The following is a 71828-nucleotide window of genomic DNA, read 5'->3' as shown; positions in this document are numbered from 1 at the left end:
CTGTAAAAATAAGCAGCTCTCAGACATGAGTGGCATGTCCCTGCATATGTTTTGGAGAAGGGTGTAAAACACAACTGAGCTGAAATGTCCCAGAAGAATTAATCATGATTTATTCAACTGAAGTATAGGATCCAAAATGGTCCTCATCTAAATTCATTCCTGATAAATAAGCTGAGAAACAGGACAGATTCCATTAGGCAAGCAGCTATCACTGTTGCCACTGCTGGCAAAAAAATGGGGCTATTAATTTTCTGCTAGTAACATACAAAGGAATAGTATGTTTCTATGCCCTGAACTATCAAATCAATCACATATAAGAACAGGCCAGCAATTCTTTTTCCTCGGGATTTATTCTCCCGTTATTTGCAGGTAGCAGACTACCATCCTGGGCCCTGGGGGGAGCCAGGAGTGAACCAAAGCAGCCCATCACCTCCAAGGGACACAGCTGAGAAAAATGCTATCAAACTTTCTTTACAATATGGCAGTAGGTATGGCAGCAGTTCAGTCTCACAAGTGGCCCATCTATAAGCTGCTGATCAATATGAGTTAATGGCGATTTTGAGAAAGCATTTTCTCTCAAACCCGGAGGGAAAAAAGTTTGTACCTGCAGCTGAAAAATATATGAGGTAACAGCAATACAAATATATGGATTTTTCAGCCAGAATGATTTACCCTAAATTTTGGGACTTAATTTTCATAAATAAAAAGCTTTTTTTTTAAACATTTTTACTGCATCAGAAGTTGGCATCTTGCATGAAGTTAAGACAAGCAGAGTGAGCCTGCTGATGTTTGCACAAGGCAGATTCTGAGATGTCTGTTCCACACTGTGTATGTCCTAGAGAAGGTACCGAACAGCACAGTTGTTGTACAGTTCCCTGAGGGTTTCTGGGGGAATTCTCTCTTGTGGCCTTCAAAAGTGATTATTTTACAACATTGCTAGGGGCCTTTGTTATAGCAGTTGAGGATCTACTGATTAATTTTAAATTAGTAGCATTTTTAAGCTAGAAGTTCCCCTTTCCCTGTTCAACACGGTAGTCGACATTTTTCTGGAGGACCAAATTTAGTATAAAATCATGTAAAGCTTCTGTAGTATGAATGTTTATTCATTTCTAGTATTTTATCATTTGGAAAAAGAAATAATTATTTGATATGTTCCTTACATACGTCATATTAGAGTTTGTATTTTGCTAGACCTGTGTTATTTTCTGTTAGGCAATTTTAATCTGGTCATGTTTGATTATGTCCTTTCTGTCATATTTGAAATCTAAAAGCTTAGACACCAGGTACCATTGGTCTATAGGCTCATTACTGTACATTTTTTAATTAAACAAAAGAAGGAATGGAAGAATCCAGGAAAGTGAAGGAGGAAGTTCTGGTGTTGTAGCTCCTTAGCAGTATAAACCCAGGGTTGGTACTAGGTGAGAGAGGGACTGACCACCCTCCAGTGCAACACTGGGGCACCAGGTGAAGCTGCCTGGCACCATGCGCAAAGGACATGAATAAAGGCAGCTTTTGATGACCTAGCTGGTGAAGCATCACTGGAGATGAGATCCTGGCCTAGGTGGTTCCTCAGTTTGAATTAGTACAGCTTCTCCTGATCTTTTTCTCTTTCACTTATTTGAAAGGGGAAGAAAATCCATTGTGGTACGAAGTGGATGAAGTGGATAAAACCCTACACAACCTGGTCTGACCTCAGAGCTGGCCCTGCTGCGAGCAGGTTTGACTGGGGTGACCTGAGCTCCCATCCAGCTGGAATTATCCTGCGATCCCAAATGGCCTTTTTTTTTTTTTTTTTTTAATGTGAAAGTACTGTTCAGCCATTTATTCAAAGTTATGGTATGTGATGCAAAATTTTGTAAGGGCAATTTAGATGAAAGATAAATCACCAGTATTCAGTGGTTGTTTAAGCACTTTCTCACTGCTTATGAAAATTAATTCTTCTTTAAATTCTAATTAAATAACTTCTGGTGACCTTCTGCTGTATAAGGATCCCTTAGCCTTTATCTGCCCTTGTTTGTTAGTTTCTTCAGGATCTAAGATGATCCTGGTTTACATACCTGGGAAGTCCCTAGCTGTTGTTGATAAACATGCTGCAGATATTTTGGTTACAACATACTTTCAATTTCATTTGCATTTAATTTATTTCCATTTGCCATGTGTTTGGATATTGGGAGTGCTGGCTGTGGATGTGGGATTGTTAGCTTCAGATTACTTTTACAAGAATAGTCTGTCTCTTCCATGACTTCTCAGACCCAAAAACACAGCTTACAATTTCAGGACACAGTTAAAGCTGAAATTGTGGGTGTGCACGCACTGGCTTTCTGCAACAAACATTGTTGTGCAAGTACAGCAAAAGGTCTTTGGATTTTAAGTTCTTGGCAACTTGTGAAGGTAAATAGATGCTGAGAACAGCTGCTTGGAAGAGGCTGAGTAACTACCATGGCTGGTGCCTGCAAAGCAGAGGGGAAGCGTTAGTGAGGAGGCAGGGGCAAGGGCATCACTGTTACCTTCCTGTGGCACCAAGCAGTATAGGGTAACTTGATGTGTGCATGGGTAGGATGCATATGTTTCCAGATTTTGTTGTGGAGTGACGCATCCTGCTGAGTGCAAAGATGTGCTGGGTAGATCTGCATATATTGTTCTGAGACTGATTGCACTGACCTTGTGGTGTCCTGTGGGTACTTTACCTACAATGGTGAGTTTAGCAAATAGGGGTCTAAGCATTAAGATCAAAAGCAGTAAGAACATCAGAGTCCAGCCGAAGTCTTCAATGAAACAGAGACAGGTTGTACCTGTGGGGGATCCAAATTGTGGACATGCAGGTTGTGTGGCCTGTGGCTTCAGAAAACACTGCTAGGTGTCCTCCCTGCCCCATACAAAAGTGACAGATCCCACCAGGGTCTGCATGGGCTTTTTGGCAAAGCTGCAGGGAAAGCTGTCGAGCATAGTTTCTGCGGGTACTGATGACTTCATTTTGATTTTACCTGAGCTTTTGTCTATACAGTACAAAGTGTTTGTGGGCTGAGAGAGTGTGATATCTGGTCTGAGCCAAAGACTCAAGGGACAAGAGGAGTTTGAGTATTTTTCCTTTGTTCTTCTTTATGAAAGAGGGCAGAGCATGGAGCTGTACTCCCAGGTCTGGCCACCAGTGACCCCCGTGCCTGGGGCAGTGTGAACAGCAGCGGGAGACCCAGGGCTTCACCCGCCTGTGTGCAAACTCCCTCTTCTCTGAGCTGTGCAGATACACAGCGTCACAGATAATGGCAAGCGGCTGCTGCCAGTGTGGCTTCATTATGGTAAACAATAACACTAAAAGTTGCAGAATTGTGTGGTTGAAAATACTCTAGCTTTAATAAGGTATTTACTAGTTGAAGAAAATGGATAACTGCATTTAAGGAAATTTGAAGAGGACTGTAAAAGTGCTAAAAGCTACTGTGATTTCATTTCATAGTCAATGTTTTCTCTTTACTGACTAAGAATTGCATTAAGAAATATTGCATAGGTTGTATATTCAGTATACACTCAAACTAGTGTGCACTTTCTCTTAAACTTTGCCATGATATGCTAAAATATTTTACATCTACACTAGAAAAGAGGTACATGTTTTGAACTAATAGGCTACTTCTGCTTTGATGGAAGCACAGTGGAGAAGGATTAAAAATTATTGTCTCTCAATATTTACTGTGGCTTCATGTGTATGTTCTTGATGGTTATTGTGTGATGCAACACATTTTGATTATGTTTGTAGTACGTAACATGTACTGCATAGCCAGTGTAGCTATTTAAAATTCTTTCTTCCTGTGCTACTCAGGATCAGTGCCTGTAGGCTGACCTGCCAGGATGAATTCCAGGCAAGTCTGTAGTTAAATATCTGGGAAGATCCACCCAGTCAGAGGCAGTTCAGCTAAGTCAGTAGGAGTTATGCCATTGATTTACTGACTCTAAGGTGCTGCCCATCATCTCTGAAAGACATTTCTTTAGTTCTCAGAAATGGTTAGGAGTATCCAACTCAACAGCTCATTCCTTTGCCTGCTGTGGCCCCTTTGTAGCTATGCTAATCTCAGTTATAACAGGATTTGTGCTGAATGCGTTTCCTGTTCACACACAAAAACTTTCTTTAGACAGAGTTAATATTATCCTCTTAGGGGTTATGTGACTTTGGTATGAGTCATAGTTTGTTGACATACAGCACGGAAAGAAAAATGCTAAAGGTCTACCCAAGTCTGCTGGTCATCAGGAAAAGTTTGTAAAATTGTCAGCCTTGTTTGGAAGCTGTTTTCCGTTTTTATAGTATGTAACTGTAGCTATGTAAAAAGTGATGCATGATGTAGAAAAAGCACTGTGAAATCCTATACCTGTTTTTTGTAAAGATCAGCTGAACAAGTTAGGTTATGAACAGAGAAAAAATATTGGTCTTGTTCAGAAAAAAACAAACAAACTACACTTCCAGCTACCTTTCATCTGTTTTTTGTTCAGGCTAAAATGTCTGTCATTGCAACACTGCTATGTAGTGTGAAGCATCAGACAACCACAAAAGAGTTTCGAGCAAAGGCACAATTCACAGGTCTGATTTTTATGTGGTGATGAATCCTCCAGAAAAATAGAGCATCAGCAGATCTGAGGCAGCAGACATCACCATGTAGAGTCAGTGGATGTGAACCCTCCTTCTCACAATAAACTTCAAGCCTTCTACATGTCATAAATTCTGAAGAAACCACCAAAGTGAAGAGATTTTTCCATTTCTAGAGAAGAAATTAACTTAGAAATTTTCTGTACTTCTGTAAGAATGGAGCAGCCTAGCTCTACTTCTTTAGGAATTGCCATGTGATTTTCATTGTTCTGTGCAGTCCCGAAGACATCCATGTTCCGTGGCCCACACATCTGATTAAGCATCTTATTGGAACCAAAACAATGAAGATTAGAAATTATACTTTCAGTTGTAAATAATCCTCATCTTGTACCAAGTGTTCTTACATCAAAAGGAAAGACTTAAAGTATTTGATCTACTTTTCCTACTTTATTGTCTTGTCTACTTGAATTTGATTAAAATTGGGTAATAAAAATGAACATTTCTTTCCTTTTGCTTGTAGACTTTTACTTGCAATGCTACTAGACTTGCAGTGCTACTCCTATTCTGAAGAGAGGTGCAGAAATCTTCTCTTTCTGGAGTTAAGTGATTTATCCAGGATATTCAGTTTACAAGTTTGTAGGCTCCATGACTGTGATGAAAATTGGAGCATATTAAAATCTAATTCAAAGCCTAGGGAGATAAATAAGAAATAAGAATAGAAAATGTTTTTGAAGAGGTTTAATTCATGACTTGTGAATAGGCAGTGTTTGGTTGTGCCAAATCAAAACAATCACTTCATAAAAGCTAAGGTTGATAAAATTCCATTTTCTGAAAAACGTAGTTTTTTCAAAACCATGATCTCTGGTCTTGCAAAACCTATAAATGTCCATTAAAACATAACATTTGTTCCTTATGGAGAATCTTCTTTTTCAGACTTTCAGTGAAATGACTGAAAACAAGAAGAGTCTTTATGTGGATCATAAGGAACTTAAAGAGACATCAGGGCCCCAAATAAGATGGAATGACCTACAGAGACACATGGATTTTTGGAACAGATGAGGCTGGACCTGAGAATTCTACTGGTACTTTCAGAGTCTGAGGATAGCAGATAATGAGAGATCCTGAAACCATTTACTTTTTCAATCAGGCTGCTGAATTACTGGTCTTCCAGAGTAGGTAGACAGTAGTGAAGTTCAGAAGTGTTACGTCTCATATCTCTTCACTAAGCTCTGGAGTGCTAGAGATAATAACTGTAAAAATAATAATGTAATGATTAATAATTTTAATAACTGTTAGGAATATTATTTACAGAAGTCTGAAAATAAGTTGTCATAGGCCACAGGAGTTCAGGTATAGCAGGCAGGCAGACAGTTATACCGCTGAAATCATTAATGAGCACACATGTGGTTTCATCAGGTGCTGAATATTGCCATCGACTATGCAGGTGGGGAAACTGGGCTCCTTCCAGTTCTGCATCCAAGTGGTAACAGGGCAAGTTGGAGCAGAAGACAGAAAAGTGGGAAAACCAGTTTCTCAGGGTGTGTGGTAGCATATTTCGAATTTACAGAGAAAAATGTTCACTATTTTCAGCATTGGTGGGAGAAGGAATCAGTAATAGACACAGCATATAACTGCTGCTGCTCATGAGGGATAAATGCTGAGTATGGCTGGACCTGTTTCCAGTAAAGCAATTAACTGTAATTTTTGTTCATTGCTTAGTTGCAGACTTGGCACCAGGAGGACCAAAAAGACATAGAGCTTGACAGAATATGACACGTGGGATAAAAAATCTCCTTTACTCTTCAGTAACTCCTCTCTAATATCTGTACTTGTGCATCTCACTGCTGCTGGCTCCTCTCTGGTGGATGTAATTTCCTGGTGCTTGCTTTAGAGCTGTTCAGCACTTTTATTGCTCTACCATCTGTTCTAAATAGTTAAAGACATTTCTATTCTCAATTTTTCTTCAGGGATGTAGAAGAGGCATCTGTCTCCAAAAGCTTAAACTCTCCAATATACATTCACAAATTATTTATGCAAAATAACTCAGACACATTTTCAGTAGGATTTACAGATGTCTGACAAAAATGTAATTTCCTTACACCTTTAAATAAAATGTTGAAATGTGGCATACATGCCACCATAAAAAATTGCTCATTTTGTGTAAGAAATTAATAAAGTTAATTAGTGAAATTAGTGGCGTTCTTCACCCAGATCCTTAGCTTTAAACATGCTCTTAAGTATTTTGCTGAATAAGGACCCTTAAATAACTTTATATTGCAACTTTTTGGATCTGTGGTCTGAACAGGGCTAAACGTGAAGAACATATTTTACCAAGGCTTTCCTTCACAAAGCTTTGTGTAACCGATTAATCCCACATTGGGAAATCTGCAGTAGAAAAAGACACTTGTTAAAGTTTGAGCTGGGCTTAGAATTAAGGAGTTTCAGTCATTAGGCCATGGAAGTAAATCCTCTCCTGACCAAAGTATATCAAGGGAAGAGATGATGGAGCCCAGTGAGTCTTCACTGCTGTCTGGCAGCCTCCTCCCCAGCATACCCACGGAGCACAATTTGTACGGGTTAAACTGTTTATACAGGTGACCTAAGACAATTTGGTCATTTTTTCAAATTTTTCAATTGCTAAGAGTGCATGGTTGTTTGCAAACATTTGATAACACCCGTTGCTAAATACCTTGGGAAAAACATCCTCTTCCATTGCTACAGACCTGTGCTCCAGGCTCTGTTTATTACCTTTCCTATGGCAATAGGAAAAACCTAAGGGCTTATGGACATGACTGAGTGTGACTGAGACATTGTGGCTGAGGAAGCCACCTGTCCCCAGGGTGAGGTGGGATGTGTTAATTAAGCCAGATCTGCCAGTCCCTGCCCCTGCCAGGGATGTCTGCTGGCGCTGCTACAATTATGGAGAATCAGTGGCTGATGCTTTAAATGTGTACAAGAGGATAAAAAAGAATAAAACCATGTCAGAAATTTTCTAAAATAAGTTTTTTTAGTTATTGATATTCTTCTCTATAGCAGAATCTCACAGCTCTGCTTTAATAAGAAGCCATCCCTTGGGTGCCCAGGTAGAGGTCCCTGACAGCTGCACTGGGTCTGCCGAATGGATTGGGCAGCCATACAGCTCTGATTCAGAGGCGAGCTGCTCTGCTGGCTTCACCTTCCTGAGCATGAAAGATGCAAGGATTTGTCAGCACACAGGAAAGTTTCAGTCAAGAATAAGTAAGATGTTACCTTTTAAAAATATGATGAAGTTTTTCAAGAAAGCTATTCCCTGCTGCTTGCCATAAGTCCTGTAGGAAAGAGTGAGATCCTGGGAAAAGGTGGTTTGCAAGGCTTTGGGGAATTTCCTGCTGCCCAGTGGGATCTCCACATGGATACGACCCAGCAGCCATGGCAGGGTGGGATATGGTCACGCCGGGATGCCAGGGCCTGGGTGCCCCAAGGCATTTGATGGTGCCATGACCCAGGGAGGGCTGCCCGGTCCCGGTTACTGAGGGGTGACCACAGGCAGAGGGCATTGGCCCTGGTCTGTGGGAAGCAGGGAAGCGTAACTATCACTTTTTTGTGTGTTGGCAAAGCTTGCCTGGATTTTCATGGGAATAAAAGGCCTCATTTCTGCCCCAGAAGCTGTCTGCAGGCAAATCTGAAATCCCTGCTTCAAATTGGAAGCTATTGGATCTGCCAGAAGAGGGTCTTAGTATCTTGCATCAGGTAGAGGAGAAATGGAGACATGTTTTTTGTTCAGCCTTGGCCCCAGAAACAGGCAAACTTTTTTTGGCTGAAGCTTCTGGTAAAGTGTGAAGGAAAATTGACTGATACCAGATGCTCATTGAGTAAAATTTAATTCCAAGAACTGTAAGCAGGACTTTTCTAGCTTTTATAGTTGGTGCTTCACTTTGTATTCATCAAACAATAATTGCTAATACTGTGTGCCTTCTGTTCTCTCTGTATGCCCTTCATTCTCCTCAAGTTTCTAACAACACAGCAATGCCATCAAATTTGAAGTGCAGCAGCAGCTGCAGACAAGGAGAGCATCCTTAACGGCACCATTTTCATGCAAATACCATGCTCCAGGAGATAATTGCGAAGTTGCTTACCTGAAAGATGGAAAACAGCTTGGCAAACAAAGGTCTTCACCAGGCCAGTACATTCAAAGTAGAAATATCTTATAATACGTTTACTTATTAGTCATTCATGAGGGAAGATGGATTACAGTGAGGAAAAGCATTAAATCAAAGTGGTTGAGTCTGTAACTCTGGCTTGTGGGCAGCCCACAGACTCTTCTCCAGGCCCCTCTTTCACAGGACCCAAAAGTCCCCCGGTGCTGCTTTCCCCTTGGTGCAGACAGCCAGGCCATGGTCTCTGCTGCTGTCAGCAGTGCAGGGGGTGATGGAAAGGAAGATGGAGAATCACCACCAGCCTGGTACAGGAGCCCGCTCAGCAGGCTGCGCTTTCTGGGACCTTGGCTATTGATGGGCCAGAGATGTAAAGGGCTTGCTCTATCCAGTGTTAAAACACCTCTGAGATACCTGCTGGCTCATCTGCAGGGTAATGTTTTACAAAGGGAAGTCAGAGCCTGCCCAAATCCATTTAATGAACCGGGGATGTAAACATTATGACTGGAAAATGCCATGAAGCTTGAGTCCTCCCCATGGCTTTCCTAACTGTCCCACACTTAGCTGGTCTGGATCTGATACTGAGGAATATGAAATGGGCTTTAGAGGTAACGGTTGGTGTCTGAGAAGGGCTAGAGAGCCAAGAGAAGTACAGACACCTAAAAATAGTTTCCTTGCTAAGTAATCTGTTTAAACTGCACACATCTGTATGAAACCCAGTAATTTCTGCAAGTGTAAATGTCATATAGTGTTGAAGGAATTCTCTGATATAATACATTTTCTATGCAAACTCCAGGTGCAATTAAAGTTAAATTCAAATTTTAACAGAAGCATCAAAAATATGTGCCATATGAGCATGCAGATTGGTTTATGCAGTTGCCTCTATTGAGTAGCAATGTCTATGGAAATATTTATATGCTCCATTCATTGGGACAAGAAAATAATATATATCTGTTTAACATCGCACACTATCATGACATTGTTCAAACAGTAATGCATTTGGTGTTGCCTTCTCAGCGACACACTGCAAGTGCCATCCAAACTGTCCTGGTTTCAGCTGGGATTGAGTTAATTGTCTTCTTCGTGGCTGGTGCAGCGCTGTGTTTCGGATTTGGTGTGAGAACAAGGTTGATAGGACACGGATGATTTTAGTTGTTGCTGGGTGATGTTTATACTAAGCCAAGGACTTCTCAGTATACTTCTCATATACTTCTCAGTATCTCCAGCCCTGCTAGCAAGAGGGCTGGGGGGCGGGGGGGGGGGGGGGGGGCGGAGCACAGGAAATTGTCAGGGGACACAACCAGGAGAGGTGATCCAAACTAGCCAAACGGATATTCCATACCATATGACATCATGCTGAGGATGTAAACTGGGGGAAGAAGAAGGAGGGGAGAGACATCTGGCATTATGGCATTTGTCTTCCCAAGTAACTGTTATGCGTGATGGAGCCCTGCTCTCCTGGAGATGGCTGAACACCTGAAGTGGTGGATGAATTCCATGTTTTGCTTTGCTCGCGTGTGCAGCTTCTGCTTTGCCTATGAAACTGTCTTTATCTCAACCCACAAGTTTTCTCACTTTTACCCTTCTGATTCTCTCCCCCATCCTGCTGTGGGGGGGAGCAACTGAGTGGCTGCGTGGGACTTAGTTGCCAGCTGGGGTTAAACCACGACACAAACAAACAAATTAAAGACGTGAATTGAAAAGGCTTTACACAGTATTATGTGGACATTGTTAGCCAGAATTACACTGTCCGTAATCCAATCTGCTTTATTACTCCTTGGAATAAATAAAAAAAAATTAAGCCACTTCACATTTTTTAATTCTGAATATCCACACAAAAGTGTAAAGAAATTAAACTAATCCACCTTAAAAGACTCATTCACATGCATCTTCTTGAGGCTGCCTTCAGAAACCATACCTGATTCACATGTGGAGTTCAGGGAGGATTTTAAAGGCTGACACCTACAGCTCTTCACATTTATCATCTTCTCTCTGTGTTGTTGCCCAGAGTCAGCAGACATAAGCACGTGTCTATTCCTTAGCTCACTGCCATAACTAAAACCACTGCCAGGTTGCCACTGGGGATCTGATCTTGGAAAATTATGTGATAGAAGGGTGGAGACCTAGCAAGGGAAATGTGATAGTTGCCTAATACGCAATATCACTTTTTTTTTCTTCCCCCAAAGAGACAAAATGAGGGGTTGCTTTATAATCACAGCAAGATTACACTTGAGTAATTGTATAGGCAAAGAAATTAAGACACAAAATGACTGAGAGGTTTGCCCCACATTAAAGGTGTTTTCTAGGTGGAGAATAATTTCACAACCAGAGAGGGAAGCAAAGGTTTAAGTGGGGATGCAGCTTCAGCATCCAACATGGCAGTGAGTGGCTTAGCCACTGAGCTGTCCTGAAACACAGGCAGGATGGCCACAACTTGTCACTCATAATTTTGCGACCACCTCTTGGGGAGTACCTCCTGTGAGTCTCTGATACAGCGCTGTGATAGAAAGCACCAAGCCAAGCAAAAGTACACAGACCTCTTGATTTTTATTTTTTTTTTTTTTGAGCTATAAGTATGTGAGACTTTTGTAGAACAGGTCACGTCATGGTGGGTATATGCAGTTTCTGGGTCACAAGATAAGGAGCTCAGCCTAGAAGGAGGTTTTAAAGAGGGTGACTGTAAGGTAATTTTGTGATTAAGCTTATTCTTGGTTAGGTGATCCTGGACATGCCCCATGCAAGTAAGGGCATGCTGGGGAACATGCAGAAGGGGAAAACTGAAGAATGCATTAAAAAAAATAATAATCTGTGTGCTTCACTTGAATTTTCTTTGAGGTATGGACTTGTCTTTGGCGCCAAGGCAGGTCAGCTACCCCTACATCTGTCACCTTTACTGCTTTTCTTATCATCTCCTTGGGTTATGGAAGAAAGTATTTATATTGTGGACTATGAAGCTGCCAGCTACCATTCCCAGTTCTTTTTTTTTTTCAAAGAATCATTGAAACTCTTCCCTTTATGGTTATTTATAATGAAGTGCAGAAAGCAGGTGGAAACTCGTTGCCTAGAATGTTAAGCAAATATACTATGTTCAGATCAGGCACCCACATGCTCCTTTTTAATACTAAAATCTCCTATATCCAGCATAAACTGCAGTTTACATTAGAAACTTCTGTTGTCATGGCTTGGAAACACAAGCAGCCCTGAAACCGTGACAGTGCAGATCCACAGCTATCAATAATGCTGCCATAACTGAAGTGCTACAGGGAGCACTACTCTGTGGGATAGTTTCTAAAAAACTGATGAGCTCTTAAAATTGCTGAGGATGGAGAACTCCATCTCATTATTAAAAATGTCTAGTCATGAAAACAATGAGAAATACCACTCTTCTTTGCACTTTCTTTTTTGTACAAAGGCTTCAAGCCAAAAGATCTGGCAGTGAGAAGCTGCCATTCTTGGGTGTCTAGGAAGGTGGTGCTCAACTAGAAATTATAGCAAAAGCCGAGGGAGCATGCGCTCTATGGAGAGAAAGGACCTACTGACAGTAGTTATGTTTCCTGAAATCTGGAAAGACTGTAGAAGGAATGTTGCAGGGACTTGAAAAGGAAGGTGAATGTGCTTAGGGTAATATTACGTATCTTCTCCTAACAACGTTCCTAGTTCAATGTTAGGAAAGCTCAGGCCTTTCTGCAGCATCTGTTACTTTTGTTGTGTGCAAAGAATCGAGACCTGCTTTCAGCTTTGTGGCTTTTAGTCAGGCAGCCCATTATATTGTGTGGCAACATGTGTGCTCCCACTCGTGGTACACAGTGCTGTGGCTCCAGTTTGCACCAGAAAAAAGCTGCATCCAGCTCAGAGAAATGTATTTTATTCTTTATATGCATAAAGAGGTTCATACTGTCCTTGAGTGACAGGTTTCAGATATGTGTAAACCTCTTTGGTTTCCTGTTTTTTAATCTGAACTTAAAAGTGATCTTTTGCTTCTTGTCACAGTCTTTTTCAAGTCTGAAGAGCTTTTCACTAGAACCAGAGATCAACTGCAGTGTAGGTATGTGGGATGTGCAGCAATACCAGGTTTAAGCTACTAGACACTTTGGCCCTTCATTATCAGTGCTAATATTATCAGTTTCCCATGAAACTTCCTGTATAATCATGGATTTCTTGAGGTATGGCCTAAGAAAAAAGTTGATAACATGGGTTTTTTTTGAATGTCATGACTTATCATGTAGTAATTTCTTTACTTATCACTTTAATACACAGAAGTGATGACAGCTTCTTCCTGGAAAAATGCTTTTGAGTAACTCACTTGAAATGTGTTTAAGAAATGTGCTCTAGAGTTTCTGGAAACCCATCCCTCTGGGCTTCTCAAACTCATTGCTGTGCTCTGAGGGCTCCTGCCTACCTGCCCAGGCTTTCCGCAGCTGCAGTTCCTTACCTGATTCTCGCAACCCCCGTTTGGAACGGGTGATTGTTAACAGCAGAGGGAAAGACTGAAACACTCACTCCAGGCTCACAGAAGGGATAAGTGAGAGAGTTTGGTTTAGAATCAGTATTTCCTGAGTCCCAGCCCAGCACTCATTACTGGTTTATGTGATGCAGAAAATACCTGTATCGTTACTGACAAGTGCTTATTTCTACTAAGTAAATTATTTTAGTGTGAAAGCGTGCTTCTTGTGTAACCCTGCATGTTGCAGCAGTGATGTATAGGCAGTTCCAAAAATATCCACGTTATTTCTTGAGTTTAAAATCCCAGTGAGATCTGCACAGAGTCACTGCAGAAAGCATGGCCTGAGGAATGTGCATGGTACACAGCGGTCTGAAAGACCAGCTTGCAGCTGGCCTCCAGCAAACCACTTCTTATTCCCAGGGAAGAGATGAATGACCCTTGAATTAGAGAGAGGAACCTTCCCCGGGCCTCCAAGACTGAACAGCATCTAATTTTTAGAAAGCCATCAAATGTCTGCCATTTTAAAGGTGGAGACTCCCACAAGTATGACACCGGTGGGCACAGTAGCAAACCCCTTTATAAGTCATCACAATGGCCTCAACATGGACGCCTATGTGCCAGTTGCTCCTGAAGTCTATTGCAAGGTACAGCAATGTAACCACATCAGACTGGGCCCACTGCAAAAGTATTTAATGCTCTCACACAGCAAGTTTGATTATAGCCTTGCCTGACAATATTCAGAGAGCTGTGTTAATTCTAAGAACACAGACTTCACTCCATGGAATAAATACTCTTTTTCCTGACATAATGACAGTTTCAAAGTTTTAGAGTGTTTTTCTTTGATCTTGAGTGTGTATGTGTTGATATTTATGTTGTGGTAGATAATTATTTTGGAGACATCATGTAGGAACTCTTTGCTTAGGAAGTGCAGGGCCATGAAAAGGAGTCACTATGTCACATCCCTCTTGTGGGTGGTATGGCACAATGGCCAGCCTGTGGGCAAATGATGATGACTGTGACATCAGCAGTTGGTTTAGAATGAATAGTTTCAAGATGAAAAGCACATGTTTTTACAAAACCACAACACCCAGATCCATATACTTTCATTTTGGTATTCCTTCCCAAAGGCTGACAACCACCGGTGAATGCAGCACTGTTTTCCTGGCCTTTATCAGATGCAGGATGGAATGAAGGATTATCAAGGAGAAACTGCCATCATGATTCACTCAGTGCAGGAGAGAAGATTAAAGTTGACTGGCTCTAATCTTAGCATAAGTCACATCCTCGTGCTTATCTGATTTCTTCTTTTTGATTCCCCTTTGCAGTATTTGCCACTAAGAGATGTCTGGAGCTTTTGTAGATGTCAACCATTGAAGGTTTGGATGAGTTGCTGGACATTACTTAAAAAATTGAACAGATCAATCCGAGCCACCATCCAGAATTCACCACTTGTGAGTTCCATGTGGCTTACAGACATCACAGGGATCTCAGAAACATCACTGGAGACCTGCTCTCTCATATAACTTGGTCAGTAATGGTAGGTGTCTGGTTTTGAATGGTCTCAGAAGCTGCTTTACTTTTAGATTACATGAAAAGCTTACCAAGGTGAGGTCAAGAACATATGTATACCTATATATATATATATATGTAGCTAGGTAGCTAATTCTATTATGTATACATAATATACATTATATAACATCTACACCCTACATTATATATTTATGTATGTTTTTATGCATATACATATATGCATATTTATGTAGAGGCATTTGCCATATCAAAGTACAAATAGTTGCAGAATGTGGCAGAGGGCTGGTTTGGATGACATTGTGCTTTGTGATTAAATGTTCAGTTTTCAATGGGGCAGGGCTGAATTCTTTGACTTTTATTTTGGATATAAACCATAGTGTATCATATGGTATATTGATATAACCCAGATTTTCATAGGCAATACATTGAATGTTATAGTGACACTGTTTCATGTAGAAATCAGACACACAGTAAGATTAAAATGATTTCTCTGAAACCGTTTCACTTTATTTACTTTAACATATGCTGAAATATTTGGTAGCTATAAGATTACTTAGCATTCAGATGATGCTGAATTACAAACTGTAGACATTGACTTCATACCACCTTTTAAGCGAGTCAGCATGATGGAGAAGTTGGAAAAAGCCACAGGAGAAAAGCTACCAGCTGTAGAAACTTGGGAGACTGAAGGTGTAATATTGCTTTCTCAGCTTTCATTCTGCTGAATTAAATATAAGTAAAAAGAAATACAGACACGGAAGTTAAGCATAATATTTTGAAGGAAAAGAGAAATATATGTAGAGGCTGGCAGGACTCCCAAAAAAGTGTTAAAAGAGAAAATCAGGGAAAAGAAGTGGGAAGAACATAAAAAAAATTAGTAAAGTAGAACATCTTTCACATGTTTTCAGGGAAAAATAGTTGTGGCTTCTTATGAGGCTTTTATGTTCAAGATAGTTGATAGAAAGCTACTTGCTCTTTTAAATCTTGGGATTTCTCAGCTGTTTTTCTCCACCACTTTTATACTTACCAGTGTCATATACTTGAATATGGTGGCTTTGTGGCCACATGGAGGAGGAAGGGGCACTTGGACCTTGCCAGGTATAACACCAAAACCCAACTGGTGGCATTCTGCAAATCTGCACTTTGCCATTGGGATTTGGCTTCATGTTATTAAACACAGGGTAATGCACGGCCCCAGACAGAATGCAAAAAAGCAATTCACTTCCAGCTCCTCTATGGATGTTGTAGCGCTAATGAAGCAAATCATACATCAGGGAATATAGCCATGTATTTAGTCTGTGTATAAAACAGCTGTAATAAGATATTGTTATGGCTGAGATTGTTATGCTTTTAGTGGAAAAAAAGAATTAGGATTGAAATTGCAAAACAACCCCATTCCTATAAAAAGTGCTTGGATAAATGAAGGTTAATAGAGTTAACTGTGGGAGTAATACAAGGCGGCAACTCATGCTAGAGAACATAAGTGTGATTCAGATAAAGGGGAATTATAATTAAATGGAGGCTGGATAAACATGGTTATCCTGGAAAGATTTCCCAGCACAGTACCAGGAAGTTTAAAGATGGGGAGGGAGATGTGTGCATGTGATCTGGAAGCCGAGACGCCACTGCCATCAGCCCCACTGGGTGCTCCACCACTGTGGCAGATTGCCCACGCTGCCACACTGTGTGGCAACAATGGCAATAACAGGGAATATAAATCGAGTTAATTTTGAAGTCTGCTTTGCCTGTGACTGTAATTGGCAAGGGATCTCCCTGTCTTCATCCCAAGCCCCAAGATCTCTCGATTTTGCTGTTTCCCAGTCTCACCCCCATCCTGCTGTGGGAGGAGCAGCCAGGTGGGAGTCTGGGCTGGCCAAGGCTAACCTGCTGCAGGATGGGGCTGGGATGGAGAAGGCAAGGGCACCACATCCCCAGCCAGAGGGACAGGGGTGCATCTGCTCTCCCCATGCCACCACCTCAGGCAAAAAGCCTGTACCAAAGCAAACTTTTACACAGGCAAGTGAATATTTGTACTTGCCATATATGACAAATAAAATGAGCATTTTCTGTTAGTTTAAAATTCCTGATACTTTCTTTTAGATATACTGTGTCATCTCCTTTATGTAGATAACTATAAGCTTACTTGCAACATTTTTTCCATAACTGGTATTATTTCTTATGTAGACATTTTAAACAAAATGCAATAGTTAGATACTCAACACTGAAAAGCAGACAGAGGCTTTCCAGACTGAACTGCTTTACTGAAACAGGTACTTGTACTTATTTATTTTATTTGTCAAGTTACAAATATTCCTGATGACCTATACGAGATGAAGGGAATCGCACGTATTCCACCTAAGACTACCACAAGACTTCCAAACAAGCTCGGTTTTTAATTTTTTTACTTTTTCTTTCCTTTTATTTGCAAAACATTACTGTGACATTTTCAACTTTTAAATATACTGAGTTTGAATACGGGATGGTATTAATTCACATTCTTCTATAATTTCTATAGATTATTTTACATAAAACATACAGAATAAAGAAACCCTGACAACTTCCTAAGAAAAACTATCAAATACTTCTGCTGTTCAGTAATTTACAGTGCGGTTTGGAGTCATTGTTTCATAATTCTCGGTATATTATAATGATATACATTCCCAGCTGCCTAAGGAGAATTTGCACTATTATTCTTTATTCTGAGCAAGTGATCATCTCCCTAGGGACTAAGCCTTTTTTTTCCCCCAAAAAAAGAGGTGGGGGCAGATCTTTTTGCTTTCAAATTTCTCTGTATTTCCAGTGCCACACGTATTCTAGCCCTTCAAGAAGACTTCATAACCCCATATACAGAGGCTAGTTATGAGCCCTTACTGTCATCTTTAAGCTTGCTCCTTGAAAATGTTTATCCTTTATTATTTTTTCTACTTTTAAAAAATCTTTGTGCTTTCCTTATGTATTTCCATCAGCTTACAGGCTGCAATGAATCCTTAAAGTGGGCTTTGACTCAAAATGTGCCCCTAATGATTTTTGGACCTAATCTTTAACAGATTAGGTTGCTGATAATTTACACATTGGAATAATCCCATGAGTATTAGGATGGATGGCATCCCTTGTGATAGTGAGATGAGGCTGAGAACAAAAAGTGAATTGAAATTAATTGTGAAAACCCCTAGCACATCTTCTTTACCTTTTTATTTCTGCAGTTGGCATGTGATACAATAATTGTCTTATTCACATTCCTGTCTTCTCTGCTTTTTCAGTGACTTTGTATCAGACATGCATTTATTTGCAGCCATTCCTAAGATCATAACTCCATTGCCTAAATCGGTTGTTCAAACTTGATTTCCATGCTGGAATTATTTATGTATCAAGGTCATTTTTATACTCAATCAGTCATGCACAACAACATTTTTCCTTCCCAGTTTAAAATTCCATTTTCTTTGCAAGACCTTCTGTTTACTGAAGCTTAGTAAAAAAGTGATATTTTTTTGCTATTTTAAAGCTTTCATAAAATTAACTTCCTGAAGATGTATTTCTTTTTGTCATGATACAGCAAGTATACACAGGACTTAGATTCAAATAGAGGTCACACAGATGACAGAGTAACATTATTATTCCTGCAAACCAGCTCTAAGGATATTGGCTGCCTATACTGTATACACAACTTTTGGCATACACAAAAATGAAGGCAGAGATGGGAAAGTAAAGACCAAGTTGCTCACCTACCTCAAATACATTTTGAGTTGTCTGCCACACAAGGTTTCTGGAAAAACAGCACTTCACTGGTGACTGATGTATTTTCATTTCCTGAAGGAGAAGGGGGTTTTGTATTTTCATTAATTCTGCAACAATCAAAACTTATCTCTGGAAAATGTGTTTAGTTTCCATGAAAATGTCATTGTTTTGGCTCTGACTGCCTGGAAGTGATTTTTTCGCACAGCTTTTCTAATAACATGACAGTTTTATATTAGAAAGTAACTGGCATGTGCTGTATTTTTGTGCTTTCCCAAAGAAAAAGAGGAAAGAGCTTTAAAAAAGGAAACACTGAAATGTTTACTGATTGTGTTTACCAAAAAGCGAAGCTGACCCTTCCAGCTACTTTGCTTTCTCCCCAGTCAAGCATCATCCAGTGAGAGGATGGAGCACTCTGAGCAGCTTGCCATGCAGAAGGAGCTCTGCATGGCTTACTGGTAGCATAACAATCCAGTGAAGCAGGGACAGCTTTTTAAGGAACAACCTAGGCTAACAATCTTCAAAATTACCACAGGGGTGTTCTAAAACATTATGTTTAAACTCAGTGAATGCTGCTGTTCTCCTCCAGTGCAAAACTACCACCCGGTAAAGTGATACTACAGGAGATGTGCTTTATACCATATGTCTTGCTGGACTAATCTTGCTCACCAAATGAAGGCATCCCCATATATTTGCTTATATTAAACAGGATTTGAAAAAATAATTTTTTTAAACATGGATCCCAGCTTGGTCCATAGGGACCAACAAAACATCAGCCTCGCAAGGAATACGGGAAGAAGTATTCTGCGTTAGGAAGAGTCCAAGTTATTTTTCTGCAGCCAAACTACATACATATAAAACTAGTACCCTTGAAATCTCATGTGGTTTAAATAATCTCACTGGTGATAGGTATCTAACCAGGAGGAGGATGACGAATCAAGCTGTGAAGTTCCTTTTTTCCCCTTCACTGAAGAGATTTTACTAGAAAAAGGATTCACAAAAGCTTTCCTCCAGAGATTTGAAAGCATGTGACCCTTGCATTTGTCATTTGTCCAGATCAGGAACGCTAGTGTACCTAAGCCCACGTAAAGGTTGATTTCTTCTGCTACATTTTATTTTGCCTTCATTTTTTCAAGTATATTGTCAGCTTTTTCATAAAGCAGGCAAAGTGATTTGCTTTACAGTTGTGTCTCCCTATTCGAGAAATATGAAGAAAAATATCCTTGTGTAACTGTTTAGCTAGCAAGGTGATGTAGGCTGTAAAAAAAATCATGACGACCACTTTACGGACTAAGGGCACATCCTGATAAACACTGCTTCTAGACATTGTGTTTGTCAGAACATTTTGAAGGTAACGATACTTAAGGCTAGATAGTTTTCTTAAAGAGACATCAGTGAAGAGATCACTACCATTTAGCACGTAAACATTTTGTATGTGTATGCCCATCTCTCTTACTGTTGCATTCAGCTAGGATTTTGGTATTGGGGCTTGAAAACAAAGTATACTGATGGAGTACACTACTTCCTGGGCATTTTAGTTATTCCACAGAAAAGTCAGCTTTAAAGGAAATACCTAATGTTCTCATGAAATTACAGAACTTTTCTAGAATTAACCCCCCCCTCCATTTATGTGGCCTTTTGCCAATGGACAGTATCTAGCACTGCATGGTAAAGAGACCACACACTTCATCCAAGGGCACAGCCCACGTCACCGATACAAATACGTGAATGTCAGAAGCTAATTACAGATACTGAGCTCTTCCTTCCTTTTCCCCGTGGGGGTGATGTGGTTGAGGGAGGTGGCCAAGAGGAAAGGAGATTGTCAGATATAGGGCTGCAAGTATTATAGCCATGAGATATATATATATATATATATATATTGATATATATATATATAACCATGATAGGATGTGCAATGCAGCTTCAGCAGAGGGTTGACTGCAGGCACCCTGAAAGGGCTCTGTACCCCCTCCCACCAGGCGGGAGACTGACTCACTTGCTATGTTCCTTGGACTCTAACAAAGGAAAAGTGGGTGAAACTTTAGTTAGAAAAGCGCAGTTTGCAGTTCCTGGAGAGAACTATTTTTCATTTATAATGGCAATTTTATTTTCCCAATTTTTAGAAGCAAAATATTATCCTGTGTCTCTAGTATTCTGCTATTTAAAAAGCAGGATGATATACAAAGATTATTTACATGTGATACACTCCACTGCAGCTTCTTCCCAGCCTGTGAGATGGGCTGTTAAAAGCATATGGAGGATGCCAGGATGGCTGCTACCCTGCTGCTTTGAGCAAGTGCACTCACCCACCTGCTTTCTTACAACTCCCCAGGAGAAAGATGAGTTTTGAAAATGACAAACAGTGCATGTAAGTACAGAATGAGAAACATTTTATTTATAACCCTGTCATATTTGGGGCTACCCTGACAAAATACAAGCTTGAAAGTAACTCCCTGAGTTGTTTCTCTGGGTTCTCTGGTTTCTCGAAATGCAATGCATAAACCAGAGGTTTGTACTTGGCTTTTAGACAGTCATGGCATCATGGAGAAATTGTGAAGGCCAGTTGCATTGTGGACAACCACATCCATCCGTGCTTTTCAAATTGTACTTGCGTCTCTTCCTTACTGCCAGTTTTAGTCTGTCTCCATTTTTCTCATATGGGTCTGGACTGGTTGCCAAAGGGCCAGACAGACTCATTATGTTGACTTTGCTAAGACTTCTTCTGACACCTGTAATTGTACCATTTATTTCCAGCTAGGGGGCACGACAGTGATGCCTGACAAAAATGCCAAAGTGTGACATGGGCACTTAGTGCAAGAACTTGCAGTACTGACAGCTTTACAAAGTGTTCTACTCTGGTGTCTCAAAGGGACTGACCAACCAGGAATCCAGCTTCCAAAGAGACAGTTCTTCCACACAACCCTTGAAATACATAATATTTCTGTGTATGTTAGGGAAGTCCTTGCTACTGAAAAAAATCTGTGAATAAATCTGGTTGCAAGTAATCAAATTCTCTGCCTTCTTAAACTGGAGCCAAACATACACATAAACCCCAATGGCCAATTCTTGCTGTTTTACCACAAGCCTGACGTAGAATTTCATGTACCTGCACTGCTGGAAAAACATCATTGTGAGGTCATCATCTTCTCCTTCCCATAAAGTTTCTAGTCCTGACAGTTTCTTCCTTCAGTGCAAACAAGACAAAAGCAAATCTAACAGCTGGCCTACATAATTTACTGCTGTGTCTATAATACCATTTACTACTGTACCTATACCATTTAAATAAACATATGTTTTTTACATCTTGCTTTAGGAAGTAGTCCTTTCTCCAGCAGTGAAGCCCACTGAAAACAAGGCACAGCTGGATTAAGAAAGCAAAGATGGGATGCAGAATTACAGGAAAAAACCTAGCCTGTCAGTTCTGTTGTTGACATGGAGGTTTACAATGGTTTTCAGGCAGCTTGATATGGTAGAAATTCCTAAAGGAAGGGCAAAACCAGTATTACTATTTTCTAGTTTAAACTGTGTATTTTTATATATTCTTGCTTTATAAAAGGTGAAGAATGATTACATTTGTTATCAAGGTATAGTGTGGGCTCAAGGCTGGTAATGTTAGTATTATAAACTTACAGAGCTTGCCGTGTTTATGGTGTGCTCTGACAAACATGATCCCTCCTGCACTCATGACAGAACTCTTGCAGGGGTGGTTTTCAGTAACCACTATGGTATGGCACATACTAGTGGTGGACTTGGCGGTGCTAGGTGAACAGTTGGACTTTATCGTCTTGAAGGTCTTTTCCAAACTAAATGACTCTGTGATTCTATTCTTACAGCAACTGGACATAAGCGGTGGCAGGTAAATGTGGTATGTAATGCTACCAGTCAGTACTGCAGCAGGTTGCAATGAAACAATGAGGGCCTCAGATACTTTCTTCTTTTATTTTACTGAGGTAAAAATCCATTAGGTTGGTTTGAAAAGTTATTCTGAAACAAAAGTTTTGGCAAGTGTAACACTAGGAATTGGGAAAAGTCATAAGCATTAAGTCAAAATGTGTTATTTCCTACTGCTTTCAAGAAAACAATATGAACAATGGGAGTCAATTGCTTTCAGTATTTAAAGACACCTTTTCAGATGGACATTGATGATGTCAGTAACTGTAGGTAAAAGTTGATCAGTTACTTAATGGTGCTATCAAGTATTACAACAATTTCTCATACTTACAATAGGGAGCCACTAACACAGACCTCCATTGCTTTTGACTATGTGTAAAACTGTGGCCTTGTTAGTCTTAACAAGCCTCCATTCAGGGATGAAAGCGAGCAGACAAATTTATATCACTGCTGAAATTAATGGATATAATACCACTTTGGTCAATCGCAACTGATGTTCGAAGTTTGTAAAAATCCCTTTGGCCTACGCAGTAGAAGCTGGGTTTATTGTAATGCTTTGCAGTTTGACACAGATTGACATTGGTGGGTCCTCTGCTCACAGAACTGGGATGTTATGTGGGATTCCTCTTCATTAAATACTTTCAAACAATGGAAGAATCTGACTGAAGTCAAGGTTGTAGTGGTTAACACAGAGCAAAGTTATCCAGGCCTAACAACATACTATGTGTAGTTGTTACGATTATGCAAATGAGATTACTGGGATACAGAAAAGGATGGCGAAAGTCCAGTAAGATGTTACTAAAGGTCTTACATATGGCATTTGTGGCATTTTATGAGGGAATATTGTATGAGTTTTAGAACAGTCCAAATGTACCTTTAAATGAACTCATAATTAAGGCTTGATAACTGAACATCAGTGTATGCTTAAAGTAGGGATAATTCACTAGTAAACTAATATAAAAAGCTCATAATATATGATAGGTAACTACAGAAAAATGCATTAGTTGGTTTTTAAGAAAATGGTTAAGTGTAAGAAGCTAAAGCTTGAGATTTTTTGGTTGGTGCTGCTCAACAGATCAGCATGGCTGAGCCTGATTATTATTAATACACAGGCTTATGCTTGCTATCTGCCCTGTTGCACTAAGGAAGAAACCCAGGTGAGAAATCTGGTCAGGAGTTGAGCTTTTGAGTTTGGGTAAATCTACATGAATCTGATTCCCAGAAGATTTAGATTAGTTAATGCAAATTCTGTGGGCAGCGCCGAGCAGCTACACCACTGCAGAGCAGCATTGCTCACAGGAGTAGACAGTATTGCTGTTAATTTATTTAAAGAAAACAATAATGAAGTCCTTCTCTTCAGCCATCTGTCATGGATGTGTGTCTCCCCAGTTCCTATCCTTACATGCCTTTGGGCTAGATCTCCTTTGCATCACTACCATACATTCTTATTTTACCTTCTTATCTACAAAGGCATCCAGAATAAAAACAGTGAGTTTGGCTACACTTAAAATACCACTTTCTTTATTGCAGGGCTAGTGGGAAATCCAAAGGAAGACAAAAAAATTCCCACCCAAACATAACATCTTGGAAGACTGAGTTTTTAGGTGTGCAGAAGTATCATCCAGCATTAAAATATTTTTAATGAGCCATTATTTTCCTGTGTCGAAAGTATTTGCCCAAAGTGATGGCTCTAATACATTTCATTTGCTTAACTTCAGATACTGTATCTGTAATTATGAAAGACCTTATCAGAGGCCCTGAGAGGCTACTTCCTGCAACACAACCCCCAAAGTTGCAAGATACAGTTGAGAACACCAAACAATTCATGTGTAGACTGGCTACACCAGTATCATCCAATACTCAATGAGATCAGGCAGCAACTTTGATCACTGGCTATCTGTTGTCTTCTATGACAATGGTTCTTCTAGGATAGGTGTCAACATCCACAAATATGTAGCGGACCTCAAATTTTCCTCTCTCAGGATTCTGTAAGGAAAACATTTCAAGCTGGTTTTTTCTCTTCGGTAGTTTAAATTCAAGACTAATCTTGTCAGCTATATCAAGCAATTGTAAATACCTCTTTGACTTCCACATGGACTGTTCCCTGCTTCCCTGATTCAGAGCCCTCAATATAGAACTTCAAACGCATGTGTTTCAGTCCATCCTTTACGTATTCAATGTGACTAAAAACAGCAAAACGAAATAAAAACACAATTCACCCAGACAGGATACATATTACATGCTAGTTAAACTTCAAATTCAAACTTCTTATTTAGAGGAGCTGCTTAACTATTTTTGTGAGAAAGTGTGTTCTAGTGCAGCCCTTATGTGTTCCTTCTTCTACTGCTGTTCCCAGGCTTTACTGTGACTGTAGAAGGACTAGTGGAGTTAAACTAATTAGCAGTTGAGGATTAACAGATGAAGTGCTTAAACATCCTCATCCCAGTTCTCCCCTCAAAACTCAATAGCCATCCCATGGCTGAGGATTCTGGAATTTCCTTGTATTTATCCTAAAGAACTGCCAGATTCAGAACCTGACATCTAGAAAGGAATGCCCGCATCACCAAGAATGCCAGGGTTTTTTTTTAAGGCACTTAAACTAAGTTACCAAGCCAAAACACACGAAGAATGTTTTGTCGACTTAATTGTCAGGTTGATTAAATCATATGAAAGCGAACAGTTTACTATATACTTTATCTATTTTGGCAGTAATTTTGTTTCTACTGAAGTTGTGTAACTTTGGCATTGATGGCAGATCTCCAACCTAAATGCTGATATTTAGACTGCAGTTAGGTTATGCTCAAGGATTAAATAAATAGAAAGGTCATGTCACTTTCAAGGTGACCAGTTCCAGAAACTAGTGGTCAAGCTAGAGTTCTGGTGCCAGTTCATGTTTCTGACTGAAATTACTAAATGCTGCATACTACCAAGCTCTTATTTCCACCAGTTATGCCCAGATACACACTATGAATTAAACTTCCAATACAATTTAAGGTGACATGATGGGTTACAGAAAACTAAGATAAATGAAGAGCCTTACTGCAGTAAATTCACATTCAAGGTGTTCATACACACACACAGGAAAATGTACATTTTTGAGACATTTAAGGTCATCCTTATACTGCAGACACACAACTCTACAATCTTACAAAGTCCTCAGCTCAAAAATTTATTTAAAATACTAGACTTTCAAAATTATGGAAATTAAATACTAGGAAAGCTGATAGTACATTTACTTATTTAGATAGTTTGTTTTACAGACAGATGCTTAAAATATTTTTGCAGAACCTCTTCTTTTGGCAGCTCCACTTTAAATACTTTTTCACAGAGTCTGGTGAAAAGATAAACTACTACCAGTAAATATCAACTTCCTCCAAAAAAAAAAATAATTCTCAGATTTCATGGTTCAAGTTGCGCATCTGGGCTTGTGTCCCATTCTGTATGAAACCTCCTTGAAAAATTTCATGTCCAAGAACCCAATAAAGACAAAGCCCCTATTAGGTTATAGTGCAGGGAAGATTATATTTTGTGGGAATTAGTTCTGTTGCTTCTCTCAAGAGAAGAATAATAAGTAGACACACTCACGAAAGGTTTAGGTGAACAGATGTTCTGTTAACGCAGTGAAGATGTGGCCTCAAGTACCCAAAAGGCAATACAAGAAATGGGCAGTCAATACTGCCTACCAGCTCAGGGCAAAATAGTCACTGCAGCGAATGCAACCTGTACAGTCAGACCCAGCCAAGCTTTAAATAGAGCAAGCTGTATTCTTGAAAGCCTGAAAGTTAGTACCTGCTGCTCTTTCTGACCTGATAAAAAAAATCCTCAAAAAACTCCCAAAGAACTATTTTTCAAAGAAAATTTTACTCTATTTGAGAGTTTCAGACTGTAAACTTCAGTCAGATGCCTGCTCCCCAGAGGCATGCCCAGGCCTCTGCACTACTCTCTTCACACTCATTCTATTTTTTAGAGACCACTTTTATGTTTACTGTGCCAACCACTGCTTGTTTTGAGGCACTGAGAATTGGCATTTTATATTGCATGTGCACTGTATTTAGTGGTATGTGCCACACAAGAGGTACTGCAAAAACCTGCCTTCATTTTCACTCAGAAGTGACAGGCTGCATCACATACAGTTCATTAATCTAGATCTAACTTCCTATGATGTGACCGAAAATGTCTTCTGCTGTGCAATAATTAGCATCTGTATGGGGCAAACACCAAAGGGCACCTGACAAGCTGTCGTCTTCCTCTTCTTGTTGCCTCCCCATAGCCTTTAATAGATTCACCAAAAACACCAATTATCTAAAAGAGAAAGAGTTTTGAGTTGTTAGAAGGTATCACATTCAGATATTCCAGTATCAGCTCACGACCCTGCTGTGAATGCATTTTCTTTCAACAAAATGCCTCTTTTGAGTCTGATGTGTCAAGACTAGAAAAGCTTATGAAAGAAAAGCGTAAGGAAGATTCCTCTGTATTTGAGTGCTTTTCTTTACATCACATATTAAATGTCTAAAATAAATCCTACTAATATCTTCCATTTGGATTGTCTTCTGAGATTATGACATTTTAATCCCTCTTCTTACTATTTTATACTTTACTGACATTTTGTGTAAAAAGGAAAAAAAAAAGCATAAAGGATTTGCTCATGTCTCCTCCAAGAGAGTATGCTTCAAAGCTTAAAATGCAAACGCACTCCCCCTTCACATTATCTAACAAACACTACAGTTTAAGAAATTGAATTTTTCTTTTTTTCCAGATCTATAAAGCCAAACCAAATTAACCTAGTTTTAAACTTAAAAGGTGGTTATAAAGGAAAGGTGATTTTCATTGTGTAAGTACTGGATATGAGTTTTAATTCTACAAACGTGTTCCAAAGCAGTCTTCATTTTTTATTCTAGTGACAACTTGTTACTTCATTTTTAGGTTACATTCAGTGGCACCTGTGGCAACCTTGTTTGAAAGCTGTTCCATGTACTTTTTGTTTTGCCCGAAGCAGTGGTTTTCAGAATCTAGTTTTAGATTGATTTTTGTTTGCATCTAGCTATCTTATGTGACTGTGTGATCATATGACTGTTCTTTGTCTCTTTTCCTGTTAGCCACAGGAATGCCAACTGGGTTTCAAATGGAGAGTTTAAATTCCTGGATACATACGCAGTGCTTTACAGAATGACAGAACCCTAGTGAACTGTCACAACAGAAACTGTGGTGAGGAAAGGCAGCTGGCTAGATCTACAAAATTTAAGTGGGACAACTTGCGTCCCTGACCCACAGAACTGCTTAAGTACTACATTTAGTAGATACTCAGGTACAAGACTTTCTGTATGGGGACACAAGCACATGCTCTGAAGGGCAAACACTGTATGTGCATGAGTTGTTGTGCTGTGGTACATTCACTAAACTTGGCTTTTAGCAGGCTAATTCATTCAGGCTCAGTGCTTGAATTAACTTCTTCCTAATGTAGGCTCCAATTTGGAGCTGACCTATCTCTGGCCAGCTAAGAGCATAGACAGATCTGCTGGTGTTCACGTGCTAAGCACCACATGGGTTTTCCTGTAGCGTAGTTTGTAAGATTCCTTGTGGAAACTTTTGACTCCAAGAGAGACAGTAACTACTAAGAAACGTAAACTTATGACTAAGTTTCACAACCAACCTCAGGGTGAGATCTGCATTTCTCCAAGGCATCTCCGTAGATCTTACTTGGACTAGAAGAAGAGAAGAGCTCTTTAAAAATCACATAGAACAAACCACCTGTAATAGAAACAGCAGCAAAAGGAATTAAAACTAATCAAACCAGATGGAATTAATGAAAAGCATATTCTGATAAAGAATATGATTTTTAAAAATAACCTGTAACACCAATTCCAACAAGAACCACAATGAAATAGGTAAAGTCTCTTCCGGCTTCTTTCACTAAAATAGAAAACAACACAGGAGTTACAATCTTGGACAGCAAGACTTGCATAGCTTTCTTATAATAGATGCTCTTCTATTAAGTCTGCAGCTCAAATAACATTTTGGCAGAACAAAAAAATCCAATAACAGGTTCCATAATGCCTCATCACTAAAAGGGACAGAACATGGAATGTATCTTATGCTGTACAGGGCATGTTTGTATCTCTGTATTAAGCCTTATTATTTTCTGTTTTCCTACTAGATGTTTTCAAGACCCAGATTAGAACTTACTGCTACTTTTTGTGTACGAGACTTAGTTTTTTTAAGAACTAATGAGGTATTTAGTACTGCAGTAATTCAAGCTACCATGTAAACCCACAATCACTGCGGTCCTTACACAGAGAAAGGGAGAAGTAAAAATAAAAAGCATAAGCTTATAAATTGCACACAGACTGAAAATAACTGATTTTATGAATTTTCAATCAAGTGAACAATAAAAATGAGGGTTATTAGACCAAAATAGGTGTTTTATTTATTGAGATTGGTAACTGCAGTTTATCTGATTAGTTTTTATCTGTTTTGAACAAAAGCACTAGTAAAAGTGTCAGTATACACTCCAAAAAAAATATACTCGAAAGATTGTCTGTTACAACATATTTTTTGATAAGCTGGAGAGACTACTGATCTGTTTAAGCGATAAGGTGTGCCTTTCGGTGAAGTAAACTTTAATAACCATTTTTCCTGCAATCTTTTAATCCGTTGAAGGTGTTTTTCAGAAACCTTTTCAAAAGCACTTAGCATTTCTGAGGCTAATGATGTAGTAGCCACTTTTAACCGATGTGAATGAGACCAACCAAAGTGACTAGCGTCCTATGAAGAAACTAGTACCACATGTTAAGCTTTGACAGTTTTGCTGGAGATAGCCTTGTTTTGACAGGATTAAGGCAGGTCGCATGTGACAGGTTTTTCTTTTGAAAAGAAACATGAGAGCCTACTACATCTTATCCCTGATGTGCCTTAAACACTAAACAAGCTGTCAGGAAGGAGCCGCCTAATTTCTGTTCAGCTTGTGCAATACATACACGAAACGTTATCAACCGCTGCAAACGGTACGATGCGCAAGGGAAAGGGCTTGCTGGTTTTTCAGTTCCTGAGTTTCGGGGCTCTAAAATCTCCGCTGCAGCGGTAGCTTTCTCCGCGGCGGCCTCTCTGGGCAGCCCGGCGCTCCCGCTGCGGGGCCCCTGCGGCCCGCCTTACCTCTCTGCGCGGCGGACAGCAGCGGTTCCTCCCTCCGAGCCCTCTGCACGGACACCTGTTTGCCGCTACCGCCGGGTTTCTCAGCTCTCAGCCCCCCCGCCTGCGCCCCGATGCTCCGCCGGGCGGCCCGCAGCAGCAGGGCGGGCTCGCTGCGGGGGGCCTGGTGCCGCCACCTCAGGCAGGGGCAGGGCCCCGGCCCCAGCGGCGCCCAGCCGGGGGGAGCCCGCAGCCACCCGCCCAGGCAGCCCCGCAGCCCCGCCCGCACCAGGGAGGCGGGCAGCATGCCGCCGCACGGCGCCCGCGCTCCCTCGCGGAGACGCGGCGGAGGCAGCCGAGCTAAACGGAAAGTTCGTCCCGCTCGCCACCGCTCTCCCGGGGGACCCCTCGGGAAAGAGTCAGGGCCGCCGCCCGCCCCCAGCGCGGCTCTGCGGCCGGCGCTCCAGGACAGCGGCCCCCGCTACCCTTTACCCGCCGACCGCCATTGCCCTGGCGGAAACGTTGGCGGCGGAGGGAAGGAGAGCGGCAGCCGGCCCTGGGAGCGGTAGTTTGGGCGGGCTCCCTCTTGCGCCCGCCGCTAGGAGCGGCTCCCCGAAAGGCCACTACAGCGCCCGCCATGCCGAGCGCCGCCGCAGCCCGCCCTCAGGGGGCAGGACCCGCCGGCCGTTGAGCGGGGCGGGGTGGGCGGCCCCCGTCACCCTTTTTAAAGCTGTTTATTCATCTGGCACATACAGGTGCGCAAGAGCGAGGCAGGTGACGGTTCCGGGAATGGAGGCCAGAACACCTGAGAAGACCCTGCCCCGGCTTCCCGGGGACGGCGCACCAGCGCGGAGCTCGCCGTGGGGCGAGGAGGGGCGGAAAGCTGACGGGGCTCCTGGCGGGAGCTGCTGCGGTGCCCCCGGGTAGTAACGCTTTCCGTGTGCCCCGCACCGGGGCTGCTGGGGAGCGCAACGCCGCGGCGGCGGGCAGGGCCGGGGGGTGCTCGCCCCCTGAGGGCTGCCCTGCCCCGCCCCGCGCCCGCCCCGCTGGCAGCTCTCGGGGGAGGCGCTGTCCCTTCACCTACAAATAAACTTCCCCGGGGCGAACACAGAGCCCGGCAGGTTGCTCTTCTCTCGGGCGGCGACGTAGCTACGAGGAAGGCGGGGGGGGGCGGCGGCGGCGGCTCCCCCGCGCCGCCCTTCCCGGGCCGGGTACCCACCGCCCGGCACGAAGCCGCCGTCCCGCGGTAGGGCCGGCCATGGCGGCGGGCGGCGGCGGGGCTTTCCCTGGCGCCGCCGAGGTCGGGCCGTGGCGGCGTTTTGCCCCTGCTGCTGTCGCCGCCGCCCCTCGGCCCGGCCGTGCTGCCGAGCCCAGGTAATGGTCTCCCTGCCCGGCTTGAGGAGAGGCCGACGGCGGGCGTCGGGCGGGTAGCTGGGCTCTGCCCCCTGCAGCTGCCTGCCTGGCCTTTCTCGCCCTGTCCGTGGTGGGTGGTTTATTGTTTGTCCTTAACTCCCGAGGTTCCTTTGGGAGACCTCTTCCACCCGCCCCGACGGCTCCGTTTTCCAGCTGTAACCTTGCCGCAGCAGTGGCCCAGTCCCTCATGGCCCCGGCGCTCTCGGCCCTGGCCCTGGCCCTGTGGCGGGGGGTTGCCTGTAGCGGTGACAGGCCTTGTGACAGGGAGCGGGCCTTTCCTGCTGTGGGGAAGGTTAAATGCCCTGTTTCCTGTCTGGGTAGTGGGGCTTAAACTTGGGTATGTGCTTGAGCTTAGAGGAGCTAGTGTAATAAGCAGTAGCCTGTCTACAAATTACTAGCTAGCTTAGTGGCTAATGTATATGTATGTTCAGGGTAGTTAGGCCTTTGTAATGAATGGGAGGATTTCATTGTGGAAGGTGTGATTAGCTTAGCTCCTAGAGTACAGGTTCAGTTTCCAAAAATGTAAAGCACCAGTCTTGGAAACAAAATTGAGGAAGTATTTTTTTTTTTTCTTCCTGCTAACACATTTGTACAACCTTGAGTTTCATAGCTGTTTCATTCCCCCTGTTTTTTTAGCTTGTAAATGGCATGGATAATACCCACCTTTTAAAAAGATTTTGGAATTGTTAGCAGAGGGAAAGAAAAACAGACTTCAAAACGTTACTGTCATTTCTGTTTATCCCCCAGCTGTGCTTTCACTTTTGGAGGAGTAGACATGTTTTGTTACTACTTAAAACTTTCTCTATATTCTTTGAAATTGATTTGTTCCCTGACGAGCAAAAAAACAGTAGTCACGTTGTGAGTGCTACAGGGTATGAAGGTGAAAATACTGGTACAAAACTCAGTCCCGCAAGTTGAAAGCTAATGAAATAGCACTTGAGGTTGCGTTTCTAAGCAAGAGCATCTCAGTTGTTACTAGAAGCCTAAAAAGGGGAGTAAATGCCATCATTGATTTTTAACTCAGCCAGGCAAGGTTTGTCAAGGTGGTGTAAAAGCATATTGTTAATACTAATTTCAAGTCTTAGTACACACAATACCTGAAAAATAGTTTATGCAATGGGTTTGCTGCTGTTTCTTTATACCTTGAGAATATTTCTGTTTTGGAAGATGCAAAAACTTAGTACTTTTTTTGAATTGAAGCTTATATAGGTTACAATAGATACTAAGTCAAAGTTTTCAAGGGGTGTGTAGGCAACGTGTCACTTCAGAAATTCCTTCCCGGGATGAAGAGGGCAAGGAGCAGTTAAAAAAGAGAGCAAGGAATGAATACAGGCAATGCAGGTTATGCTTGGACCAGGTGAAGTGTGTTTTAAAACTCCAGGATCCAGTTCCTGATCTGAATTATTCCTGTACCTGGAATCTGTGTAGTCATGACACCATAGGGTATGGCCAAACTAGGTATTTTTTGTGCTTTAAGCATAGGTACAGAACAGAATAGCCTGGGACGTGGTGCCCAGAAAGATACAGAAGTGGTAGTTCTGCTGCTGTTGAATATGATTTGTGCCTCTAAATCCCTTTAATAGCTTCTAGAAAATGCAGTTTGTTACAGCCTCATCTAATCATCTAAGTGTGCTTCTTAATAAGAGTAAAACATTTGCTTGACCTCCAGGACGTATTTGATATACAGTTACTTTTTTTGTGATTGTTAATTTTATTAGTCTTTCAGTGACTGGTACCCAAGCTGAAACGTGCATGTCTTTTTGTGTTACGTTTATAACAATTCCCAGTAAAACTTTAGGGATTTTTTTTTTTTTTTTTTTTTTACATAGCACAGTTGATAATGTATGGCAGAGTTGTTATTTTCTTCTGATTTTTATTTTTGAGTATAAATCAATGTTAAATCAAGAGCAGTGTGTGTTAAATGTGCATGGTACCCGTGTACTTAAATATCATATTATTATTTTTTTTCCCTCAGCAGGGTTGGTTGGTTGATTAGAAACCCAGAGTTGGATTGGCCAGGTGTTGGAAAGTCAGCTGGCAATACAAACTCTCACTAATAGAGTATATGGGGAGCTCTGCCTGTTTGGTGGTATCAGTGGATGTGAAGTATAAGGATTTGATTAAGACTGAAACTCCATGTGAATATTTCTATGTGGTTTAATGATAGTATTTGTAATTACATCTTACAAAGTTCTTACTATCAGAAAACTTGGAAAATGTGGCCAGTTGGATTGCAAGATTTTGTGTTAGAAATATGCAAAGTTGCTTTCTTCAGTAAAAGTAATTTTGGTCCAAATTGTTATGTGTTAATGAGCAATAAAAACATTGATGCCCATCTTGCCTGTTGAACTAACACTTGTGGATTTATGAGTAAATTTAGCAGGGGAAAATCTGAAATGAGACTATACATTTGTTTCAAATATGATGCTGTTGTGTAGTTAAGGGAATTCTTTTTGAGCCTTGTCAGTTTTGAGGAAGTTTCAAGGTATTGTTTTATTTGATATCTTTTAATAGCTTAGCAAAGTCGGATGGATCAAAAATGTCTCTGGAGTGATGCTACAAAACAGGAGATTAGTCAGTGAGTTTGACTTACTGCAGGGGCCGATCTGGAGCTTGATTATGGTGGCTGCAGTGGTGCAGCTGTCTAATGTTAATAGATCTCTGTTGGATTCAAGCTGATGTGGTGATGCAACACTATTCCCTTCTGACTACTGCAAGAGATTAATTCTAGGAGAGACACCTGTGAGTTTAAATCTGATAACTTCCTGATGTCAGGTATTTTAACTTGGAGACAATTGTTCAAATTTTTGAACTGATAATAGTAAGTTACCATATGATGTGTTCCTTGAATCTTGGCTCAGTTGAGACATGGTGTCTCGGTGTGCCGAATATGCATATTTATTCATTTTGTGATGATATGATTCCTAACAGCTTTTTATTTTTAGAAATAGGTCAAGGAGCTTTTCTGCCAGGCCTGGGAAATGTTCTGGAACAGTAAATGCTGGAATTAAAAGTCTGTATTTGACACCTTCCATAAAACCAAGACCTAATACGTGTATTGAGAGGTGAGTATGTCTTTAGTTTAGGAATAAGAGTGGAAGACCCCTTGAAGACTATAAGCCATCTTTTGGCTGCTTACAATTACTGTGTTCGTACCTTGGAGGTTTCAATTTCAGATGTTCTGAGTTGAAAAATTTGCTTTCCTGGCCTACTTGGTGACTCTGTGTTGACCTAATGTTTTCTGGCATGGTTCTCCCTTGCCTCCTCTCCTAAGTTCATATGAAGTATGTAGGTTTTACAAGTCATATGAAGCCTTCAACAATTGCTTTGCAAATCATGGGCTGGGTTGAGAATAACAATTTTTATTCTATTACTTCAATAAAAGTCAGTTTGGAATTAAGCTTTGGATGTTTCTCTTCATGCTTGTTGCTTTGTATAGAGAGGCTTAGGATGGTGGAGTGGAATGAGGGGGTTGGAATAAAGTGGCTGCTGCATATTTGCTGTGAGGTAAATGTTTCCATTTGGCAGTGAAAGGGTACTTTTGATATAATCATGAGTTGTTTTCTTGTTGAAAATTAGTTAATGCTTCTACAAAAAAATCTAAGAATATGTTACATGAAAGATTAACTTATTTTCTTTGTTTTCAACATTTTGTGGCTTCCTGTGTAATCGTTTCTCTGTTCTCCATTGGATGGCCAGTTCAATACCTAATACTGTTAGTTTATTGTGAAAGACAAGAGAAAAAAGAAAAAACAAGTCCTTTCAGCTTCATTCAAGGAAAATGAATATGGTCTGTTGAGAATTCTGAATCAAGCATATAATTTTAGCTAATATGCAGATTATAAAGGGATAATTTCCAAATTCTTGCTGGAATAAATGTACTAACTGCTTCGGGCTTACCGTGTTTCAGTTATTTTACATAATAACCATACAAGTTTTTGCATGGTTGCTTCTATGTTAGTGCAACTAAATTTCTGCATTTTAATACAAACCTGGGAGTGCTGGCATTGTAACAATATAGCTTGAAAGCTATATGCTTCTGGAATAAAGTATTGTAAATCAGCAAGTGTTGTAAATGACACAGTAGTAAATGGACAAGAGGCACAGTTGAGGTATTGACTTTCACAGCACCTTATATTTTCAGTGGTGATTTTGATGTTACCATACTCTCATGCTCCAACATGTTAGTGTATAAAAAGCATGTTTTTTAATTTCTGTGCACTTACCAGATCCTACTGGAAGGGTATGAGGTTTCTGGCTGTTAATACAAAAATCACGGTGGCCTATCTCCAGGTTATGTTGTGCTTGTTGTACTTAGGCTAGCACCTGTATTTCAGGCAGCCTTACAGATGCACAGAAACATTAATGTTCTCAAGATGCCACTTAGCCCTTATTTTGAAATTCACTACATCTTTCTGTTGATGTAAATGAAAACCATATGACACCCCTAAACACACATAGTTTGAAGATTTTGATGAGGTAGGGTGTGATCTCAATGTTTTGCCAGGACATTTCTGTCCTGGTGCATCCTGAGACCTGACACTACACTCAGGAGAGTGACTATACATGGTTTTGGCGAATGCTGGTGGTTATGAACTAAAAGTTAGTCATGGTACTAGCAGTGAGAAACTGAAGTTGAATGAGGTAGTTTCATGTCAAACTGGGTTAAAGTTAACAAAGTTTAATGAAAATGCAAATCTGTAACTTTTCATGTAATTGTGCTGTGCTACTTGAATAGCTTGGTGTGAATTGCTTTAATTAATGTCTTCTAATGGAGACACAAATCAGAAACCAAACTGCATATTTACAAGCTGAGAAAAGTTTTGTTTTGCTCTGGTTTGGAATAAAAATTCTTTGCCATTGTCATTTCTGGAGTTTTCAGGCAAGTCTAACAGTATTTCTTTCTCTTGTTTTCCAGCATGCCATCAGAAATGCTGACGAAGATATTTTCCTATTTGGATGCTGTGTCCCTGTTGTCTGTTGGTTGTGTGAATAAGCACTTCTATCATCTAGCCAATGACAAGTAAGGAAGAGGAAAGCACGGGCACTAGTCTTAATCATGCAGCAGTTCAGTGTACCTGAGTTATGAGTCTTTCTAATTTAGTTTCACTGATGCCAGAGCAGTGATGCATGCACCTACTGGCAGTTACTGTGTTGGAAGCGTACTGCATAGCTCACAGTGCGATGTGTTGTATGGAATTCTAACTGTGCAAGCCCTGTTAAGTTTAATGGGGGTTACAAGGTGAAAACTCAATAGTGTGTTTTGAAATGTTGCTATTAGCATTTATTTTGTTGTAAAATTTGCATATATTAGTTTGTATTCACATGCACCTGCACAAGCTTTTTTGGTTTGGGCAATCCTTAGTGGTGTGTAGCTGATAGCTTTGTAGAATTGTCATAGCTTTCATAATTTTGAAGTCCTGCTTGCTTAGCTCTTTCATCAGGTTTTTGCAGAGCGCTTGATTTAGTCAAGGGGTTTAATAATGGGTTTTATTTGCTGCTCTTTCTGTCGGATTTTGGTGGCTTCTAAATGGAAACAAAAGGGGCAAAGATAAATACTGATGTGTTTTTTTATAAGTGATTGCTTATACAGAGTTCACAAATTGCTCCTACCAGTATCATGACAATTTTGTGGAAGGATCAAGAGGAGAGACCTTGGCTGGTATGCAATAACTAGGATGTCTGTGTACCCTTTTATCCTAGGATTCTACTGCATTAGTGTTGTTTAAATGAGAAAATGTCTTCCTATGTAGGAAGTAGCTGCATCTGGTATTCATCCATTTCTTATTTATTTGACAGAGCTTGTACACTGAATCAATTAACACTGGCATTGACACCTTTAGAACTGATGAATTTAAAGGGAAGGCCACAAAGAAAATTTTAGTTTTTGAGGCTGTTAGCAAGTGCATGTAAATAAAAACTGTGTAGTTGACACAAATTATATATCTTAATATGTGTTTTCCACTTAAGGATAGTAATGTAGGATAAAATTGTGGCTGTTCAAGGGAAGCTGGTTTGTCTGTCCCAGTCTCAACAATGTCTGTTTTCATTTTCTAATCTCAGCAGAGATTACTGTATGTGCACAAATGGGATTTGAAGAAGAGATACTTTCCCTTATCTAGGAGATTGACTGGTTCAGTGGGACTAGGTCAGTGCTCCCTTCTGGATTTCCATGGACCTTTTCGAGACTCTGAATCTTGCAGTGAATTAATAGACGTTTTAACTGAAGTCCCTGCGTATCTCTGGCAAATCTGATCTTTGTTTGTTAGGCAGAGTGTCTTTTTGGGGATATTTCTGTTGTTCTGGATTTACAGGATGCTATCCTTGATGCAACAGGGCCATCAGCCTTTCATTGTGATATATCTGTGCTGTCTAATGCAGTGCTTTGTTTTTGGACTCTTCACAGAATGTCTGCACTTTAGCAATTCCTTGGCACTGATGTCTTCAACGTAACTGTTGAAGGCAGGGAAATTTTTCTGACCCACCTTTCTGCACCCTCCTTGCCCCAGTGTGTGGTATTATTCCAGCCTTCCTGTCATGCAGTAGGGGAAGCTCGCATAGGTGGTCTGTCTGAAAGCGTGAGTATTTGATCACCAGCAGAAAATGCCTGTATAGGAGGAAATGAGAAGCCAGAACACAGGGGAAGATCTTTTTGCCTGGCCCAGATGTTTTTGCTGTTGTGGTGAAGTGATGATTGACAGTGGTGCTTGTGTGATTCTGGCATTTGAGTTAGCAGTAAAAGCTTGGGTTGGCTTCTTGTAACAACATCTAATAGGCCTTGAGATTAACATTATACTTAACGCTTTGAAGCATGAATGGCGCATATTCTATGGAAGGGGCAAATGGTTCCCTGTTGGATGCCTTTTTGATTTGTCTGCCCTGAATTTTTTGAAAGTTTAGGGTGAGGGGGCAGTGATACCTCCCTAAATATTTGTTATTCCAAGTCACCCTAGTTTTTCTCCTCTGCCTCCCTGCCCTGACTGAATTTTTGAGCTTCTGGAACTGATTTCTCATCTGGTTGCCTAATGTTGTTTCGGGAGAGGAAGAAGCAATATGTAACAGAATGAGGAAAAGGGTGGTGGGTATTGGTGGCAAGTCTGTCTTCATTCAGCTTGCATTGCCTGAGACTGTACCTTCAACATGCAGGAAATGCCTACTACTAACCCCTGTCTTTTCAGCGTCTTGCAGCCAGAGACTGAGTACCTGCCCTTGAAAGAAAGGATGTCTGTCTTGGGAAGGGATTTCTAGTTAACAGGAGAGGGTTATAGGAGGACATCTTACTGGACTTTTTAGGCTGAATAGGACCAGTTGGATGATGCGCAACTCAGTTTCCCCTAAAGATGGTGTATCAAGGACATCTCTGCTTTTATCATCCTGCAATTCTTAGCTGCTTTGGAGTTAAATGAGAAATTCTTCCCTCCATCAGAAATGTTCTATACTATCTGATAACTGGGTTGTCTTTTCTGGTCTCAAAATTGAAGTGTCGTAAGTCTTTGTTTTACTTGTGGGATTGTTCTTCATGTTCCCCCCCCCCCCCCCCCCCCCTCAATTTTGGTGAAAGGAAAGTCAGAAGCTCATGTTGACTATGAATCCCCCTTTACTAGTCATAGAGGCATATGGGTCTGTGTGTTTTTAAACAGCTTTGACTCAGAAAATATCAGTGGGAGATTGTACATATATCTGCAGAGCAGCAGGCTGGAAGGTTTTTGCAGAATTCCTGAGTATGTTTCTATCATAACAAAGAGCTTGGCTCTCAATATGTGGGGATTTATTCTCAGCAGCTGATGAAGTAAGAGTATTTTTCATGGCTAGGAGGCAGTGTGGGATGGATTCAGTCCTTGAATGCTTTAATGCTTTAAGGGGGAGAAAAATGCATTACAAAGCATGTTAGCGTAAGTTTGCCTGGAGATGAGTGAGGACTGGTAAAGGTAATCTTGTTGATAAATGGTAGAGAATTTCTCTTGAGAATTTGTTTCTGTTGCTATTAATTTTCTTCAGCGCAGTTACGTAGACTATGTGGTTAGCACTTTAAAATTGGTAAACATACCGGAAACCTTTATTTACAGATTGTTGTTTGAATTCTTGTAACCTCTTGTACTCAGTATTCCGTGAACTGTCCTAGAGGTACTGGAGTGTGGGAGGCAGAAAGGTGACCTCATATTTTTCCTAACAGGAAAGGGTTGAACCCATCATTCCTGTTGTGTGTTTCTTTGTCTTCAAAAAGACATGTCTTCTTCAAGCTCTTCAAAAGAGAGTGCAGAAGAGATTGATATGGCAGTGGTACTACCACTAAACATAGGTAATTGTCCTCCACCCTGCTTTGAGCTGCATCTGTGTGAGAAACTTGGAGTCCAGTTTGCCTCTGTTGAGTAAGAGGTATTAAAGAACTTTCCACTAGCTGATTTAGTGTGAGGAGAATGCATCATTGCTTTGGGGTGGAATTTTCAAAACTCACTGCTTAGCCTTAAGCAGTTTTCACTTAAGTCACTGAGTATGGCTGTGCTGTCTCAGAGCTTCAACCTGGATCCTGTATTTTCAGGAAGACAGGCAAGACTTACCTTTTCTTTGTTTCCTCACGATAGCTTTCTCTCGGATATCTACTGTTTTGTTTTGTTGTGTTTTAATCTGCTTCAGTGAGTGTCTGTGAAGGAAGTAGTACCATATGGGGAAGGAGGGCTTTTTGAAAAGTGCATACTCTAGGCTGCTGTTGAGAGGTGTAAAACGGTGGGAAGTTCCCAATATCTTACTTTTTGGAGCACTAGTCGGACATTTTGTGTATATGTAATTGAGATGCTTATCAACCTATTGTAAAAACTGACTGAATAACTTTTTCCCCCTCCTGTAGTAAAGCAGGAAGTCATTAAGTGGATCTCATTTGGTATGTATAATCCAGAACAAGAAATGTGTTCAGAGATTCCATATTCTTTGAGATAACCTAGTAAGCCCATGAGAAATGCTGGCATCTAGCATCTGTTGGTTCCTGAGCCTTCATGTTTGCACCAGGGAAACTGACCTCATATGACTTGTTGGAAGGTCAAAATGGGGAAAGTGCACAACTGCACCTCAGCATTTTTTGGACTAGTACCTAGGTGGCTATAATTTCTGGTCTTCTATAAACTTAGATTTAGATCGAGCCCAGTTTGCAGATAATCTGGGACTTTTTATTTTTCTGCTAACATGCTCAGGTAGCTGAGACATGCATATAATTAATATTTATTTATAATAAATATTTATATTTAATATAATTAATATTAACATGCATATAGTTAAGTAACTATTCTTGCAATTTATACAATTTTCCTCTTTAAATTTATTTTCAGTGGAATCTGGCTGAAAATCTATTCAAGTTGTTTTCAACCAAAAAGGACAATTCGGGAAATGAAGTCTGAACAGACAGAAACTGTTTCATTGGGCTGTACTGTTCTACATGATAGAAAACCTGGGTACTGGAAGAAAGAATACATCTTCAAACAAATAGCTGCTGTCAAAACTAGAGTAATGCAACTTGTTAAACCTGTAGATTCTTATACAGGTGTTCCATGTAAAGCCAAAGAAGCTATAAAGTAAGAAATACCTTGTCACAGATTATGTTTACTTGAGAACAATGTACAGAGTATGAACAGCTTTGGAAATGCTGGGAGGGATATGGAAATGTGTATCATAATGAGAAGAAACAATGATAGTTTATAATGACCTAGCCTGAGAAACATAAATAGCAGTTAGTAGAAATTTAAAAATTCTGTTGGAAGCATATAAGTTTTGTCACTTGGAGAATTTTTTTTAAACATTTCTCTCCCCTCTCAATTTCTAAATAACAGAGCTTCTGGCTTGAGTTGGATAATTGTTCTAAAGGACAAAAATGGAAAGGAACATGTAATGGAGAAGGCAGACCTATCATTTAAAGACACATCTGTTGCTATACTTTGGTATGGTACAAATTGGCCATGCTTAGACATCCTGTCAACCCTAAAACTATTCGGACTTATGCCATTGCTTCCTGACCAAAGCAGAGCTCCCAGGAAGAATGGGTGAGTTTTTTTACAGAGGATTTTTGAGGTTTTTTTGGTGCAACTGGTTGATTATGTGGCTGTAGGAGCTATCTAACCTTGGTTTGACTTAACAAGTTTCTCCTTTCTTAGAAAGCCTCTCTGTAGCGTTTCTTCCAAAGTATATGTCCTTCTCTTCATTGGTAGAATTTTTTAGCAAGAAATAGTTATAATCCAGCAAGCTATGATGTTAATTCATAAGTTAATGTCACTTCTAGCATGCAAGACACAGACTGATAGGTCCTGCTTTGGAAAGTTGAATCTGAGGCATAGATACAAATAAACAAAACAAACATGTAAATCTAGCACAATTTAATGTGAGACATTTAGGTTGGAACAGTTAATGTTTAGATGGCTGCAATTGAATAATCTATGTTACTAATGTTTATTTTTTCCTGTCTGATAGGTGTGTATGTGAATTTAGGGAACTTGTGACTGTGTGTACAATATAAGTATGTGCATATAAAAAAAAAAACTAGTCCACAGCACAATGTGTGATAGCTGTTGTTCTGTAAATTAAGTACATACAATATTTTTCTGGCATTATATTCTGATAAAGGATGTTTAATTTAGAAGTGTGTGTTTGAGGTGTGTATGTATTTTGTTGCTGTCAAGGGATTTTCCATATGCCTGTGTCCTATGAGTCATTTTAGTATATGCAGTATCACCTACATGCTTCTTACACAAAACCCCTTGCAGCAGAGCTCTGAAAAGAGAGAATTGTTTTTCACTTACAAAATGGTGGTTCCTCAAGCAGAAGCGAATTATTTGCCTAAAAAAACCCCAACAAACCAAAACCGAAATCAAGAGAAGCCTTTTGTGTAAAGTCAGCTGAACAAATCTTGCAGTTAAATTACGTGGGAAATGTAGTTGTTTTACCAAGATGATGATTCATATATAGAAAATAGTAAAAGAAAACTTGCAGGCAGTTAGTGTATTTGTTTCACAAACTGTTAGTTGTTAGAGCTTGTGAATACACATGAATGTAATGATTTCACTAATACCAGAATGTTAAGACTATAAGGAGCTAGTGGAGGGACTTTGGGAAAGTCCCTTTGTTTATACCAGCTTGATTTACTTAAAGATGGAAAGGGTTGATGTCCCATCCCTGCCCCAAATCTTACAGTTCAAGGTAATGCATCAGTTGCTGTCTTGTATATGATGTGTATAATGGTAGGTGATACTACTGTGATACTTTTGGGGTATCTAGGAACAGTTTTGAATACAGTAAGAGCTTAAAGTCTGCAAAGGGTTTTAGAAAGCATTATTTCTCCATTCTGAAAAGGTAACGCAGACGCTGCTTTCTGCTCTTCTTTATGCATCGTTAGCCAGTAAGAATACCTGTGAACTATGCACTTTTTGTTAAAGGGTATTATGTAGCTAAATTGTTTTAATTACAGGCAAAATCTAGAAATATTTTCTGAAAGCTTCTGTTAGAGGAAGCTTTCTGGTTTTAATTTATTATATGTACAGTTTGATCCTTTCCTTGGAATTTTGCTTCTGTGGAGGAAGAATTTACCTTCTTAATAGCTTGCTTCATACTGAAAAATGTTCAGTGATTCAATCTAGTACCAACATAGTATTAAAAGCAAATTATAAAGTAATTCTATGGCTATTTGGAAATATTGGGCAAGCATTTCATTTTTTCTTTTAAGTGGTATATCAAGCCACTCTATGGTGGCTTTTGTTTCTTTTCTTGCTAGGTGTTGAGATCCTGCTAGTATGCCGTATTTGGAAGTAAAGTTTATGACTGTGTGTGCTGTGCTGAATGCTTTCAAAGCAGTTTTCATCATGTGTTGTTGGTCAGACTAAAGAGTTAAAGATGAAATTAGGCTGAACTTTCACAAAAATAAGGAGACATAGTCTTGTTGCTGTATTTCGTATGTTCTTTTCAAAGACCTCGTCGACGTTCCTTCATTGCTGAGTACCATCTTGCTAACCTGACTGAAAGTAGTGTAGCAATTGGTGCTGATAAACTTGTCCAGCTCTTCAGCCTGAATCCAGGACTCCTAGTAGGAGTCTGGAAGGTAAGATAACATTTTCTTTCAGTACTTTAGTATGACTTGAAGAATCAGATTCTTTTGCCTTGTAGTTTGGAGTTTTTGGAGTGTTTGGGGCTTTGGGGATTTTTTTTTCATCTTAATTTAGTCTTTGGATTTTGAAAGAACTTGTTCACCTTAACAACAGAAAAATCCAGGTGGGGACAGCTAGTTGATGAATGATTATATTCTAAAGAGCTGTGGCAGGAGTGTCTGTAATTTTCAAAAAATCCACTTAAAAGAACAGTTATGTGACAGATACCGTACTGATCTTTTTTGTTTGTTCTGCTGTATTTATTTTACAGTCTTCACATGCCAAAGTTTGATATCCTAAAGACGTTTTAAATAGAACAGTTTGAGGAGAGGTGTGCTTCTTCCCCCAACTCATGCCTTGCCCGGTCGCCATTGCTGGAAGTGATGAATTCCCACAAGGCAACTTTGCTAGTAGTTTCCTTTAATTTACATCACTAGATAGTCATATCCTGCTGCAGCTGTAGGAATGCTGTAAATGGGGCGCTTTCAGGGATATTCAGTTCTTGGTATTAAGTGTCTAAGTGAAGTGGCTAGCTTCTGTATGCTGTGTGTAGTGATGAATGTCTTTCAAGAGCAGTGTGGAACACTGGAAATAGGCTTCCAGAGCACCTAACCATATGCAACTTCAGACAGACACCAAGGTCGCAGTGTGTATTGAAGTACAAGGATCTAGATTCCTTTAGAGCAGAAGTCTACTTCAGATGTTCTGCTTTTGGGCTGAATTCAGAGGTGGCAGCCCTTTCTTCCTCCCCCAGCTATGTTAATGACATAGACCTACATTGTTTGGCACTGGCAAGGGACTTCCCTCAGGGACTCTGGGAACAGTTGCTCTAAGCTGCGTCTCATTTTCAGCTGGAAACTTTGGCTACCTCAATGTGCACAATCACCAGAATTGTTTAAACGACAGAAGGGATATATGTTTCACCCTTTACTTAAAAGGGTCCATTTTCTAGAAATCTTGAGACTGGCTGACCTACATGAGCCTATTATGGGTTGTCTCAGTCTATGAAAAGCTCCAATAAGTGAGTAGCCATTTCATTTTTATCTTCAGAAGTTCAGTAGATTGGTGTTCCAGTGTTGGTGTATCTGGTCTTGCTAGCACATTACCCCTTACCATGCTTGGAAGGAAAACTCTTTCAGCACCTGGAAATGGTTCAAACTCTTTCAGCACCTGGAAATGGTTCAATTGTAACTACATTTCACAGAGTTTTGAAGCATAGTGTGCCTCAGTCTACTGTATTTTTCCTGCTTAATTTTTTCTGAACAGCTGTTCTTATCATCTCTGTGGGCAGAGTAATGTTAGGCAGTTATCTGTAGATGGGTGTAATATTGCAGATGCTACACATCTTGTTTTTTCACACATAGCTCAGCTGTGTAACAGAAATTGTTGATGCTAGTAGTTTTGACAACCAAGGACAGATTATGTGGGCCTTCTGGTATTTGAATAGAGAAAGACTGTATGTGTTTCGTAAATTTTTGTCATTGTATTTTTTATAGCTGTAATTTTGCACTACAAAAGTACAGGCGTAGCTAAAAGAAAAATATAAAAAATCAAGTAGAGGTTACAACTTTGTTTGGTAACCCAGAGAGATGAAAACAATAGTTGCCCGCTTTTAAGGACAGTACTAAACTGCTGGCAGTGAGTAATGTTGCTGTTGACTTACATGTTTGCAAATGTAGGACTTAAATGCATTTTTCTTGGGGGGGTGAGGAGCTCAAATCCTAGCAGTTTGTCTTCTTGAAGTAAATAGATACCGTTACCTCTGTCTAATTCTCACACTGAGCTCTGAAATTTTCTTTGAGCTATATAGGCCTATAGAAAGAGTGGCTTATCAGTACGTGATCTGGTGAAGACATCTGGCGTTTTACTTTGAAATTGAGTGTTTCTTTTGAATAGCTCTGTATTCCTCACTGATGTTAGTCCTCTTTCCTGGTAGTTCCTTAAATATGAGCATAAGCTTGCTGTTTAGGTGTTTAGTTGCTGGGAGTAAGCTGACCCTTTGTAGATGTCCATTTTAAAGTGGTAGGTAGAAGCTAGAGAAGCATGGATTGCGGCGGATAACTTTTGCCCTGGCATAACTATTTTCCTTTCCCTTTCCCCATAATATAGAGATGCCGTGATCTTTTACAAACATTCTGTACTCTTGTGAAAAGACAGTGGCAGTTATAGGAGTCTTAAGTGTTAAAGTAAACCATTATTAACATTATTACGGTAACTGCCAGAGTAATAAGCAGCAGCATTTGTCTATGAATTTTAACGCTCAGGAAGACCTTGTGGGGAAAAAATATTCTAGATGAAAACACATCTACTTTAATTAAATTTTCAGGACAAAAATGAAATTGCTTTTGTTCTGGTGAGTCTTCATTATCATCAACTTCTTGAGAGAAGCACTTTGGGTTCTGCTACTGTGTAAGTGTTGGTTTCTCCTTTGTGGTTAATAAAGGTAACCTTTTGAATAAAGTCTGTGAGTTTTACAGTTAAAATTGGCTTCTGGTTAGAAGTTTATATTTAGGCAGTAATTATTTTTGTTTAATACAAACAATAGTAACTTTATACAAAGTTGTAGAAGTATTTTCATACTAAAATGTTGCCATTGTTATGATATTAAGGAGACAATTTAGTCACAAGTGTACTAGTGCTTGATGTATTGAGCAAGTTCAAAGTATAGTGCCCATATGTTCTTCCTTTTCACAAGTACTTTTTAATTCCTTCTTCCTATCTGAAAGACCTAGAAAAGAGGGAGACATTTGAGGCAGTAGGAAACTAATCTTCAGCTGTGTAAGAGGGGAGAGAAAAATTCTAGTCAACTGTTAAGGTGCCTGCATTTATCTTTCAGTCCTATTGAAAAACTAGGTGAATTTCCTGTGAAGTATCTGTGTATATTGCGGTGTATAATATAATATCTGTTTATACACTGTAAATTGTTTTAAAAGAGAGTTTTTTAGCTTTAGAGGATGATTCTGGGGATTTATTTTCCCTCCAGCTTACCTCCTCAGCTTTCTGCTCAGATACTGTTGTATCTACTGCTAGTCTTATGTGCCTTCTATAACTCAGTATAGCTCTTTTCACACAGAAGGTGAAGCTTAACACTGTCTCTCTTGCTACCAAATAGGATGCTATGTAGAAGCTGCTCAGTTGCCTCAGGTGTTTGGGCTCTTATGCTCATTTGTGTGCGGTAGTTTATCTTCTACGTTAAACACAGACACAATTATTCATTAACTGTTATTCCAGATAAGTCCATAGCTAGTTGGCTTTTAGATTTATTTTTTTGTATGTATATGCGTGTATGTGTAAACAAGTCCATATTTTTGAGTTTAACAGATGTACCTTTTAAAGTTGACTGCCATATTCTCTGCGTTTGGCTAGGCTGGCTAGCTGATTAGAGGTATTAGACAGCTGAAAAGAAATATGATGAACTAGAGATGTTTGATTTTCAAAAACATTAGTAAAGAAGAGAAGTTGTATCTTCTAATAATTTTTTTCCCCTTCTTACAACCTCTCCTAAGATGATAGTCTCAGTGTAAGGCTATTTAGCATATCTCTTTCTATTAAGTAATTCCCACTTGCTTAATTCTGTTGTTGGTTTTTTTTTAAGTCAATATGACCCTCCACCTAGTGAACCTGTATTGGATGATGTGGATCCAGAATATGGACTGCATGGCTACAATATGCATCTAGATATCCATGGTGGGAGCTGCACCTACCTGTGTGAAAAATTCAGGAGCCTCTTCTGCAGAAGAGGTAGAATTGACAGAACAGTAATGTCTGTTTTTAAAATGATCCCTGCTATTATGTTTTCTCTATTATATCCAATATCTCTGTTTTAAGGAGAGAAATTGAAATGGATTTTTAAGAGTAAGCTATCTTTTTGTTCGTTGTGTGGTTTTTTTAATATCAGCATGGTGTGTTGTACGGTGTCATAAGCTTGCTCTATATGAAAGTCTATCTGCTGTTACATTGACACAGTGTCAGGCCTGAGATGGTAAATTCTGCAGATTGTCAGGATATTTTTGTTCAGCTCAGTGCTGAGTTAGTAATGCAGTGGCACAGTTTTTGGTGCAGGTTGATACTCATTCCACTTGTATACTATAAGAGAGAGTGATTTTGTACTCATAAAGTTTGGAGACCTTTTCCAGTAAAATTCTTCTCAAATATACTTTAGGTGCATTGGCATATTAATTATTTAAATATACTTGTAAAAGATACTGTGAAGTTTAAGATTTATAGCTTATATTTAGGCTAACTTAAGGTTGCCTATTCTGACATTCTTTCATTGTGTAATAAAAAATTTTGGTGACTGTTTTTAACTGCTACTTTTTTCAGTTCTTAGCATTTCTTTTAATGAGACATGATTGACTGTCCTTGCTGTTCATGTACAGCCCAATTTCATAATTGTAGTAGAGTTTTGCAAAATATATGGGCAATCTCTCTTGACTTAACTTCACACAACCTGGCCTACAGCTACACAGCTGTCTTTCTGTCAGCAGAGACAGATTTAAAACATTAAACTTCAAATTAAACAATTAAAATCAAACACTGCAGAATTTTTCTGGTAACAGTACTGATGAGCTTTCTGTTGATTTCAGAAAATACTGTTTTTGAAGACAGTAGAGGGCACTGTTATCAGGCTTCAGTGCTTTTACAGTGTTAGAACAAATTCCCCTAGGACAATTTTTTTTTTTTTTTTAAATTTGTCTTTGATGACTTCAGGAACTGTCGTTTGGACTGTAGCCTTGTGCACAGTGTAGAGTGTTTTAGTCCTCTGAATTTGGAACATGCATGTTTCCAGATTCCCAAAAAGCTCCAAGTTTTAAATAGAGTAATAGGGTAAAACTTCAGTGAAATTCTATCCGTGTAGAAACTCTCCTGAGGTATTTGTTTAATACAGAAGTCCTCTTTATAGCCTCTTTTTTGAGGGTTGGGGTTTTGGTTTTGGGTGGGTTTTTTTTGAAAAAAATTTTTTTTTTCAGTTGGATGTCCTGCTTTGTGTTCTAAAATGGTAATTGTATGCTCCTAGCAATACAGCTGTACAAGAGAAAGCAGTATGTGGCACACTTTCTTTGTTGATACCCCTTTTTGCCACTTAGAAGCTACTTCTGTTAAAGATTAAGCTGATGTTTATGCAAATTGTAGCAAATGTCCAGGAGCTACAGTCATGATGCCGTCTCCCTTTGCTAGTTAGAGAATCTGTTTTATGGTCACGAGTGTTTTCTGAAATGTTTTGGTTTTATGTCCTTTAGCAGTATGACAGCAGCTAGATTCTGCTCTCACAGGACATCAGCCAGCTGAAGCCATGGTTGTGCAGGCAATAAGCTCATTTGTCATCTAGTCTCTTCCATGTACTTGAACAATAATTCCTTCCTGAAAATGCTTGATTTCTTCTATAATTGGTGTTCAGAAATGATGTAGTGAGACAGCTTATGGCTGTCTGCTGTCACATATCTTTGCGGTAATTTGTTGTTCACTCTGCTTTTGCTGCTAAACATGATGTTTCTGAATGTGGCCAAAAGTGTAGGTTTATCCAAGCTGGTTGTATTTAATGGTTTGCACTTTGGTTTTAGGCTCTGTTCTAATGATACTGTTTGTCCCATTTTTCTGGGAGGGCTCTGAAGCATCAGGCATAGTTAAGAACTCTTGCTATTTGTTAAAATTCTCTACTGATCCAGATTTATTTTAAATTGTGAATGTGACGTGACAATGACGCTTTTCACGACCTGAGACACAGATCAGTTGTCTGCTGTTATCCTGGGGTTTTATATATTTGTTTCCATTAGGAAGCTGTAGACACTGCTAGGTTAACAATGCCCATTTGTTAATCTGCAGAATAACCAAATTATTTGTTCACATTTATTTTTATTGTTGTCTCCTTTTATTAGTGTTTATTAATGTTGTCTTTCATTTTGCTGCTTTATTTTTAATTCTTTCTGCAAAATTCTTAACATTAAATTACAGACGTTACATTGCAGTTCATTGAACCAAGTGGATGGAGTATATATGGCTTCAGATCTTTTTTTTTTTTTTTTCCTGTTAATAATACTTGCACTGCAGTATCTAACTGTTTTGCCACTCTGTTTTGGTTGCTTTTTAGCATTTTATTTTATACTTCCTTCCATTTAAACAGAATTGGTAATATGGTCTTGTTGACAGATACTGTAGGGTGAATACACTAAATACTTTCAAATTAAATTTGAAAGTATTAGAAAACTTTTCTTGTTTTCAGGAAGTTGTGACAGGCTTTTCATATGACTCATAGAAGCCATGAATAGTACATCTAGCTTTTTAATAAACATTCTTGAAATATGTTTACCTAGGTTATCAATTTTTTAAAGCATAGCTTTGTAGCCATGTGGTGGTCTAAGCTTTGACTTTTCAGCGTTACTCCTTGCTGATGTGTTGGCCTGGCAAAATATTAAGGGTCATTTTTGTGTGTTTAGAACTTTTTCAAGATTTGTTTGTAAACCATGGCATCATGTATTTGACATGGTTTTGCTTGACCTTGATGATGAATTTGTGAGTTTAAATGACTGTTTTGGCATGTTAAGGGTAGTTGTTGCCACCAGAATTAGTGTTAAGCACAGTCTTCCCTGTCAAAATAACAATCAAATTACAACTTGCAACAAAGGCTTGGTTAGCAAGGCAGTCTTGCTTGGCTTTTAGCTAAAACAAGTGCCTTTGAACTATTAAGCTATTTGTTTGTTTCCTCTGAGATGTGTCTAAATGATATATGTTCTCTATGTTGGTACTCCCTTTATTTGGAAATACTTGTTCCCTGTAACCTATACTGATTAAAAGGCTGCTTTGCTGCTATACTTGTTGTGCATAAACTCTGGGCTAGATACTATAAGGGAATAATGAAAAAATTCTAGATGAGACTGTAGAAAGCCCTGTCCAGTTTGCTCCCTCTGTGGTTCCCTTGGTATGTTTAACATAACGTGCTCTGCCCTTTAATTTTCTTTTGTCATGTGACTGGGATGAGGAAGATGAGATTTCAGTACTTAGCACTTTGTGCTTCTTGCTAATTTCTAGGCATACTTCTTTCTTCTGGATATGAGTACTGCAACAGAGCTTTTATATTAAAAAAAAAAAAATTATAAAGACTGGATTAACTAACCCATGAATAATAAACTTTGAGATTACTGATCTGTGTCACCTATTTCCATTCTGGCTTAAAGTTAAGAAATAACTGCCATAGGGGATTTATAACTTATACCTTAGCCAGGTGACCCATCTGGTAGTGCACCAGTTCATGTTATTAATGCCATGCAATACCAGTGGTGTCCTGGGCTTCAGTAATTTATTACCAGTATGCTTTATTCAGTCTGTTATTATTCCATTTCTTTTGAATGAGTGAAAGGAATAACTCCTTCCATTCAAATCTGAATTGCAGGTAACTGAGTGGTCCTTTGGAAAAAATGCTTGTTGACTTGATGTTGTTTAAAGTCTCTTGTATAAAAGCTCAACTTTAAATGCAGGCTTTCAGTGTTCACTCAGTAAAGCTTGACTGTTTATCTGAAATACTTCTGTTTTGAATGAAATCTTGTAATTGGCTTAGATTTACTGAGGTTTGTAACTGAACTGTTCGGGTAGGTATCAACTTAATAGCCTTTTTTTGCAGTTTGAGCTGGATCCTGAAATTGAATTCTGCTTACATTTTCCTCTGAGTTCGCTGGGACTTCACTGGAAGGACAGTGGGTGTCACTGTCTGGAGTGATGCATTTTCTTTCAACCATATAAAGTATTTCCTGGGCATAGTTGTGTTGGTTTCACTGTATTTGCACTTCTGTTCCAGATTGTGTCTGTACTGAAAAACCTGCTGCTTCTGTCCTCTGTCATGTGTTGGGCTGCTTCCTCCACACAGTAAGCATTCTTTCACTCCCTGCTTGTGAGTGATGTCTTTCCAGCATTGATTTATGGCCAGGCATCTCTTGAGAGTTGCTTGGCCCCATGGTACCAATTTGGAGGTTTCTGGCTTCTCTGGTAGACTGTGGGCTCTCTTTCTGTCACTTTGCCTCCAGCTGTCTGCTTTCAGCAGCCACCAGGCAAAGGCTTTTGCTGCTCCTTCACACAAGCTTTAGCTTTTTAACCTAAAGCTAGCCTTTCTCATGCTGCTTTTTCTGTCTGCAGTCTCATGCTGCTACTTGGGATTGATTGAAGAACCACAGGCAAAACACTTCTCTTCTTTCACTTTTGCCATTTGCATCTTAAACGTTTACAAGCCCCTTCAGTTACCAGCTTACCATCCAGGCCCTGCTACTGGATTCAGACAGTATTTTCCGGGGAATTCTTTGTCTCCCTTCCGGTCTGTCTCTTGAAAGTGCTAGATACTTAATTCTGTTCTGGGTGTTTTTGTTTGTTTGCCGTTTTTGGTTTTTTTTTTTTTTTCTTCTTCTCTTTGAGGTCTCTAGTGCTTCTGTTTGGGATTTTTTTCTTTTTTAAGAGAGTATCCCTTGTTCAAGGGTATTTGTTTAAGGGAAGTCCTAGTAAGAAATCTGCTTGTGTCACAATGTGGTGCACTTCTTTTTTTTTGTGTGTGTAGTCAGAGATCCTGTTTATAATTGGGGGATATTATAACAATTAGACTTTTGGACTCCCTGGTTAACTTTAGCCTTCTGATAGTAAGGGAAAAAGGAACAACTAAAAGGAACAATTAAAAAATGTTGATCTTTTCTGAGGGGAGAGGAAGACATACCAAAGAAATAGGGTTGTGTGTAATAATAAAATACCCCCCCCCCCCCCCCCCCAAACAAAAAACCCCAAACCTCCCACACACACCAACCCCCCCCCCCCCCCCCGAAACCCCAAACCAAAACACCACCCCCCCCACCCCCCCACCCCCCCCCTTAATAATTCTGTCAAAAAAATGAAAGTGAGCTTTGGTAAACTATTTATAAAATTAACAAATCCATAACGTAAAAACTTGATTCAAATCAAGGAATAATGCTTGTCAGTTTAAATGCTGCGATATCCTTTTCAGGGAGGACTGACAGTTATCCCTGTACCCTGTTGTGTAAGATTGAGTTACCTCAATGTGGGGGTGTGTGTGGGTATCTCATAATTTATTTCATGTGTTATGTGCTGAGCTTGACTTCTGGGGGGTGGGCAGTGATGGAGGCACTGGTGGCATGAAACAGAAATATTGAATGTGAAATTTACTCCTGCATCCTTGCTTAAGTCTTTTAGGTGCAATTCAGATTTTTATACTCAAATATACCAAATTTTTTTTAGCTGCTGCTTCTACTGTGGATCACAGAATCAAAGTCCTGCACTACGACTTAAATTTTCTATAATGTGCTTGATACCTAGCTTTTGTCAAGGTTCCTTATTGGAGAGTGGAAGGAAACTAAAGACATGGAGAGAAGCAGGGAGCATCTTTACAGTGTACTTGGGCTTAGTTTCATTTGTAGTAATGTTATATATTATTAATATCTTCAGGTGACGTTGCAAATGGATATTTGAGGCTCACAGTCGTAAGTTTCAAGGATAATACGAAGCACTTGCCTCTTATTGGGACACTTGGCTTATCCTGGGAAACAGATGTATTTAAAGGCAATGTAAAGGTCAGTCAAAATATTGTTTCCGGAAATGCTTATCTCAAAATAGGATTATATTTATGCATCCTAAATATACTAATTTAAATGTTTTTGTTGCAAATATGATGTGAATTATGAGAAAAAAAAGTTGTGTCCTTTCTGTCTTAGAGTCTAAATTGCATGATAGAGCCATTATGCATGTGTGATGACTCTAGTGCTTTCTACTTAGCAAAGATGCTGTGACAAACCAGCAGTGTTTGGAAATGCTGGGCAAAAAATTTGGTGCAGATGTGCTGTTTGTGGGGGTTTTTGATTTTGTATTTTCTACAGACAGTAAGTCTTGAACTCCTGGGGAAATACTGTGCAGTTTTGTTGTAGCATATGTGTGCAATGAAAGTTAGAAACTCTTGGAGAATATTAAAATGCCAATGGGTACAGGCAGTAATTACAGTCTGCATTCATGCAATCAGCACCTAGCTTGAGTCATGTACATGGGTCAGCTGGATTAACTGTGTTTTAGTGGAATTCTCACTTGTTCTCTTATATAAAACTCCTAAAATAATTATTTTAAAGAAAGTTTGAGAGTGGTTCTGTAGATTTTGCAATAGGGTGAAGGCACATATTTTTAAATGTACATCAGCTACATGAATATTTCAGAGGTACCAAAAATTCTGATAAATGTAACTTAAGCACTACTGAAAAATGATCTGGTTCAACACTTGATTTCAATTTTGGCACTTACTTTGGAAAAAATAAATAATGAAACTAGTTTTTTCTGCTAATCCTGCATAAGTGTGGAGTGGAATACAGAGTGGTAACGTACTGTTTTGCTCATAGACATTCATGTACTTGTTGTATAGTTTACACTGTCAGTCAGCTTTCCTATGCAATGAGAAATATAAAATATATCTTAAAACTTAGTAATCTACTAGTTTCTTTTGGAAACATCAACTACGCTTGAGCTTGGATTATAGTTTCCATTCACAGCAATTTTTTTTCTTCAAATTCCTTGTTTGCATAGTGACAAGTTTGCTCATTGCCTTTTCTTTTTTTTGTACTAAGCTTTTTTGAGTTGGGTGTTTGTTTTCAAAAGAACAACAAATCCTTCCCCTATGTCTTTTAATAAAAGTATTATATGTTGGGTAATAAGGAATAAGAGCTAACAAGAAAATGTTTTTGAGGCAGTTGTTTGGTGTCTTTTATTAATTGCCATGAATGTTCCATTGAGAACCATAATGACTAATAGTTGCTTTTTTGAGGCTTCTGAAAAGTTTTAGACTTATATTGTGTATCCCATTAATTTTGTTAGAACTGTTTGCATGCTTAAAGTTAGTGGGATCTTAGCACATCATTACAGAATATGCTTCATTTGTGTGAAAAGCATACAATAGGAGGTAGGAAATCTTGCTGTTGAGTTAAGCAGCTATCAGAAAATTAAGACTCCAGGGAGACCTTATTGCAGCCTTTCCATATATAAAGGGGGTTTATAAGAAAGACTGAGGGATACTTTTTACCAAGGCCTGTAGTGACAAGAGAAGGCACAACAGTTTCAAACTGAAAGAGGGTACATTTAAATTGGACATGAGGAAGAATTTTGGTTTTTTACCATGAGGGCGGTGAGGCACTGGAACATGTTGCCCAGAGAAGCTGTGGATGCCCCACCACTGGAAATGTTCAAGGTCAGGTTGGATGAAGCTGTGAGCAACCTAATCTAGTGGAAGGTAGGGATGGACTAGATGATCTTTAAAGGTCCCTTCCAGTCCAAACCAATCCATGATTCTGTATGATTTATGGCTGCTTGGCAGGATTTTTCTTCCATGAAAATAATCATGAGTAACAAATAAAAAATCCGGGAAATTAACTGTCAGAGGGAAGAGAGCTATGGCTGTAGTCTTTAGTTTAGCTCTGTCCTATGTGCTTACAGCGTAAGTTATAGTGAATATTTGTTTCTAGGAAAAAATAAATAATGTCAATTATTTATTTTTTTTTTAAACCCTTGTTTTGTGGTGAGAGATTGCACATGTCAACACATAGCTCTGGGTAGAATTCAATTTGGCTTTTAACATAAATCTCTCAAACTCTTAAAGCAAGTGAAGGCCAAATAAAATCAGCCACAGCAGTAGAACATGCCACTGCCTTGATTTTATTTGAATTTTGTCCAATACTCTAAGGAAAAAAAAAACCCAAAACAACCCAAAACTTTTTTTTGGCACTTCTGGGTATTTTTTAAAAAAAAATTAATTGCTGAAGTACAGATAGTTAGAAGTACATGGGAACTGCACCCCAACACTCTAGGCCACCCTGCTTTACTTTTCATAATTCGGCTTTGATATGCAAAACGTCAAACCAGAGAATAGCAATTCTTTCTTGTTTCAAGTAAATTTATAGCTCATATGTTACTAAATGATAATCAGATTTGGTTTGAATTTTGTGTTTTCATCACAGACTACAGTAACAAACTTAGGAAAACTCTATGTATCACATTACCTCATGTTTGTGCCATCTGTTCTGCATTGTTTGGCAGAAGTACAGTAATAGTGAAAGAAATGTTAAAACAACAGAAGTACAACTATGTAGTGCAGTGAAATAAAGCATTTCAAATTATTTTTTTGGCATGAAATATGTGATGTTGGTTTGTTTATGCTTTTGGAGCATAGTGTACTCCTGGAAGTAATGCACATATACAGCATAATTAAGATAATATGATTCATTTAGTGATTCAGAACTCATGAGCATAGGTAACAGCTGATATTAATGACAACAAACAGCCCATATGCTTTTAAGGCTTGTATGAAACCACCAGTTTGCAAGTGCCCAAGAATTGGCATCCTAACTTTAGCATTATAAAATGATGTAATTGTGTAGTGTTCTAAAGAAATCTTTTCAGGAATTTTTAAAAGGAAGAATTATTTGGAAGGTAGAAAGATCTATTAATATTACCTTTTTGGAAACTGAAGCTTGCAGCCATTCAAAAAGTGCTGTACAACTTTCATTCACAGCTGGCATGTAAGGGTAACTGTTGTGTGTGCACACTGCCTTGAGGGTGGTCTTTTTGAATATCTTCGCAAACATTGCTGCTTTCATACAGGTTTAGCACTGGAGTTTAAACTTAACTTTCTCTCATATTGAAAGGACTATCATAATTTGAACGGTAAGGTCAGGAATAATAGAGAAACACAGCTGTAAAAGGCTTAAACTGAAGAAACAATGCCTGATTTAGATTGGTAGTGCTATGTTCTGTAGAACAGTGTTTGATGTCTGTAGGAAACCAGCTGTATTTGTTGTAAGTATTTGTTGCTTTGTAGTAGTCAGTGGAGCACTACCAATTGAATTTTGAGTTTTTAACCTTCATACCAAAAATGGCTCTCTGAACCCTTGATATTTCTCCTAAAATTAGGGACAGATCTACTTACTGTGCCATAGCATACAGAAGGAATCTGTTCTGCTTGTGTTTGTAGGACTGCTGTGTGATGGATGTTACTCTCTTGGATGAAATTGGAAGGCCCTTCTGGTGTTTCAGTGCCCCAGTCTGCATGGAACTGTCTTCCAAGGCATCCAGCCTTTTTGATTACATGGGTCATATCTATACCATAGACTATACAGATTCAGAGGGTAAAGTCTGTGTTGAATTGGTGTGGTTGGAAGAAACCAAGGAGTATTTTATAGTCAATTTGGTGCTTTATATAAGCACCAAAAAGGTAAATAACTGGTATGGAACAAATTACTGACTGACTTGGGTCGCTGATTTCCTTGCTCTAAAAAAACCCCACCAACCAACACCTAAACCCCACACTAAACTTTTTGTGCTTAAATTTGACGCCAATGGGCAAGACTGTTTCTGCAAGTTTTTCAGTAACTAGTGCAATTGTATAATTTTTCTTTATTTGGCATTGGAGAGATTGAAGAGATGTTTTGATATAAATGAGAGTTTTTTCTTCTGTTGAACATCACATGGTTAGTCTGTTTCTGGTACTGTTATATTAAAATTATTTTTAGGAATCTCTTTCTTTATAGATACTACTTTACTGTGGTTAACAAATAGCCTCTTGTGGGAGCCATACTGTGAAGACATCTTACCTTATGCAAGCTACGTTGTTTTTGAGAACATTGACTTTTATGCCTAGTATTAAAACAGCATGTGTGCCGTTTCCTTCCAATTTGTTAATGTTATTGGTAAATAAAAGGTTTTGACAGGTTTTGTTAAATGCATAAATACTTCACTTAAATATATGCTAGTAGAGGATTTAAAAGGTAGATGGGGAAGTTGCAGACCTGAACAATATGGTAATTAAGGCATTTGCTGGAAAATATCATAATTTCTATTATGAAATTTGTTTAAACTCCTGTTTGTTCTGTTTTCCCAAGTTCTAACCTTCTGTCTGATAGACCTATGAATAAGTGTCCCAATTACCAGCACAGCTGAGCTGGTGTAGTTTTGTTGTTTCGGAAACAATACATATCTGAGACTGTATATCTAACAATAAGTGTTCATATAAAAATTGAGTGTATGTCTCTGGTCTTCCAGGTTCCTTGAAGTAACTTTAGGACCAAATCTTCTACTCTCTCTATAAAAAAATATAATAAAATGACATGATATTGGGACACCGGTGTCATCACATAGCATGTTACAAACTACAGCAAATTTGTGTAGTTTCACATTACTCTTAAGAAAAAAGCACAACTATATTGTTGACTTCTGTGACTTTATTATGATAGTGATTTCCTTAAAAATAACTGCTCTCTGTTCTTTAAGTACATTAATTGATTAATGCAAGCAATGTTTATGTGTAAGCACTTGTGGTATAGTAAATACGGTAGGAGATCTGTGCTATAGCGATAGGGTTGTTTCTTAATGTAACTTTCAAAGATAATAAAGTCAAGGCTGATTCAGTTCTAGTTTAACTTGTATAACCTTACCTAATGAAGGAATGGAAACATTTCTGGGTTTGGTGGTTAGCCACTGTAACAAGCATGATCGGCTGCATTTTGTCTCCTTTTATATTCACTGCTGATGGTGACTGGGATCCCTTGAAGTAATATAAATGTTTTATCAAGTGGACTGGGTGTGATGAGTGCCAGAACAACAAGCGCTGAAATTTTTGCTGCACAGAAAAGCGGCCAGGCAAAATTATCTTTTGCTTGAAGTTAGACGTAAGTGGTGGCTCAGTCCCAAAGTTCTCTTAGTTGCCCTCACTGCTAAGCCTGTAAATGAAGATGTAGAATTATTCTGGCTGCCTTGATCCTTTGAGATGTGCAAGTATGTTCTTTGATCTGCTTTGAAGCTGCCAGTCAGTGGGCACTCAGCAGCCATAAAATTGTAGAAGTTCTGTCCCTGCTCATTCTAGCTGAATTTTTGCTGCATTTCCAATGTTGGTTGGTTGTACTTCCTTTTCTTTAAAAAGAAATTTCAATTTCTAAAGCATTTGACTGTTTTATACAATTGAATGTTTTATAGAAAGTTCTGGTGTCGCCATTAGAAATGAAACAAGAGAACATGCTGTCCCTACCCCCAGTACACCAATCTAGTAGCCTGGAAGTTTACTAACTCAATGAGGGAGAAGGTAAGTCTTTAGCAGCACTGTCAACCTAAGAAGTGATACAGTTTCCTCACGTTGTTGCTAACTTATTTCTGCTGTTCATGAAACAGGAATGTGTAAATGCAGCAGACCCAAACACACAGTGGTTCCGAGATCTTCAGAAGGGTCATAACTGTTGTAGAGCTGTTCTCGCACATCTTTGCTGAAGTAACAGGACCATAGTCTTGTCCTTTCTGAAGATAAAAAGACTAAGGATTAATTTTTACCTCTTTAGATAGGCCTAAACCTGCTGTAGTATTATGCCATGTGTACACTGCTTTAATTTCAGTTTACAGTTGCTTTTAACTTGCACAGCAGAAGCAAATTCAGTAGTTACCACTTCTGTGATCAATCCTGGAAAGTTCTATGTGGCTTCACTCGGAACTTCCATTTCTTCAACTCCCATCTTCTTTTCTTTGTATAAGTGAGGATATACACTGAAACTCCACAAAGAAAAAGGCTGATAATAGGTACCTGCACTGGCCCTTTTCATGAAAGAAAATGTCATTTGTTCCAAAAAACTATGTGCTTTGATAGAATCTTCAGCTAATCCCTTTTCATGTACCTGGTGCAAAAGGTGGTAGGATGAGTTGCATGTCCCAATCTGTGATAAAAAATTCTTGCTCTATAGAAGACAATTGTGAAAACAAACAGGAAAAATGGAGGCACCAGCTGAAATCTGACAACCAAAATACACAGCTAGTTGTGACACTAAGCCTTACATCACATTTTTCTTTTAGTGCCTTAGGATTTCTTACAGCTGCTTTTAATGATTTTGTTAGTGTTCCATACTGAAGACAGGACAATGTCTTTGTTGTAATTGCATCATTTATCCAAGCAGTAGGAAAATGTATCTGAGAGAGAGTATTAGCATTTATAAGTGGAAAAAAATACAGAAGTTAAACATTGTACTTTTATTTGTGTGTGCTTCAGGGACCGACTTATCCAAGTAAAGAGAGTAACCAACTCTTAACTTCTAAATGTGTAAGTACTCTGTAACAGATAGAACTCCAATATTTTTGAAAGGGTGATTAACCTGGTAGGCAAGCATAAAAACACTATTTATGTTTATCTTATTGCAAATAAGAGTGCTCATTTAACTTAATGAGTTTAAATTGCATTAAAAAGGAATCAGCATGAAAGTGATTTAATGAAAGGGTTTTTATAAGATTATTGCAACAGCAGAGGAATCATCTTTTTAATGGAACTACATCTAAATTTAATCTTGTCGTTTGTCATCATTTTAACAGATGTTTGCTGTGTTCCTGAATGCTTCCCTAGTCTGTTACTGATTTTTTTTTTTTTTTGAAAGAGGTACTTGTAAATGGAAAATGTCTTCAATGAACAACTCATTAATATTGTTGGGCACTTAATGTAATCTTCCATTGATACAAGCTTCTGTGTTTATAATCTGAACAATTGTCTTTAACACTGCTACTCTGGAATCATTCCTCTTTACTGCGGTTGGCTTACTCCAGTGGGAAACTAATAGCAGCTATGCATTTCTGAAGTCTTTGTGGTGTAAGCTAGTAATCACAGTTGGTTGTTTTTTTTCAAACTGGCCTTTTAGTTGTTTTGGCTTTTCTTCCCATTTTCTTGTAATTGCTATTAAAGAACCAGTTCTGCTTTCCTAAAGCACTTCTGTTCCATTGTGCTTTTGACACGTGACTGAATACAGAATGCAGTTGTGTGATGGATAGCCTCATCAAAATTTTATTTTATTTTTCCCCTGCCTGGTGCCTCTCTCCCTATTTAGCGGTCATGTTTTGATTTGCATTCATCCATTAGATATTTAGGTATGGTCTTTATTTCATTGAAACTGTTCTCATTGTCATATACTTGCTTCTTGAGAATAGGATGGCTTCCCCACCCCCCCAGCTATATGTCTAACTGATGCTTGTGATTGAGTACTTGAGAATGATATATGTATAGTAATAAGGATACAGTGAGCTGAAATGGATTAATACTGTTTCAGATTAAGAATCTATAGACAAGTGATCAAGTTGTATATCTTAGTGAGTGACTGTCTAGCAACAAAAAATGTTTGTTTTTATTTAAACAAAATAACCTTTTTTTTGTTTAAATAAAACAAAAACTTGTATTTACGAGGTGTTCCAACACATTCAAACAGTTGGAAGGAAGTTTAGGTAAAAGCATTTGTTCTTCTGCCTATCTGGCATACTACTACATGCACTTACTTGCTAAGGTGTGATAACCGAATCTCAGTGTAAATGTAAGTGCATTAGAAACTGTACAGATAAAACAGTGTTTTGAGAAATTAAAATAAGTAGTTGATGGGTTTCAATTTCTGTTTGTAGTGGCTTGGAAGGACATTAATATAAAAAGTTAAATCCTGTCACTGTTTCCTGTCTCATCCTTCCACTATAAATCAGAATGGGAAGCAGTGGCAACAAGGGTAACTAGTGAGTTTTGTGTGGTGAGGAAAGATTTAGTGTACTGAATGTCAAAGCATTGCTTATTCTGTTCTTAGTTCAAATTTTAAACCGTTTAGGAGCCTTTCTCATGCTGTGCCTCTTCTGAAGTATTTGTGGAAAAAGGAGTAATACTACTTTGTATTAATGCTATTACAGTTGTAGAAGTATAATAAAGTTGAATACTGTAAGGCTTTTAAACACACTGAAGAAGAGTAAAATGGGAGTTATTCTTTCTAGGTTTAAGCTGTTTATCTCCTTTTGAAGGGAAATTAACCTTTTGAAGGGAAATGTACTTACAAGTCAGATACTGATCATGTATTAGTAGGTAGAATTACTTTTGTTCTGCATACAGGCAACTTGTAATGCACGTTACATTTTTTTTTAATCTCCTGAATCAGACGTGCACAAAGTTAAAATCAGCTGTCTTGATGAAATCTTATCCAAAAAATGCAAGGTAGGGAAAAATGTGTAATAGCTAGGTAATGTCCTGTTTATTCACTGAAAAACCGTAGATCAGTTTATTCTGCAGGGATGGGAAAGTATTTAACTATTAAACACAAAAACACCACCACTAAACCCCTCAAGCTAAGGCAAATGCTTTAGCTTATCAGAGTTCAGTATCATCAATACTTCTGCGCCGAAGATAAACCCCACATTTTTACAAATATGCTGAAATAAACCTCTTGATGTTCAGAAAAATCTGGAAATGAGTAAAGATAAAGAAAAATACATATTTTGAAATATACTGAAAACTCAATGTTTGGAAAAATCTGAAAATAATGAATAAAGTCAGTATTCTTATTTGTGATTATTAGCAGTTCTTTGTTCATTATTATCTCGTTTGTTTTATAACTTTGATTTATAACTTCCCTTTTTTTTTCTGTTAGAATGTGCAGAGAGGTGTCTGTGTATATGTAGGGAAAACATTTAACAAAAACCTTGAGAGAGGTAAGGTACTCTGAAACTAAATAATTCTATTCCGAATTTGCTACCTGTATGATATGGTAAGTAAAAGGATGTTTTTGAAGGAAAAAAGCCCCCATCATAGTAATTATGCTAAATGTTCACCATGTTTTGTTCTAATTTTTACACACATTTAAGTATCTTAAAATTTCAGTTTTAATTCTGTTGTAGAGTAGATAAGTAAGACTGAAATATTTGTGCATGAGGAAAGACAGAACTTTGTAATGTTAATGTTACTCTATTGTAACTGTCTGAAAAGACATTTAATGAATAAGTAATGGCATAATACAATTAGCTGTTCTTGATTTCAAGTTTTGCATCTGCTTTTACATATTGTAGGACTTACGGTAAATGCTGAATTCGAAATACACTGTTTTTAGGAAGTAGTAGAAATGACTGACATCCTGCTTCTTTTTTTATCTCAGCATTTCAGTTTTACAGCTTATATACATTCTTAAAAATCCTGTCACAAATGTACTTGCATGGACAAGCCATCAAGTTACTGAACATGATCTGTGTTTTGCTCTGGGACCACCAGTTATGTTTGAATCCTACCTCCTGTTGTGTCTTAAGCAGGTGATATTCTAGTGTTAACAATCCATTTTCTGCTTCACTTCTCCCTCCATGGTATCCTGAAGAAATCAATTATATACATATTTTTAAAGTCCCGAGCCCAATTAAAGATTTGCAACACTTTGCAGATTCATCTGATATGAAATGATTGGTTCAGCTAATTGGAAATTAGGCATGCGAGCAGTCTGAGACTGCTGGAAGTGAAGCTTGAGTTTGGAATAGTGTAACAAATCTCACAAGGTTGTGGGACTCGGGGGGGTGGGGGTGGGGGGGAGTGACAAAGTCATAGTTTCTGACAAATAAATTTATGTAAACAGACTTTCATATGTACAGAGCATGAGCAGAAGGCAGTTATTTTGGCTTTCAATTTTCACTAGGTTTTGTATCTATGTAGGAATTTGTGGAGCACAAGTATTCATGCCCAGTTTCCTCAGTATTCTGGAAGGATCAAAGCTTAAATACTGGATTCCAGGTTTATGCAGCCGAAAACCTCTACATGTTGGTTGCTTTAGGATACTCTTCAGAATTGAAGTGCTAGTTAACCTGTCTGTTGTTGAACTGTATATGAAAAGCTTTGGGTTGCTTCATGCAGCTCTGTTCCATTAAAAACCAGCCTACAACAGCAGGTTCTTTCTCAAAAAACAAGAATTGAGAAATTTATCCATTACTCGTGAGTGCCTTCATACGTTACCTCATTCTCAATAGCCAGCAAACAAAACTGGAAAAAACTCAGTGCCACAAAGTTTATTGCGTTTGAGAGAGGCTTTTTTTCCTTGCAGCTCCCCACAATGACTGCAAGTACAGCATGATCTTTACTGTACTAGGGGCCTTCCATTTAAGTTGTGAAATACACTTACATGTGGAATTTTAATGTGCTGTCACTGAGCACTTTGAGATGCTTCTGCAGTGCCTTGTTCCCTCATTCTGCACCTGCAGTGATTTTGTGGAAATTGTGTATAGTAATGTTTCAGTGCAAAGAGAAAGATTCTGCAAATGCTGAAGTCCAGAGAGAGGCCCATCTGCAAGTCAGACTGCACATCCATATTTGTGTTCCATGGGACATTTATTCCAGGATTTGTTAAAATTGGAGTTTCAGTCAGTGCTTTAGCTCAGTTCTTTGTTTATTCCTAGTAATTCAGTAAGGATTTCCAGTCTATATGTCCTTTATAAAGTCATATCTCTCTGAGAGCTGAAATACATTATTTAGCAGTGAAACTGGGCAGAATTACATTCAGTAAGAGGAAGAAGATTAAGTTTTCTGATTTGTGTTGACAGTTTTGCTTTGCATATTAAAAGTCTGATTTAAGCAAATGACCTTTTTCCAACTAATACTTGGGTCTTAGCACAAAACCAGTCTTGATTGTTGCATTTTTTTTTTTTTTTTAATTTTGCCAGAATTTATGTACAAACTAATTCTGGGACATTAGCAGACTGCCCCAAACATATGACTGCCTGATCCAACTGAAAATAATGCACACCATTTGACTATTGTAGTAGCTGCTTGTTTCTCTGAGATTCTTCTCTGAAAAAATAATTTCTTCCCTTTCAGAGATAAGAATAATGCAAGTTGATTTACCCTTTTAGTCCTTCATTAATAATTTTTCCCAAGCTCTCATGAAATTATGTTCTCATAGTGTAGACATACTTACATAGGTAGAGAGTACATGCATGTCTGTGTGTGAAAACTTACTTACTCCAAATAATCATAATACACTTTCTAGCTGTGAATAATTTGTTGCCTTCTCTAAGTCAGCAATTTAAATCATTTTTCAAGGACTGAGGTTTTGGAAAGTTGTATTTCAAGACCCAGAGATGATTTTAAGACACTGGATGTTTCCGTCTCTCTTCAATCTCCCCATCTTCCTTTAATCCCTCCTCCCAGTTCTCTCTGGCACTCTCATTCTTGTGTTCTCTCTGTCTCTCACTCCCTCTGTATCCCCTGTGTGCGCTCTCCTGGTCTCCCCTGTGCACCTGCATGCTCTCTTGTGCTGCCTCTTGAGTGCATTTGCTCTCTTGGTTGGTCGTGTTTGTGTCTGTCTCTCGGCATATGCAACTTGTATCTTGAGCACTCTCGCGGGCTTTTCTCCCTTGCGTGCTTGTCTCCCTCAAGCTCTCTTCCTGTGATTTCTGTCTTGTGCACTTCTGTGCTCTTGCTTGTTTGCAAATTTCAGACAGGGCACTTTCTCATTTTACTCCATTTACTGATTTTTTTTTTCCTAGCCCTATAGAAGCACTCACCACCTTTTACTAACCTTGCTGTGCATTTGGTATTCCAGGCAGCTTCTGTGTGGAGCAATCTCATTTCTTTTTCTCACTCCAAAGTGATATATCTGAAGTAACACACACTAACTTGTGCACAGTCTTGTTCATAGAGAATGGCCTATGACAGTTCACTTGGATTTTCACAACGGCTGCAGCTGATATCTGTGCAAGATCACCTGTTTGCATTCATTTTTTTCCTACTATTAGGGCTCTGCTTCTCAAAGCACCAAAATAGTTGGTAGTCTGACTGTCTTTGTTACCTGTTCTCATTGAATGATTCTGTGTTGCATATGCTTACCTGCTGTCTCCTTTCCTCTGCTGCTCTATGTATTTCTTGTAAAGACGTTCATATGAGGAAGCAAAGAACTTCTTTACTACTAAGGGGTATAGAGGCGGCAACAACTGATAACTTACAGGCACTGGTCACTACCGCTGTTTGCCATGTAGCAGGTTAAGACTTGAACTGGAAAGCAGCACAGAATTCTGCTGTATTAAAGAAAAATGAATGCTCCCCTCTCTTGGTTTCCCCAATGTATGTCTGCCTTTCCCATGAAGGTAACCTAAGACTGTAGTAACAGGATTTCAACCCTATGTAACTTGCCAAGTTGCATAGAGGCAGGTGAGATAAATCTAAGGCCCTTGAGTCCATGAAATTTCTTGCAACAAGGCAGAACAAAGAGCTTGTCAAAGAGCCTCTCATGAGACAAGTCCCAAAAGAGAAGCAGAGTTTGGGTGGAAGCAGAAAGTCGATGTAGATGGCCCATGGAACCCATTGGTTTGTTGTAGTCCTTATGGAGAGGTGAATTTCTTTTATTTGCAAGATGTTTCTCAGAATGCAAAATGTACCCATGAGCAATTTACTGAGCAGCAATTTACTGAGTTTTGGACTAGACCTGTGATTTAATTGTTACTGATGATACCAGTCTCCTGTGCTGTGGACCACTGTTGAGGGCTCAGGAAATGCAACGTAAGGCTGATAAAACTGTAGCCAACAAATAGTAATCTTTGCCGTTTGTCCTTGGAAACTGCAGCAGGAGACTGCAAGAAAAGGTCACTGTATATGATGGCACATGCAAGGGTTGCAGCTGAAGGTTGAAAAAGGTTCTGTACTTTAGGCTTCAGACCTCTACCTCTTTTTCTTATTTTTTGTCCTGTTGCTTTTGTGTGTTACCTGTTTCTTCTCACACTACTTTACAACAGATAACTATCTCTGTCTTATCTTAATCCAAGTGATATCCAGAGGGGATCAGGGGAATGTCCTTTGTTCATTTATCTGCTGATGGTGTGCTCATGTGGTGACAACAATAAATCTTGATCTCTTCTCGCAGGTATGGAACAGAGTATCTTACAAAAGTGTGAGGCAATTCCTTATGCCCTTGATGAAAACAACAGTAGCTGTCAAGTGGTGTAAAGCAACCAAGAGACAGAAGATTTCAGTATAATATAACTTTGTAAAACAGCAAAGTTTATACAGAATATGTCACACTGCTAGCATCTGATAACTGCTGGCAGAATTGGACAGGTTATAGAACAGGTTTCAGGCATTTGTAAGGAAAATGTGAACCGGAGCATGAATTTATGCTTGGTATGGTAGCTGCAGTCTGGCAACAGGGACTTGCTGAACTTTCTAGCCATCTATTCTGTAAAGGACATAAATCATAAACCAGCACTTTTCCCTGCCACTTTCACTAATGCTTATTTTTGCATTAAACTCCCATAACTTTGTGATAGGCAATGAGAAAAGTCACACAGGCATGTGAGATTTGTCTCTGCTAGTAGAATTTTCACGGTGTAAAACAGGGAGTGAGGGAAAAGAGAGGGTCCTTTTGTGAAAACATTCAGCTTAAATTCTGTGGCGGCTTACTGATTCAGTAGAAGAAATCACATACTAATTGTTTAACCTTGAGGATGTTAGCGTGTAAGGGTGTTTAATGAGTTAGTTTCAACTGAAAGGAATTTTGTAATTTGCACTGAAATTGGTTAATCTTGTTCATTAGGTTTTAAAAAAACTCCTGTTGATATTACAGGCAATGCTTTTCCTAGTTTGCATTTAAAGTGAATTTGAGGCTGTAGAAAGTGCTTCCTTTAGGCAGAGGTATTCTAAGTAGATCAAGAATGGTGTAGCGTGGATGGCACCTAAGGTTTATCAGCAACTTCACCCTAGGAATGTCACCTCTGGACATACACAAGTAGCTCAGCAGTCATGTCCTTTCAGCTTTGCTGCCTCTAGAGATATTACAGACGATGTAGCAAGTTAAGCATCATCATCATACAAGAATTACATCTTGCAGTAGCATAAGCCTGCAGTTTCACTGCAATCTTCAGTTAACTGTGGGAAGAAATAGGTTTTGACATGCAAGCAGTTTGTATCTGTTACCCTTTTCAGTTAGTTATGTGGCTGATCTTATCCTGCTACTTAGAAATAACTGTAAGGGAGCATATCTTATCTGATGATGAAAGAAGGCTATGTTGAATTTCTTTGGTCAAATTTTAACCAGTGACTTGAAAAGTACTTTCTACTATAAACTCTCACTTTGAGTATCTATGTGTACATCTAGTTTGGTGCTTTGGGAATAAAATCACCACCTGTTTCTCCCATAGTCCCAGATTTTTTTCAGTGAGAATATTGGTAGAAGCAGATCTGCGGGAAAGGGTTTGATCTCAGCAGGATTTATGTGATAAGCATAGTTTTAAACATGTGAGCATACATTTCAAAAGTCTAAAGTTCTCTTAATGTATAATTTGCTTTTTGTATTCACATTTCCCTCATTGCCTTTATGAGAATGTGTATTCCTGTGCTCATCTGAAATTTTGTCTTTCCAGCATTACAGAAGCATTGTTCTTGTGTCGAAGCACCTGCAGTCATGTAATGTAATGGTAAAACACTTCTTGTAGTGGTTCCTAATCAGGTTACTGCGAGAAAGATACTTTTATAAGGTCTCTCTCAAAATCCCCAACTTCTTTCTGAGAAGTGAAGGTTGATGATTGGAAATAGGTGCTGAAAAGAACTCTAAAAGTTGCTGAACTGCTGGGCCAGTTCTTTTGGGTTATCTGAGCAAAGTGAAGTTCATGTTCTTTCCCTTTTCCCTCTTCCAGCCAATGTGTCTTGAAACTGCAGCGGTAGATCGGGGGGTAGTCATGCAATTATCCTTTCGAAGTAACTGCTCTCCCTATGTGGTTATACTGATTAGCAATCTTTAGTTTGTAAGTCAGGGTTCATTTGATTATATGTGCTTCTTTATCACTGCCCTAGAGTCACTCATTTAAGAAGTAGTTACTGAGTGTGCAGTTCTAGTTCATACTCATTGTTGACCTTTGGGCTTCTGCACATTTTGTCTTGGATAATGTTTTTCCAGTAGCAGTCTAGCTGCCATCTAGCAGTTCCTGTCTCCTTGGTGAATTCTGTTGCAGGCCTCTTGTTTTCATTGTGCCTGGATCAATCTCAGTGTTTCTATAGCCTGCTGCATTCATTTCTGTAGTATATATATAAAGTCACTTTGGGTGGAAGAGTCAGTGTGGTTTCAGCGTGAAATGTGCAAGTGGGGTCAGCATTGGACTTTGCTGCTAAGGCTTGCGTACAAAATGGGTTATATTTCACTTCCTCTTAGTTAATTTGTGTGGTTAAAACAAGAGATTGCTTTGAAATGTGTCTTATGCCAGCAGACCTTTGATCAATGAACCAAGAATCAACAGCTTGTATAAATTTTAAAGCTGTTTACTGTCCATGCTCTGGCAAAGGACTTATGTATTTGTCTTTGCTATGATAACAACGTTTTTGTCTAGTGCTCCCTTAGAGCTGCTCAGTTTTCCGCACATCATGAAGTTGGATAGATTCAGAAAATGTTCGCTTCACCTAAAAACCTCAAAAAGCAAAGTTTTTAGGGAGTAACCCGAAGTATTATTTTTATTATAGCATTTGGAGGATCTGGTAGTTGGTATTATGCCTTTGGCAGTGCAGCCTTTGACAATGTGGTTCCTTGGTGTAGATTTGTACATCTGCATGCAGGTTCAAAGAATAGTATAGCTATGGCAACACAGGGTTAATGTGTTCATATAGGACTGTGTGGATACATTTCTGGAACTGGAAAGCATAGTGTTAGCTTGGATATTCTTCTGAATTCTTCTGCATAACACACAAGAAAATGGTAAATGATATGATCTTTTTTTTTTTAAAAAAAAAGCAGCCCTAAGGCTGAAAAACTGTTAAGCATTCTGAGTTATTAGAAAGTCCCCCCCTTGATTATAAAAAAATAAACAATCTACAGGCTACACTGCTGCTGGAATTGATGTGCACATGTGAAGGTAGCCAAGAGCCAGTCTATGTGATGAGGTTAAATGAGACACAACTGTAATGTGACACAACTGTACAGTATTTCTTATACCTGATGGACAAGGGTAGTTCAGCTTGTGTTGAAGCCCAGTAATATGGCTGTTGTGGATGTTGTTTGCAGTAAGTAGATTCACTATAAGTAGTATGCGATGCCAGATTGACAGCTGTCACAGTGACATTGCAATGTCACAGTGACAGCTGAAAGAGAATTCTAGCAGGTAACAAGGAATAAATACTTTTCTGAGAGGGGAAACAAGATAGGTAATTGTAAACAGCAAACTTCTAATAAGATGGAAACCAAGGATAATTATGGTGCTATGGAAAATGCTGTGGTTGCTGCACAGCTTAAACTTTGTTGTTGTTATTCTAATAATAAAACTATGGTAACTGTTTGGCTGCAGTGCTTCCAAAAAAAGGGCATATTCAATGTTCTAGTGTTAGGGACTTGTTGCATGCTGTATATTACACTTAGTGTCGGAGGTTTTAATTGGGTGTTTGCATGACATGATTTGTTTCAAAAGTTTTCTGTCCTGTGTGTGAGAGTAATTTGTTTTAGCAGCTGCAAAGTGCACTTGAGTCTGCGGTGTACATTGATATGTAATTTTCTGTTTTCTTGCATGCTGATGGCATTTAAAGGCTTTGAATTTTTCAGAGCAATAGATGTTCCTTCTAGGGGAGATAATATGACATTCTTCTTGTAGACTCAGTTGGATCTCTTTCGTGCACCCTACTGGTTTTGGTATTATTTGAATAAATGGATAGATAGAAGCAATGCAGACTTCTGCGAACTCTTAATTATCTGTACTACCTGAGACATTGTAAACAATATTGTCTCAGAACCCACTGTCAGACACATGGGAATAAAGATAAACAAAGCCAACTGCCTTTGACCCACACGGAAAAGATGTATTTTCAGAGAACAAAAAATTGCATCGGAGATAGGGGGATGACTTGGTGGAAATACAATCATTTGTCCATCAAAATGACTGCTATAAAGGGGGTAATCTAATAATGTAATTCTCTTATGCAGTCTTTGTATTTCTTTAGTATGTGAATGCATAGTGTATCTTCCCCAGTGTCCTTTTCTCCGCCTGGCAAAAACTAGGGAGGGGAAGAGGAACAGCCTTCTTATTTTAGACTAATAATATATACCATTTCCACTTTTTGGAAGGCTTGATGTCTGTAAGTAGCCATGTTTAGTAATGTTTACTTCCAAGAGAATAGTGGACGTGCTGTTATCTCACACATTTGATACAGGTAATACTTCATTTTGCCCCTTGCCTGTGAACTATCTCTGTTCTGGGACCCATGGGAGGAAAGCATTGCCTGGAGAGGAATGATGAAACCAGAGGTGAACGGAAGCTGATCTGAAGTAAATTCTTAAGAAGGCAGTAATGCGTGGTTATGGAAAGCAGGTGTTTCAAGGTGCTGATAGCTGCAGTATTTAAATCTGATCACTGTATCAAGTGGCCAGGCTCTGTTGTAGGCAAACTCTTCCTGAGTTACAGTGCTTCTGATACTGATGCCTTCAAGATATTCTGGTGTCCTCACATAAAAGACTAAGTTACTGTAAAACTTTAAAATAGGTAGCTTTGTGAAGAGTAGTTGGTGGTAGTGGTTGCCACTTTTCAAAATTTACCGTTTCCTGAAATGTCAAGACAAGTTTATTTTTCAGAATTCATTTTAATGTATTTCAACGCTTCCTTTTTGTTTTTGCAAAGTGTTTTACAATAAAATGGCTAAAACAATTGCTCCCTCACCCATCCAAAAAAAGAAAGCTTTTGTCAAGCGGGTACCTTTGAATACTTTCTGGCCATCCATATTTGATGGCTTTATATGCTACAGAATAGAAAAATACTTTGATATAAGTAGATCAGCTTAATTAAAGCTTTCAAATATTTCAGCTATTAAAAACTGCCCCAGTAAAATGAATTGATTCTAAGGAGTCTGACTTGGAGGGGAAAAAAATTATCTGTGATATCATCCATGTCTAGTACAATGTACATGACATCAACACAATTAATCTTTTCTTACAGTTTGTATTTGTTACCTTCTATTTGCATTGCCAATATTTCTCTCCAATTAAAATGAGTATTTTAGCAGAGTCAGGGAGTGAAGTCTTTAAATTGAGATAGATTCTCTTAGTGATGAATACCTTTTGGGGTATAATTGCAAGAGTGGTACACTGATAGAGGCCAGTAGCAGATGTATTCTGTTTGTTATTCTCATGTCATAATAGTTGAGATGAAAGAGTGAACTTGTGGAAATGCTCATGGATAGGAGTTTTATGTTTCAGTCCAGTTTTTTGTGTGAAGCCTTTTAGAATGCAAATGTATTAAAGTAACCACATGATTAAAGATTGTACAAATTCTCTTCCTCTTTATGGCAATTACCTTTTCAGAATGACTTTCATTACTTTCACCTCAGCATTAATACTTTAGCTGAGGGATGTTTTATACTACATTTCCCAGAACACTTATGTAGCTGACATCTGAATATTCTCAAAATAAATCACAATCTGTCATTTTGATGCCAGATTGATGGCTTGTGGCTTTCTCATGTAGCAGGATTGATTATGACAATACAAAGTACCTTGTTGTACAAAACTGCATAATAAGGTATAAAACTGTGTATTATTTATTATTTCCATCTTGAGGCCTTATTTCATTAACTCTCTGACCTTTTCTGTCAGATGTTATTGTTTCAGTAGAATCTTTCTGTAGAATTGGAAGTTTGTTCTCAATATTAAATGTGTCCCTGGATTTTCTTATTATATGCAAATGGAGTAGTCTTCAGTATTTTCAGTAAGGATTGGGTGTTTTTTTTTTGCAGTTCTTTCAATTTCTGATGACATTACTCTGCTCGCTTATCCCACCAAGACCTACAGAAACTTTGGTGTTTTAACAAAACTCCTTGCTAAGAATCAGCAAGAAGTGAAGGTTTGCTTGAAGTTACCCCTTTAAAGGGCAAACAAATTAAAACAAAATTATTATAGTTTAGGAATCAATTCCTTCTAGTGCAAAACACAGTTTTAGTCTTAAAAACTGCTTTTCTAATTGTAGAAGTTATGCTTTCTGTAGCAGGTTCATTATTTATGCAACATGACTTTTCCCATCAATAATTCTTAGATTATGCTAATTAACAATATATAATTTACATGCAAAAGATGTAAGGTGGCACTGATAGATCATTACTTAGGGCG

At 39.1% G+C, this 71828-nt stretch overlaps 2 protein-coding genes across 4 annotated transcripts; one reads left to right on the top strand and one right to left on the bottom strand.

Annotated features, from left to right (window-relative positions):
- Window positions 1–23799: 23799 nt before the first annotated feature.
- Window positions 23800–29971, bottom strand: TIMM21 (translocase of inner mitochondrial membrane 21). The gene is made up of 6 exons (XM_056330774.1): window positions 29450–29971; window positions 28148–28210; window positions 27951–28048; window positions 26529–26602; window positions 24378–24483; window positions 23800–24286 (listed from the first exon to the last, which is right to left on the bottom strand). Exons 1-6 carry the CDS (start codon window positions 29730–29732, stop codon window positions 24194–24196), a joined length of 717 nt encoding a protein of 238 aa, XP_056186749.1. The 5' UTR covers window positions 29733–29971; the 3' UTR covers window positions 23800–24193.
- A 204-nt stretch (window positions 29972–30175) lies between these two features.
- Window positions 30176–61306, top strand: FBXO15 (F-box protein 15). 3 transcript variants are annotated; one of them, XM_056330771.1, is made up of 10 exons: window positions 30177–30799; window positions 33784–33903; window positions 35757–35861; window positions 40159–40401; window positions 40657–40866; window positions 42782–42911; window positions 45284–45366; window positions 46553–46698; window positions 52390–52514; window positions 55946–61306. In XM_056330771.1, the coding sequence occupies exons 1-10, from the start codon at window positions 30684–30686 to the stop codon at window positions 56213–56215; spliced, it is 1548 nt and encodes a 515-aa protein (XP_056186746.1). In that variant the 5' UTR covers window positions 30177–30683; the 3' UTR covers window positions 56216–61306. The 3 variants fall into 3 exon arrangements, with proteins under 3 accessions (XP_056186748.1, XP_056186746.1, XP_056186747.1); XM_056330772.1 differs by lacking the exon at window positions 30177–30799 and adding an exon at window positions 30816–33580; XM_056330773.1 differs by lacking the exon at window positions 40159–40401 and having other exon boundaries at window positions 30176–30799.
- The last annotated feature ends 10522 nt before the right edge of the window (window positions 61307–71828 follow it).

Source organism: Falco biarmicus, chromosome 3, assembly GCF_023638135.1.
Source record: "Falco biarmicus isolate bFalBia1 chromosome 3, bFalBia1.pri, whole genome shotgun sequence".
In the NCBI taxonomy this organism is placed as follows: Eukaryota; Metazoa; Chordata; class Aves; order Falconiformes; family Falconidae; genus Falco; species Falco biarmicus.
This window is presented reverse-complemented; position numbering and strand designations above follow the sequence as displayed.

Coding starts and splice junctions, on each gene's coding strand:
- TIMM21 (XM_056330774.1), bottom strand. CDS start 29,732: ATGCTGCCCGCCTCCCTGGTGCGGGCGGGGCTGCGGGGCTGCCTGGGC. Junction 28,049..28,147: donor TGTTGGAATTGGTGTTACAG/GTTATTTTTAAA, acceptor TTTCTATTACAG/GTGGTTTGTTCTATGTGATT. Junction 24,287..24,377: donor TCCATGTGGAAGTCAAAGAG/GTATTTACAATT, acceptor TTTTCCTTACAG/AATCCTGAGAGAGGAAAATT.
- FBXO15 (XM_056330771.1), top strand. CDS start 30,684: ATGGCGGCGGGCGGCGGCGGGGCTTTCCCTGGCGCCGCCGAGGTCGGG. Junction 45,367..46,552: donor ACTTTGGGTTCTGCTACTGT/GTAAGTGTTGGT, acceptor TTTTTTTTTAAG/TCAATATGACCCTCCACCTA. Junction 46,699..52,389: donor GAGCCTCTTCTGCAGAAGAG/GTAGAATTGACA, acceptor TAATATCTTCAG/GTGACGTTGCAAATGGATAT.